The sequence below is a fragment of the Girardinichthys multiradiatus genome, chromosome 8, assembly GCF_021462225.1.
Source record: "Girardinichthys multiradiatus isolate DD_20200921_A chromosome 8, DD_fGirMul_XY1, whole genome shotgun sequence".
Classification (NCBI taxonomy): Eukaryota; Metazoa; Chordata; class Actinopteri; order Cyprinodontiformes; family Goodeidae; genus Girardinichthys; species Girardinichthys multiradiatus.
The window spans coordinates 9,537,543-9,602,373 of NC_061801.1; the positions used below are offsets into that span (position 1 = coordinate 9,537,543).

The 64,831-nt window shown below is 39.0% G+C and overlaps 5 protein-coding genes across 11 annotated transcripts; 2 read left to right on the top strand and 3 right to left on the bottom strand.

The window, feature by feature from the left end:
• Positions 1 to 1,305: 1,305 nt before the first annotated feature.
• mat2al (methionine adenosyltransferase II, alpha-like) lies at positions 1,306 to 9,083 on the bottom strand. Its single transcript, XM_047372977.1, has 9 exons — positions 8,693 to 9,083; positions 6,828 to 6,905; positions 6,218 to 6,340; positions 5,999 to 6,111; positions 3,337 to 3,480; positions 3,029 to 3,247; positions 2,763 to 2,945; positions 2,519 to 2,652; positions 1,306 to 2,430 (listed from the first exon to the last, which is right to left on the bottom strand). The coding sequence occupies exons 1-9, from the start codon at positions 8,766 to 8,768 to the stop codon at positions 2,328 to 2,330; spliced, it is 1,173 nt and encodes a 390-aa protein (XP_047228933.1). The 5' UTR covers positions 8,769 to 9,083; the 3' UTR covers positions 1,306 to 2,327.
• A 4,467-nt stretch (positions 9,084 to 13,550) lies between these two features.
• Positions 13,551 to 20,075, top strand: si:ch73-234b20.5 (uncharacterized protein LOC449923 homolog). Its single transcript, XM_047372757.1, is given in 3 exon segments — positions 13,551 to 13,694; positions 14,489 to 14,659; positions 19,545 to 20,075. Coding segments are annotated over 3 exon segments (438 nt in total). The 5' UTR covers positions 13,551 to 13,565; the 3' UTR covers positions 19,683 to 20,075.
• On the bottom strand, positions 19,939 to 27,669 carry LOC124872581 (heterogeneous nuclear ribonucleoprotein D0-like). Of its 5 annotated transcripts, XR_007039325.1 has the most exons (9): positions 27,184 to 27,669; positions 26,288 to 26,456; positions 25,062 to 25,223; positions 24,833 to 24,964; positions 23,382 to 23,481; positions 21,837 to 21,992; positions 21,655 to 21,748; positions 21,209 to 21,310; positions 19,939 to 20,396 (listed from the first exon to the last, which is right to left on the bottom strand). XR_007039325.1 is itself a non-coding variant. In XM_047372754.1 (8 exons), exons 1-7 carry the CDS (start codon positions 27,348 to 27,350, stop codon positions 21,681 to 21,683), a joined length of 954 nt encoding a protein of 317 aa, XP_047228710.1. In that variant the 5' UTR covers positions 27,351 to 27,669; the 3' UTR covers positions 19,939 to 20,396; positions 21,655 to 21,680. The 5 variants fall into 5 exon arrangements, 3 of the variants coding, with proteins under 3 accessions (XP_047228710.1, XP_047228711.1, XP_047228709.1); XR_007039324.1 differs by having other exon boundaries at positions 21,209 to 21,748; XM_047372754.1 differs by lacking the exon at positions 21,209 to 21,310.
• A 12,641-nt stretch (positions 27,670 to 40,310) lies between these two features.
• Positions 40,311 to 45,725, top strand: enoph1 (enolase-phosphatase 1). Its single transcript, XM_047371684.1, has 6 exons — positions 40,311 to 40,770; positions 41,221 to 41,322; positions 41,615 to 41,817; positions 42,127 to 42,259; positions 42,377 to 42,500; positions 43,899 to 45,725. The coding sequence occupies exons 1-6, from the start codon at positions 40,687 to 40,689 to the stop codon at positions 44,036 to 44,038; spliced, it is 786 nt and encodes a 261-aa protein (XP_047227640.1). The 5' UTR covers positions 40,311 to 40,686; the 3' UTR covers positions 44,039 to 45,725.
• A 2,926-nt stretch (positions 45,726 to 48,651) lies between these two features.
• tmem150c (transmembrane protein 150C) lies at positions 48,652 to 59,246 on the bottom strand. Of its 3 annotated transcripts, none has more exons than XM_047373612.1 (8): positions 59,136 to 59,246; positions 55,225 to 55,308; positions 54,083 to 54,136; positions 53,967 to 54,002; positions 53,820 to 53,887; positions 53,167 to 53,294; positions 52,911 to 53,094; positions 48,652 to 51,794 (listed from the first exon to the last, which is right to left on the bottom strand). In XM_047373612.1, the coding sequence occupies exons 1-8, from the start codon at positions 59,180 to 59,182 to the stop codon at positions 51,553 to 51,555; spliced, it is 843 nt and encodes a 280-aa protein (XP_047229568.1). In that variant the 5' UTR covers positions 59,183 to 59,246; the 3' UTR covers positions 48,652 to 51,552. The 3 variants fall into 3 exon arrangements, with proteins under 3 accessions (XP_047229568.1, XP_047229570.1, XP_047229567.1); XM_047373614.1 differs by having other exon boundaries at positions 59,186 to 59,238; XM_047373611.1 differs by lacking the exon at positions 59,136 to 59,246 and having other exon boundaries at positions 53,167 to 54,002; positions 55,225 to 55,282.
• Between the last annotated feature and the right edge of the window lie 5,585 nt (positions 59,247 to 64,831).

The window sequence follows — 64,831 nt, forward strand, 5'->3', positions numbered from 1 at the left end:
CATCAAGAAGGTTTGCTGTGTCTGTCAGCGTAGTGTCCAGAGCACTACGCTGACAGCTCTGGCCGTAGCAGTTCCTGAAAGAATCAGCTGAATGATATTAAGATGATGATTCTGATTTGATGTGTTGTGCAGTTCTAGCTTACACATTCTAGCACTGCACTCAACATGATGTCACATTACAAGTCACATTCACAAACACAGTTTCTTGGACACAGCTGATCTAACTGTTCAGTTAGTGTGCATCAGTTTTTTAAACATCGGAAGTGATGACTAACTGCTGATTAAAAAAAAGCTGCAATCACATTTGTGATGCAGCGGCACCATCTACAGGTGGAGGATCTGCAGAGTTCCCCTGTGTGTAATTTACTCAGTAAAACAGCTGTTCTATGAAGGTCTCAGAGGTTTGTTAGAGAACATCAGTGAACAAACAGCATCATAAAGACCAATGAACAGACCAGAAAGGTCAGGGAGGATGTTGTGGAGATGTTTAAAGTAAAATGAGGTTACAAGAGAATATATCTTAAGCTCACAGAGCACGTTTCAATCAATTTCCCAAAGATGGAAAAGGTATTGCACAACTGCAAACTTGCAGAGACATTAAACTGACAGACTGGGTAAGGACAGCATTAATCAGAGAAGCAGCAAGAAGGCCAACTGTAACTGTGTTTCCACAAACTATTTAGGGGACACAGCAAATATCTCAAACAAGGTGCTTTGGTCATAAAAGACCAAAATGGAACTTTTTGATCTACATCCAAAATCCGTATGGGGGAAAACTAACACTGCACATTACCTTAAACACACCATTCTTATGGTGAAACATGGTGGTCGCAGCATCATGCTGTGGGGATGCTTTTGTTCAGCAGGGACAGGGAAGCTGGTCAGAGTTAATGGAAAGATGGATGGAGTTAAATACAGGGCAACCCCAGAAGGAAGCTGTTAGATGCTGAAAAGACCTTAGACTGGGGCAGAGGTTCACCTTCCAATGTGACAACAACTCTAAAAATACAGCCAGAGCTGCAAAAATCAAATCACATTCATGTGTTTAAATTGCTTAGTCAGGATCCACGCCAAAATCCAACTGAGAATTGATAAGAGGGCTTGGAAATTAATGTTCACAGATGCAATCCATTCAATCTGAGTAATGAAAAATGGACCAAAATTGAGATAAACAGGTCACCCAAGTCTTTCTATTAGAATATTGGATTGCCCTACACGTTGAACTGTATGCAGAAACCCAGATGATGTCAGCATTTAGTTTAGTTATGTATTAAAAGAAGAGAAAAGTGGTAAATAGCTACAAAATCCTTTAAGAGTTTCTTTCTTTTAATGAGTTTAAGAAGATTACAGTTAGAAATCTCTTTACAAACATTTCTACTCAAAATGACCAAGTTTCCCTCTGGCTATGCAAGTAGAACAAAAGGTTATTTCAAACAAATATTAACGTTCATTAAAAGATACACAACTGCACATCATACACTGATGAGAAAATTATACTGAGGACTTACAGCCATGGAAAAATTAGGACATCGCATTAAATATTCAGTTCTTTATTAAGAAATGTTCACATATTGGTATCAAATCTATTTTTTTTATTCCTGGAACAGAAAGTGGTTTCATTGCATCTAAACAACAAAAATAGTCATTAAACAGAAGACATCATCAAAACCCGATTTTTAACTGAGGAAAAAGTTATGACACCCTACAACCTAATAGAGACTCTTAACTCTTCTCACCTTCAGTGAGAAGCTTCTTGTAGCTATAGTCTCTGATGAGCACCTTCTGATGTAGAGTTTATGGATTCCATCAGGCCAGGCTGGCCAGGTCCCATTGCAATGCAGAAAGCCCCAACTATAATTCATAATACAATCCACCCCATACTTCACAGTATTGATTAGGTTCTTTACCCGGAATACTGCATTTAGTTTATGCAAAACATGTCTTCTGCTCTGGGCCCTGAGGTCTAAACAGGGCAAACCTCCTTCAAAATGCTGAATAATATTACAATCATTTGCACCTGATATCCCATGTGTATAATTTTCACCATTTTAAGGGGCGTCCACATTTATTTTTAAAAGGTCAGTTTTTATTGTTCATTTATATTACCTACAATTTTCAGTACTGTGAAAATGATATTAAAAATCCATGTGTCCAAATATGTTAAATAACATATAGACTTTCATACGGTGTCCTGACTTTTTCTTGACTGTATATTAAACGTTTAATACAGATCTTAATTTATGATTTTATTTATGAACAAAAAAAATTAATCAACACTAAAAGTCTTTTGTTAATGATCTGGACATATCTTTTTCATAACTATTGAATTAAAACACAAGTTTCTTTGGTTGTTCCCATGGAAACTCTTTTCTTCCAAAGTGACCGTAGCAGGCAGTGGCCTGGTAAATCGGCCGCTTCAGTCCCAGCTCTCTGGAAAGACAGGGCACAGTCTCACCCTCACAGTTTTTATTTCAAGGATCAAACGTGTCGGGGGAGGGGGAGAAACGGTTTCACATACCTCACAATCACTCCAGGCCGGAGGTCGAAATTCTTCTGCACTATCTGCAGCAGCTCGTCCTCGTCCCTGTTCGATGTGCCATAGTGAAACACGGTGATGGAGAGCGGCTGGCTCACACCGATGGCATACGAGATCTGAGAGGAGTACAAAACATCATTGCTTTGGCATGCTTTCCATCCAACAGTGTTTACAGTTACACAAGACAATAAAGAATGAGGGTGAACATTTAAGTCTTCAATTTCACCTGGACGAGGGCCCTCTTGCACAGTCCTGCTTTGACCAGAGACTTGGCGACCCATCGTGCCGCATACGCACCCGAGCGGTCCACTTTGGAGTAGTCCTTTCCAGAGAAAGCTCCACCTCCATGCCCACCCCACCCTCCGTAGGTGTCTACGATGATTTTACGTCCTGTGAGTCCTGCGTCACCCTGTAGATATAGAAAAAGTAAAACTCAGCACATAGCATTCAAAAGAAAGATTGTTCCCCTTCAGTAGTTAAGTTATCACTGACCTGTGGGCCTCCCATAAGAAATTTGCCACTCGGCAGTAGATGGCAGATAGTTTTATCGTCCAGATACTTAGCAGGAATCACAACTTTCACCACCTTCTCCATCAGACTGTGCCTGATCTCCTGCAGGGAGATGTCAGGGCTGTGCTGTACTGAGATGACCACAGTGTGGACACGAAGCGGCTCCAGAGCTCCCTCACTGTCCCGATACGCCACCGTAACCTGGACAACAGAGACAACAGGGCCAATAAAAACCAAAACAGAACAAAGATACATAAAGCTTAAGGATGGGCTTGTTTTAAAGGTTTCACCTGTGACTTTGAATCTGGTAGTATCCAAGGACACTCTCCGTTAAGTGAAAGCTCCCTCATCCTGTAATTGAGTTTGTGAGCCAGTAGGAGGGTTAGAGGCATGCACTCCTCAGTCTCATCAGTAGCATATCCAAACATCAAGCCCTGCAGAGACAAACAGCTGCCTCTAAGATCATGTGATTAAAGGTGTACAGTGCCTTGTAACAGCATTCATATTCAATGAAGTGTATCATACTTTGTTACATTACAGCCACAAACTACAATGAGTATTAACGGGATTTTATGTGACAGATCAACATATTGTAGCCAATAACTGAAGAAAAAGGACAATGCTAAAAAGTTTTTAAAAGCACCCTTCGCTGCAGTTACAGCTGCAATTCTTTTGGCTTATGTCTCACTTGAGTTTAGGCCTGGACTTTCACTGGGCCATTTTAACAGATGGATATACTTCTATTTAAACCTTTCATTGTAGTTCTGGCTGTATGTTTACGATCATTGTCCTGCTGGAAGGTTAACCTCTGCCCGAGTCTCAACTCTTTTACAGCCTCTGGCAGGTTTTCTTCCAGGATTGCTTTGTTCTTTAGCTCCATCCATCTTACATCTAACTCTGATAGGGTACTATGTCTCTGCTGATGCCGCCACTGCAATCTTTCACTGTGGGGATGCTCTGTTCAGGGGGATGTGCATGTTTTGCATGCAAGCAAATAAGTTACACTTTGGTCTCATATGACCAGAGTACCTTCTTCCATGTGTTTGCCGGGTTCCCTGCAAGGCTTCAGCCAAACTGCCCTTCATATAGGTTTCTTTACTGGTTTTCTTCTTGCCACTCTTCCATAAAAGTCAGATTTTGTGAAGTTCGTTAATAATAGTCAATAGATTTTCACAGCTCCTCCGAGGTTACCATGGGCCTCTTGGCTTCTTCTCTGATTGGTGCTCTCGTTGCTCTGCCTCTTAGTTGAGGTAGACGGCCATGTCTTGGTAGATTAGCAGTGGTCAAATACTCTTTTCATTTTCAGGTGACGAATTGAGCAGGGCTCTCTCAGAGCTTGGGACAACTTTCTCCCTGACCTGTCTGCTATGTTCCTTGGTCTCCTTGATGCGGTTTGTTCTCTAATGTTCTCAAAGAAACCTCTGAAGCCTTCACAGAACAGCTGGATTTATACAGAGATTAAGTCACACGCAGGTTGAATCTGTTTGACAAGTAAGTGACTTCTGAAGGACATTTATATTTAAGGTTGTCAGAGAAGGTCAGAGGGCTGAATACAAATGCCCACCGTACTTGTGAAATTTTTATTTGTAAAACATTTGAAGACCATTTCCCATGGAATCCCCCAAAAATACATTAAACGTTGTGGCTGTAATGGGAAAAAAATCTAAAACGTTTAGATGTTTAGCAAGGCCCTGTATTCCATTAGAAGGTGATTACTTTTGGCCAGGGAGAAGCATAGAGTAGCAGTTCAGGTTTCTTGTGCCATGAGAAATGAGGGTACAGAAGCACTGGTTCAGAGGTACTTTCTACGGCAGCAGTAGCTCTTAAGACAGAAACACAGCTGAATAGATCTGGGGGCAGTATTACAATTTATGGGATGAAAGAATAGATTATATACAGTATGTGGCAGCAATAGCACTTTCAGTGGCTTTGTATAGTAGAGTGACACAGTTAAACAAAGAAAACAGTGTAAATGTAAGCATTAAGATTATCTTATACATTTTTCTCTTAAATATTTGTGGGAATAATGTAAAACTGTGTTATTTGTACTGAAGGTCATACCTTTAAACCAGCTCAGACCAGCCTATGCCTGATTGCATCTACAATCATGCATTTACATCAGGGGTGTCCGAAGTTGTGGTCCTTAGAATGATTTTCTGTGGCTATCGGCAGCAGTTCAAGACTGGTGCGAATTTGAGCCCATTAGCAAATACAGCTGAAAATTCTTTTTCAGTTTCTTTGGATCAACGTCGTCCTATCTGGAACGGTAGCTCTGGGCTGCACAAAAACAAGTCTGCCTTTTCGGCCCTAAGAGCTGCAAAACTAGAATTGCAAACTGCTAAAAACCTGTTCTTCGGCCAGGTTAATTAATGTGGGATCTTGCACAGACAGCTAGATCTTAAAGATCTTCTTTAACCTTCTTCTTTGAAGGTTTGAGGGACAAAGTTCATTTGCCAGCAATGTAATAAATCCACTCAGGGTGAGACGCGCCGATGTTCCTGGCACGGCAACAAGTCAAGTCGGTACGTTCGTGACCTCCTTATATAACCTCAATCTGTGACATAATGCAATGAATGCTAGGAGGTGTAGGTAAAAATAAAATCATTCACAATAAAATTATTTTGCCATTTTTAATTAGAAAAAAAGAAATATTGACCCAGATGACTTTCTGCTCAGCAACGTTTGTTCACATGGCCTACTGATCTACATCATTTCTATTCCTTCACCTAATTTTTTCTAAAGGCTACGCCATAATAGCAACAATTGAAATTTGGCAGAAACCTCATGTGTGTTTCTGTAAATCTGGTGACAGAATCATAAGTCAAGTAATTAAATCCTCTGGCCATGCTGCAGCCAGTTCACACAATTAAAGCCAGACATAAGAATTAATACTGTATCAGGTGCTTTCATCTTGGATTTATTACAATGGCTACTTAAGGTCAAATACCGAACCTGGTCGCCTGCACCGATATCCTCCTGATCCCTTCCTTCAAACACACAGTCTGATATCTCCCCGGCCTGCGGCTCCAGTGCCACCAATATGTTGCAGGTCTTGTAGTCGAAACCTGAGGACAAAACAAGCAATGGGTTTTGATCTATACCCAAAATTTTCCGGGGAGATTCTACAAACCCGCATGAATAAATCAAACTCTGCATCCCTCCATGTGATACCTTTCGACGAGTCATCATAGCCAATCTTCTTAATGGTATTTCGAACCACAGACTGGAGATCCACAATGGCTTTAGATGTCACTTCTCCAACCAGTAAAATCATGCCAGTCTTTGCCACACACTCTGGAAAAGGAGTCCAACATATAATCAGGAACAAGGTGGTGCTTCACAAATCCAGGGTTAGGCTAATGCTCTCAAATCTTTTATTTGACAGATTTTCCAAGGTTAGCTTTTTTTTTTATCAAACAGGTTTAATACTGCTCCCAATAACAGTATCACATTTCACAGCCAGCCTTTGTGCAGACATACAGTTTTAAAGAGGAAGATGAAATGTTTTGATGCCAGTGAGATAATGTTGCACTAAGATTTGATCTAAAGGCCAAACCCAGGTTATTCATTGATCAATTGTCAGACTTAGTACAATTATCAATTATCTTTTATTGTTTGTTACCATAATAAATATAGTCTGTGGTCCAAACTCCGACTGTTTTTGTAGATGTTCATAAGAATTGTAGATTTAAAAGTAATTGGCTGTTTTATATGATGTCAAAACAAACAGGAGCACCGATTATGAAACAGCATTTATAAGATCAGTGATGTTCACACTCACCACAGGCCACTTTAGAGTCCGGGTCCTGACTTAGGTATGCATCAAGCACAGCATCGCTGATCTGATCACACATTTTATCTGCAAAAATAAAGACATTACGTTTAAATAGAGGACATGAACAGGGGCATCTGTTGCTTTTTGGATCCCTCTGCAGAACAGAACGTGACAAGATGGATCCCACAGAGGGTGGAGGGGTGGACAGTAATGGCTAAAACATGGCAGCCTCATCCTGTAGAGATTTCTTTTTTTCTTTATCAAGAACAGGGAGGTTGGCCAGAGTTGATGGAAATATGAATGAAGCTAAATAGAGGGCAATCATGGGAGAACCTGTTAGAAGCTCCACAACATTTGCGACTGAGGTGGAGGCTCTCGTGCTAGGAAGAATTGGCCCAAACTCAGTGTCCAGATGTGAAAGGCTGATAAAGACAAACCCAAAAGACTTGCAACTGTAACTGCAGCAAATTGTAGTTCCACTTTTTGATTCAGGGGGACTGAATACAAATACACACAACACTTTACAGATATTTGTAAAACTTTTTTAAACCATGAACAATGCAACTTCCACTCAGAATTATACACTAGTTTGTATTAGTATATCACAAAACGCCTAATGAAATACTTTATAGTGACACAATGTGAAAAAGTTGAACGTGAATGGATAGTTTTGCAAGTCACTGAAGGAGACATACAGGTAATTGTAAGATGAGTACACAGTCTTGTGTTTGATTTGAAAAATAAAATCAAACAGATAACTAAAATCTAAAACAGCTAATAAAAATAACTTAATTTAAAAACAATTTCCATGCTTTTCTTCCTGGTATGTTCTTAAAACACAATTTTGGGGTTAGGCATAGGCGGGTTTCCAGGATCATGCCATGTTGTAGTTTTAAAACATCACAGTTTCACACCCCAAACCTTCTGTCAAATCGTTCCAAGAGAAAGACCAAAGTTTTCTCTGGCTATCTGTTGTGTAGAACAGCCCTTCCCCTTCCTCAGCTGCTGCAGCACACTGTCAGTCAGCTGGTTCATAAAAAGGCATTTTTGTAAACTTTACACTTGAAAACACACCTACTTGGAAATAGGTCTGGTTGCAAAGCCACTGATAGATCAGTGCTTCTTTGTTCTTTTTGTGTCTCTGCTCTGTTCTCTCTAACCCCCAGTCGGTCGTGGTAGATGGCCGCTCACACTGAGCCTGGTTCTGCTGGAGGTTTCTTCTTGTTAAAAGGGAGTTTTTCCTCTCCACTGTCGCTACATACATGCTCAGTATGAGGGATTGCTGCAAAGTCAACGCCAGTGACTGTCCACTGTCTCTACATGCTCATCCAGGAGGAGGGAATGCTGCAAGTCACTGACTGGATGCAATCTGCTGGGTTTCCTTAGACAGAAAAACTTTTTATCCAATTTGAATAAATAAGTGAATCTGTCTGCACTCTTCAATGGTTAGGACTAATTGGAATGTATGTACCTGACTGTTGTGAAGAGCCTTGAGACGACATGTGTTGTGAATTGGCGCTATATAAATAAAACTGAATTGAATTTTATTGAATTGTGGCACTTTTGGACATCCATAAAAATTTTCTGAGTCATTTCCATTCAATTTCCTTTCAAATGAACATTTAGTTCATTTAGTAGAAAACTAAAATGTTTATTGTGTTTGGTCTTAACCCCTTTGGAACTATTTTAACTTTCTAACTACTATGTAACTAATTACTAACTAACTATATAACTAATTGCATGCTGTACATATGGTCTATAGTTTTCAGAAAGATTCCAGCATTCATCCACCGAGCCTGCACATGTGCAGAGATTGCTGCAGCCTTCTTTGGGCTTTGTGTAGTTCGGTGAAACATGAGTGGGTACCGTACCGGAGTGTCCTTCCCCTACAGATTCGGATGTGAACAGAAATGTCTTCCCGCTGCGTCTTCCGCTGCTGGGGTTCATCTTCAGCTCGTCGGTTTCCGCAGGAACAAAAAGCAGCTTTAATGGAGTCCAAACGGGGCGATGCAGAGCGGCGCAGAACAAGAACCCAGAACTTGATTATGAGCGCAGTGGCCGTGGAAAGCAATGATTAACTCAGTTGAGATTGAAGCTCAGAAAGGGGCGGGCGGCTGGTTTTGATAGAAGCCGGACAGATGAGAACTTTTCTTCAGGACTCCAACGGAACTAGATTCCCATAAATCAACCCTGTGAAAGTTTTCAGGGCCTTTCCGGACTCTGCAAGCACATCTGATGGCTGAATACTTGGAATGTCTACCAGTCAAAGTTAATGGAGCAGCCACTAGATGCCGCTCTGTTGTGAAACGTTTTTAACTAACTGGCAATACATTGTGGAATCAATGCATTGTTATTATATAATAAAATCCATTTACTTTCTATGGTATAGACACACTCAATATTAAGACAGACTCCTGAAGGATACTTTAACTTGACCGACAAACTGAGATGAACACCATGTAAATGCAGCTTAAAATCTAACAGACTACCCAGTTCTACCTAAAGGCTCCGAATAGTAAAACTACCTCCTACAACAGTTTTAGAGCCCCCTATGTGGCTAGAACAGGCTGTCTTTCAACAATAGATTTCTTCCTACCACTCCATGAATTTTGTTTACTACAAAATTCACGTTACTGGAGGCTTCTTCGGCAGCTTCTGCATTGAATGCTCTTCCACCCTGTCAGTTTAGGTGGACGGCCATGTCTTGGTAGGTTTGCAGCTGTGCAAAGGTGAGCTAAACACTTCAATGTCTGGGATAACTTCAGGTCTTCATGATGGTATTTCTACAAAACCTCACAGGCAGTCTTTGATTTCCAGAGTCAATGAAAAGACATGATTTAGCTGTCACTGCTGTGAAGAAAAACTCATAAAATACAAGAAGGGATGTGTTTACAACAGGACACAGTGTTTAAAACTGAACGGCTGTGTTGCTGAGAGAATGGTCAACTGCAAAGGAGCAACAGTGGGAATGTACTTTGACCGTTCGTCACTTCAGGGGTAGAGGAATTTAGAGATCTGTCATTTAGCAACATTATATGACACAACAGCTCTGAACCGTCTGTTAGGCTGAATACCGACAATGAGCTGGAGGGGTGGGAACTAAAGATTGGATAGGAAGTGCTCGACTGAGGACATTTACAGGAAGAGACAAGTAGGCTATACTTTTTGAGGAAGCGTGGGTTTATCAACAAAATGTCTTACAGTGAAGGAAGTTTTCATTTATTTGCCAAATTTGTACGTTTACACCGATAAAAACAAATGAATAGTCTCCAATAGTTTTGGTGTGTTCATTTTAAAGGTAAGACAGAGAATGTAGACCAAAACAAATTCTAAAGAAATCCACTAGATAAAACATAAAAACAAACTTTCTGGCAAATGCCAAGCGTCCTGCACGGTGTTGGGCTGTGAGCACAACCCCCATTTGTGGACGTCGAGCCCTGATACCATCCTCATGGAGTCGGTTTCTAACCGTTTGTGCAGACACATGCACATTTGTGGCCTGCTGGAGGTCATTTTGCAGGGCTCTGGCAGTGCTCCTCCTGTTCCTCCTTGCACAAAGGCGGAGGTAGCGGTCCTGCTGCTGGGTTGTTGCCCTCCTACGGCCTCCTCCACATCTCCTGGTGTACTGGCCTGTCTCCTGGTAGCGCCTCCAGGCTCTGGACACTACGCTGACAGACACAGCAAACCTTCTTGCCACAGCTCGCATTGATGTGACATCCTGGATGAGCTGCACTACCTGAGCCACTTGTGTGGGTTGTAGAGTCCGTCTCATGCTACCACGAGTGTGAAAGCACCACCAACATTCAAAAGTGACCAAAACATCAGCCAGAACAAGTCTGTAATATATTTTGGTGCTAAGCCATTCAGTGATTTATAGACTAACAGAAGTATTTAAAACTCTATTCTCTGAGCTACAGGGAGCCATTGTAGGGACTTTAGAACCGGGGTGATGTGCTCCACTTTCTTAGTTCTAGTGAGGACGCGGGCAGCAGCATTCTGGATCAACTGCAGCTTTCTGATCGACTTTTTAGGCAGCCCCTTGAAGACACCGTTGCAGTAATCAATTCTACTAAAGATGAATGCACGAATTAGATTTTCAAGGTCCTGCTGAGACATTAGTCCTTTAATCCTGGAGATGCTTTTTAGGTGATAGAAGGCCGACCTAGTTACTACCTTTATGTGCCTCTGAAGGTTCAGGTCTGAGTCCATCACTACACCCAGGTTTCCAGCCTGACTGGTGGTTTCTAGCTGTATTAACTGAACCTGTGTGCTAACTTTTAAACGCTCTTCCTTTGGTCTAAAGATTATTACTTCAGTTTTGTTTTGATTCAGCTGAAGAAAATGTAGGCCCATCCATGCATTGATTTCTTCTAAGCATTTACCCAGCGCTTGAATGGGTTCATAGTCACCTGGTGACATCGTAACATATAGCTGTGTGTCGTCTGCATAGTTATGATAACTTACGTTGTTTATTAAAATCTGAGTTAGGGGGATGTATGTAGATATTGAATAGGAGGGGCCCTAAGATGGACCCTTGGGGAACGTCACATGTGATTTTTGTGCTCTCTGATGTAAAGTTACCTACTGACACAAAAAAGTCCCTGTCCTTCAAGTAGGATTTAAACCAGTTGAGTGCTGTACCAGAAAGGCCGTCCCAGTTTTCCAGGCGCTCTAATAAAATGGAGTGATCAACAGTGTCGAATGTTGCACTAAGGTCCAATAATACCAGAACTGTGGTTCTTCCACAGTCTGCATTTATATGGATGTCATTGAACACCTTGACAAGAGCAGTCTCTGTACTGTGGTGAGCAGGAAGCCTGACTGGAAGACATCGAAGCGGTTGGTCGTTGTTAGGAAGTTGTTTAACTGCTGAAACACAGCTTTTTCAATAATCTTACTGATGAAGGGGAGGTTTGATATAGGCCTGTAGTTCTGTAGTAGCAGCTTGTCCAAGTTGCTCTTTTTCAATAGATTAAGTGTCTTTTTGAATAGAAAAAAGAAATGTAAAGTATATAGTCAGTCAGTGATTTTCTATACCGCTTCTTCCATAGTGGGTCGTGGGGAAGCTGGTGCCTATCTCCAACAGTCTATGGGCGGGAGGTGAAGTACACCCTGGACAGGTCACCAGTCCATCGCAGGGCAACTCAGACACACACAGGACAAACAACCACGCACACACTCATTTACACCTTTCGGGCTGCACAATCGTGCAGCCCGAAAGGTTGCAGGAAAGGTTGCTAACAGTTTTTAGTCCTTTGGCTGACGATACCCTGCAGAGTCATTTCATTATTTTTGCAGACATGCAGCATCCTAAAGACCATTAGTGTGACTCCTGTCCAGATAGTCCTTATCTGAGGAACAGTTAAACTTGCAGAAGGTGTCTCTGGTTTTATAGCAGCTGAGTAGCATTATTAGATATATTTAAAATGTATGTGTGATTAATCACATTATTCCACTTCCTTTGTTACTGTTTTCTTTGCTTCCCGGTTCACCTCTGATGATTTAATACACAAAGTTCCCATGTTGTTGTGTTGTAAATACCTGTGAGGAACAAATTGTAAAAGAGAGGAACAAAAACTGCATTTAATTAAAGATTTTATTCACATTACATGCTGTTAATAAGGTGGGATATAACAGAAAAGGTTAATGACTGAAAATGGTTATTATGTTACTGTTACTAGTATTGTTTTAGATGTTTTGCTCCATTCGCCAACCAGAAAAATGTTTTCAAAGCAGGGCAACAAGTACAAAGAGACAAACATGGTTACAAACATGATCAACAACTACTCAAATGCGACTTTTTTGCCTGCATGTAACACATTGCCTATCTTATTTTTTAATGACAGCCTGAACAGCACAAATTGGGCTTTTTCAAATTGCTTTCCAAGCGACCTCAGTCTGAGCATTCGTGTCACATTTCACGCATCACAATTTTGTGCTGGCAAAAGCAGACTGCATAATAACTTCTGTACTGATACACACATGATGGCAAATTGGCATCCATATTTACTTCCATAAACAGTTTGCTACATGTGTCTTTTGCACACGCGGGTCACTTCAGGACCATAGACTGTTCAGACTAAAGGCTAATGATGGTCAAATTTAAATTATAATGTGAACAACCACACAAAAAACATCAGATCTAAAAAAAAAAAAAATTAGAATGGGTTTCATAAGGTAAACAAATGGAAATATTGTTTAATGTGTGAAGTAATACAGAATTTAAACAAATAATACTTCATATTAGTACATTTAGAACTATTTGAATGCAGAAAATCATGAGAATACATGGCTAAAAACAGAACTAAACCAGAATACAAGGGTTTAAATACGCGGGTACAAAATGGAGGACATGAATTTGCAGATTGGGTAAAATGACCTACGAAATATCTAAAAGAAGAAGAACAACCAAAAAAAGACAAATAAACAAATTAAACTACCCTAAAAAAAAGTCATGGCAAGCAAAGAAAAAGTAAAAAATCAAAAACAATTCATACATCCTAAAAATATGAACCTGTTTTACCTTCGTAAAAGAGGGAAAAACTACAGAGGCACAACATATAATATAACTTCACATTACGTTCAACTGGGTCACATTGAATCTGCAATACATAAGCTGGTATATAATCTTGTAAAACGTTAAAAAGGCATCACTGATAAAAATACTGTCACAATAGAGTGAAACTCTGTGGTGTTACTCTGGTCGCCATACTGTCAAAATAACAAACTGCACAGGATGAGGAAATGAAGTGGAGCAAGAGCGTGACTTCACCCCTTTATTGCCTTGCAAATCTCTCTGTGTCAAAAACACACAGCCCTTTGCCCGGACATATCAGTAGAGAGCTGGCCTGGATCCTCTTCTGACAGCTGATGGTATGTAAAACACATAGAAATGCAACTAACAGATGTGTTTTCATTAGCTGAACAAAAACATCTCTTGTGCTTTTTTAGATATAGCTACTTGTCCACAGGTGTTTGTATGTATGGTCGCTTTTTTGTGATGAATATGCAGCAGCCCTGCTTCTGAAAAGCAGGAAATGAAAGTACAGACTGAACATGACCGGGGTTGCTTCACTTTGTGGTGATGGTAAACAGCTCCAGTAAAACCAATGAGACTTTGATTGAGGCAACTGGTTGTTAATGAGTAACTGAGTTGAGGTGCAACCTTTAGCAAGCATTTGTTCAGCTCAAGCTGTGAGTCACAGGAATAAGAAGAAGCACCCTGAAGATCCCTGGCTTTGTTTATCATACAGGCTGGACTGCAGTTCAACTTTTTTTGCTTGATTGAATTTGTATGAAGCTGAGTTTGGTCAGTTTGGATTAAAAGACAGAGGTACTATGGTATGTATTGACCTTATTTTACACAAATGTTTAGCTGAGGTTTTATTTCAATTAATATTCTTAAAATTTAAATCGATCTTGTTTTTCATCCTGGCGTAATTGAACATTTTTATGATCTAGAACGACTTCATGTGCAAAATTGTCTCAGATCCTGTTAAAATAAGATAGACATCAAAGTCTTTCCTGTAAAACATAATAGCCGGAAGAGAAACTAGGTCAATAGAAGTGACGAGTGAAGCTTCTCTATATTTGGCTGAGACTTTCAGTTTCCATTAAATGTTTAACCCAACCAAAACTGAAAACATTTCCACCGCTATGTCCCATAGGCTGAAACGAACCCTCAGCCGCCCGCCACGGGCTCCTCTGGTACATTTGACCAGGTCCAGAGCCAGGTCAATGAAGTTAAAGTTATACTGAAAGACAACATCAACAAAGTGCTGGAGAGGGGCGACAGATTAGACGATCTCATCGGCAAGACAGACGACCTCCAAGCATCTGTGAGTATTGGATAAAAATGATGAAGTGGATACTTGACCTTTTTATCACAATTGACAGATTTGAGTGTTTTAAGGGACAGAACAACTTATTGTATGATCCACGTGCCTTTTATTCTAATTGTATTCCAACATTGCGCTTTAGTTTAATTTTAGTACAAAATAGTTTAAGTCAGCCAAGAGTGTATACAAAACGAGACAAAACTTTTAAAGAGAGATTAGAATGCAAAAGCTTTAGAGTGAGTAGCTTACTGGTCATCATGAAAGGTTCTTAAAGAAGAAACCACTGGTGTTTTCATGTGCTTCTCAATTGCTTCATTAAATGTACATTTTAAACTTTAGATCTGGAGGAAACCCCCATAGTACTCACATCATCTGGCTATTTTGCTCTTTTAATAAGAAAAACATTCTTAATAAACTAAGTGCAAATGCTTCCTTGTATTAACCTAAAAATGCTTACCCTGGAAATCCTTTACATAAGCCATACAGAGCACAATTTCTTAAAAACTATTCACACTCCTTGAATATTTTCACATTTTGTATCATTAATACCACAAAATTCTATGTATTTCATTAGTATTTTATGCGATAGACCAACACAAAGAAGCACATAAGTGTAAAGTTGTGGAAAAAAGGATACATGGCTTTTACAAATAAACACCTGAAAAAAGTGGGTGCACATTTGTAATTAGCCCCCTTTTACTCTCATACCCTTAACTAAAATCCAGATTAACCAATAACCTTTATGTAATCTAGTTTCACGGTATAAAACAAAATTCTAGGCCTTGAACATCTTGGATTCATCATCTTATTAAAATGCAAAACAGTGTTTGAGCAAAATCTAACACTGGATAGCACCCTGAATGCGTCATGCCCGCTGTGAAACATGGTGAAGGCAGTGTCATGCTGTGGGCATGCTTTTCATTAACAGAAGCTGGTCGAAGTTTTTGGGTTGATGGATGTAGCTAAATGCAGGGCAATCCTGGAAGAATAGAGGTTACAATGACTCTAGACAAGTCAAGACCTAAATTGAAATTTAAAAAATCAGTAGCAAAACTTAAAAAAATTATGTTTACAGATGCTCTTCATTCAAGTGCTTCAGCTTCAGTACTTTGAAGTTTGTAATTATAAAGTGACAAAATGTGGAATAACTTCAAGAGATATGAATACTTTTGCAAGGCACTGCATCTAAAACTGTCATCTAAATGTGTCATAGGAAAGAATATATAGAATATCGCTAAAAAAGCAAACATGATCATATGACTGGCAGAGAGGACAAATGATGCAATAGAAAATAATTAGGGTATAAAAAGATGGAAGTCTTTAGAGAGAAATGGGTGTCAGAGAGTCACAAACATGTACAATCATACACAAATTGTGCTTTACCTTGGATAATGACAGGTAAATGTCATTCATGCATTCTTTTTCCAAAGTGAAATAATTAATGTATACAACAAAGGTTACAATGATTGTTTTTACTTACTAGCAGAAACAGAGGCTTTCATGCAGAACAAAGAGAAAAAAGAAAGAAAATATACAAGCATGGTGATGGCAGCATAATGGTGGAGGGTGGTTTCCCTGCCAGTGGTTCTGGCCTCAAATCCAAAACTAGATTGTTGAAGCTTGGACGCAGTTGGGTGTTTAAATAGGACAATCTGGTTTTAGAACGGATAAAGCAGGCTAACATTGAGTTTTTGAGATAGTTTTCCCAAAGGGGTTTGAAGTTTAACAGACCTTCATCAGTTTTACAGAGAGGAGTTATCGAATATCCAACCAGAATTACAACACATTCTTGTTGATGGCTACAAAAGGCGCAACTCTGTAAGAAAAACTTCAAATGAAGAATTAGCAATGGTGTGTGCACATTTCTGAGCCTATATGGGTTAGAAACAATCATCAACATGTTCTCCAAATTCTAGTTTTTAAAGATTACACCAGCTGTATGTTGTATAATCACTTCAACCTAATAAATGATCAGTTCAAATAAATCATTCAAAATCCAAAGTTAATGTGACATTGATGCTTATTACGAGTATGTAAACTTCTGAGCAAAACTGTATATCTGAAAATGTATTTTACAACTAATTGACACATAATACATTGTTACATTGCTGTAAAACTATCCACCTTATTCCTGGCGGTGTTGTCGTAGGATAGATTGTGGGTGCAACGTCTGGCCAGACAGCAGGGTTTGCTTTGATGGCTCGTCAAATGCAGTGAGCTGTATTATTTAGGCCACTTGTTTCGCAGTTCTGCTAAAATGTTTCTTTCTTCTGTCTGTTTTGATTATCACATGGTTACAAACATGTCCGTTGTTGCACTGTTCATGGCCTCACCTGCACCTTATCTTATGGCTGCAATAGTGTGTTGAACATGCACCTAGTGTGACCAGACATCAAAGAACCGAATACGGGACAACAAGGATGCTCATGAGGGACATTGTGGGACATATTACCAACATTATGATGATGTAATACATTTTAATCTAACAAAGATCTCACATTAAATTCATCAATTTCTGCTTTGTCTGTTAGTGCACAACAATGAAGTTTGAAAAAAACTTGACAAGCGTTGAACACGGGTAATCTGGGCTGCTGTCACCTTGTCTGTCTGACAGTCATCCCTGGGTTTGAATAAATAGGAGTCAATAGATCAGCAGACGGCTTTTTCAGCTGTGCATTTCTTGTGCAGCTTATCTTTTCCACTATATTCTGTATGGTCTACTGATGTAAGCTATACCAGACAATTCTTTTCTTGTTCTGTTTCATTTTACTAGCATGACAGGTTGGTTATGATGTGGGACACTACTGCGTATTTTGATTGACAGCTGATGCGGATCTGTGATGATGACTGCAGCTCTGCTTTCTTTACATTTCAGGATAGCTCCAGTCAAATAGTTTTTTGACTTATCACAATTTGACCCAGTCAAATGCGGGACATTGTTTCTGTTTGAGGGACACCGGGACAGGAGTGAAAAATGCAGCACAGTCCCGCACAAATCAGAATATCAGGTCACCCTACACGCGCCCAAAGTGAAATGAGATTCTTTCTGTGGTTGGCTGGCTCAGGTTCAAACAGTTACTAAGGACAAAGAATCAAATTGAAAGGCTCAACTGAAAAAACCCTGTATGTTAATTCATTCACTTTGTTAGCACAAAGCCCATTGAAGGAAAACACCCCAACTATGACTGATTAGCAGAGAAGAAATGTCTGCCTCTGAACATGATTATCATGATTTACGGCTGAATGCAGATCAGGTATGATTTTAGGTTTCAGAAATAACAAGTAACAAAGGTACTTCTGTTTCTAATACGCAACTCATCGATGCATGCAGAAAATAGTCAGAAACACAGTTCACTACTCCCAGCAGATTTAACAGCGTGGGAAATTATACTTCTCAACAAAGTTGAAGAAGCAGATAAATGTGCTATCTATGTAATCAGAGGCCATATATTTAGCTCAGCCTCTAAATCTTTAAGAGTGAAGGTACTGCTTTGAAGATGCCATCAGATTTAAGGTTAAAAGTTTTTAGTTTTGCAAAAATATGTTTTAATCTGTATTTGTTCTGCAAAAGACTGTTTACATGTTAGAATGCTGGTCCGGAAGTAACTCACATAATATTTTTTCATTGTAACCACTGTTTTACATGTTTATTAGAGGTGAATGTTGTAACGCAATGCATTAATCTTCAATAACTGAAATATTACATTTTAGTCGCAAAAATATACACTGCCAGGGTCTGGGCACAAAATCTCACCCACATATTGAGTTTAGACTTTAATTGTAAAATAAAACTAAAGTCATTAACCAAAAGAAAATAGATTCCAAAACCAATATGATAAATCGCCTTGGTAATCATCTCTGCTCAGTTACTATTTACCTCAGCACATAGGAAGGTTTTCTTGGGTTAATCCATTTGAAATAACTTCTATAGACAAAGAAATTTATCAGACTTTAAACAGTAGGATTTTCATTTAGTTTGAGTTCCAAATTAAACATTCGGACTTCCTCCAACGCACCAGTAATCATGGTGTCTTCATGTGAATCACAACTGAAAATCACGCCACCCAGTGGAAGCCTATCTTAACAGTGAATTTACATTTATATGTTGTGAAAATGCATTTTTCTCCAAATGATCATCTTTAGAATGTAAAAAAATAAAAAAAAACATGTATTTCTACAGTTCTCTAAACAACAGCCAGTAAGCTCCTCTGGAAAGTCATGAACCACCTCAAATGAACCATAGAGAAGAAACACCACATTTATCTGACAACCCAAATGAACCAGCTGTCCAATAGGACATAAAACACTGAAACATTTGTGGATGTTTTAAGGAGCTAATAGAGTGAAAACCTCTTAAAACTATACATGCACAAACTAATATCTACTGGAGTATAAACTCATTGGTGCGCTTCATGCCTGTACACATACAGTCTTGCAGTTATTCAGAAATAGAAATATGAATATCAGTATTTTAATGGTATTTCACCTGCACTGACTTAGCTTAAATTTATTGGTGTTTGGGTCGCTTCATGCTTATTTCATAATAAGAAGACTCTAATTTAGGTGGACCATAATTAGCTCTAAAGCCATCTTTTAATTTTACTAACATGTTTCTTTTAAGGTGATTAGGGTGATTGCAAGGAGGCCTTCCAACCTCAAGAAGGTGGAGCTCTTCACCAAATCATTAAAATACCAGTGGAATCATGCAGACTTTGAGTTGGTCTATCACATAAAATTCAAGACATCTTGAAGTTTGTTATACCAGTACAAAACGTGGAAAAGAAAGAGGTTTATATGTGTTTGCAAGGCTATTCAGGTTTCTTTTTTTGTAAAGATCAAAGTACTTCATCACAGCGGTTTCATAATTTGCTATTTTGCTTTTTAGGCCGACTCCTTCCAAAGAACGTCCACACGGGTCGCCCGGAAATACTGGTGGAAGAACATTAAAATGATGATCATAATTGGAGTAATTGGGCTGATTATTCTGATACTCATAATCCTCGCTTCCACTAAGGTCATTTAATTGACCACCACCCGTATCGGCTTCAGATTCAAACCTCTGAAGCTGAGGTGATCACCACCAGACAATCATTTGCACACATGAATGTGTTGTATATTTCAAAATGTTTATGTAAATTTAAACAGTATGTGATTTTTTCACTGAGGTCTCTGTGATGACGGCTGATGATATGAAGTCAACAATCAGAGATGCTGAGATTAAACCATTACACTCCACATGCAAAAATCACTTAATCCATGTTCAACAAACACAGACGAGGGCTAGTTTGTCGTTTTTATTTTGATCGCTTTAATGTCCAATACATCACGTGTATATAATGTATGTTTAGGGATGTCAAACTCTGTAAGAATATCTGTATCATTTGACTGATGAACACCATAAAGTAGGTAAACTGTGGTCTCGTCTCTTTGCTGCTGTATACATGTGTGATCCTCTCCAACCAAAACTACCATTTCAGTTAGGAATACATGAAGCCATTCACAAGCAGCCGCCGAGAACTTCAAACACAAACCAAGAAAGAATGAGGATGTGAAAAAAAAAACTCTGAAGCAATCTGAACGAATGCAAAAACACTGAAATACTTCGGTAAATATAGGAGAAATGTATTGTAGGTCAAAGCAGTCTTCATTAACTTTCAAAAACTAGCCATGTCTTTGCTGGATCATCTCTGTGGCCAACGCTTCACCAGCGCACTGCAGCCTTTTACCACTCTGAAGCCTGCGGGGAACAAACAGAAACAAGTCAGCTATAGATGAACGACCATCTGCACAATTACTAAAAGAAAGATAGGAATCCCCTGTTTTTAATGTCCTATATGATAAAAACAGTAAGATAACAAGCTGAGGACAATTATTTTAACAGTTTACATCTTTAAAAAATGTTTAAATTAAACTAGGGATCCTGAAGAAGAAGTCATAACCAAATTACTAAATGGAAAAAACTTTCAGATTGGTCAAAAATACACGTTATGAAGAGCATTACATGCAAATTTCTGGAATTGTAGTGACATTTTTACTTGAGTGTGTGTGTGTGTGTTGTTTTTTTGTTTTTTTTTTTAATCAATGGATATAAGAAGAAAATATGTTACAGGGAAATTAACAAAAGAGGAGTCTTTTCCATCGCTGTCAGTAAAACAAAACAAGAGCAATACATTTACACAAATTAAAGCACTTTATCCCCCAACACAGTAGAGTCCAAAAACGAACCAGGTTTAAGCTCATGGACTACTAGCTAAATAAAGAAACAAGCATTTTAAATACATATATTAACATTAGGAACTGGAAAATCCAGAGAATGCTGTATGTATCCTTTGGAAAGCAAATCGTTATTTATTCATATGTATAATCATTACTTGTGGGGGAGTAAGGGCCTGTAAAAAAACCACAATTACATGTGTAGATTTTAACTTTTTCCATTACATAACAGTTGCAGAGAAATTAAAAAGGAAATGGAAAGAAAGATGACAAAGCTGGACGTGTCCCTTATTGTTTAGATTAGAAATGCGGATACAGGATGTTGTAAGACCATACCAAATGGCAGCATTCGAGAGCGTATGCTTCTCATACCCGGTCCGCATTGAGCGGGCCCTGAGAGTATCTGGGAGTCAGCTCATGGCCTGCAAGGAAGCTCCGCTGGCAGGTACAAACAAGGTATGTCAGAGTTAGGACACAACACACTTCCTTTTCTGTTACCTTTGCACATCCTTAACTTTGGCATCCATTTACTGTAGTAGCAGTAGTTTACCTGTTAACTTTACGGTTTAAAAAAAAAACACAAGAGAAGGTGCAAAAAGAGGCAGCAGAAGACCGGCTGCTTTAAATAATCGCCACAAGAGCGAAGCCTCTATGTTACCACTACTGTAAAGCACTTGAGAAAAAGAAATTTACGGGTAAAAACTTACACAAATATTACAAAAACAAAGTTAAAAATCTAAATAAAGTATTAAAGTAAGAAGTATATTGTTAGTACTACATACCTGCTTGGAGGTGAGGGTTTTCCTCTTTAATACGGTTTGTAACTGTTGGTGTGACCAACACGTCGTGGTGACTTGCCATATCCACCAGACTGATCTGTAACAGCCACAGTTTATCCTCAAACCATGTCACCTTTAGCATAATAAAAAATAAATAAATATCTGACTGGCCCAGTGATACTCACTGTTGTAGTCAGTGTATCCATAATAATTGTTGTAACCAGAGTAATCATAGCCTCCATATCCACCATATCCTTGATTACCATAACCATAGTTTCCATAATTCCCATATCCCTGATTCCAGTAGTTACCATAACCCTGGTTCCAGTTTTGGTTGGGACCTGCAGATAAATAACACACACTATAGTATATCAGTATATGACAAAATGTATGCTTTTATGCCTGCCAGACTTTAAATATGAACTTTATTTTAAGCAGAAACATTAATGATCATTTGTTGTTGTTCTCTACTTATAATCTGTTGGATGGAAGAGGAAAAAAAAATTAGTGGGACAAAATATGGCTAGGTTTAAAAAAAATAACAGGGTATGAGATACCAAAACAAATACTCTATCTGGGGAATCTCGGACAATGCATACTGAGAGAGGATGAGTATCTCATAAAAGTGCTATCAGCAAGTAAAAAAACAATTACGAGATTATGGTACAGTGGAACCACTGACCTTGCAGCGGTGTGTGCACAGTGGAAGAACTATTTATTACGGAGAAAATGACACAAAAAAAAACGATAGAAGAGACAATTTGAGGAAAAAGCGAAAGATTATAGATCACAAGAAGAGGACACCACCATCAATACTGGACAATAAGGACATTGATGTAAGAATGTATAACTATGTATGTATGATGTGCCCCTAGAGTGTAACTGTTCAAAGAAAACTCAATAAAAAATAAGTTATAAAAAAAAGAAATAAATGATGGATCTTTGTGGGTTTAGGTTGAAGTGTTTGTTAGAAGATTTGCTGAAACCCTGGTTACCAGCAGAGAAGGCTGTTCTGCTGATATCAGTCACTGTCATAAAAAACTGTCTAAATGTCACCTGAATATCAGCGGTGATTAAACGGAGGCCACAAGCACGTAGGTGGACGTGTGCAAAACTCATTTTATGTCTTAATAAATGTTACTTTACTAAAATAGGGTCTGTTTTTAATTTCATGTGAAACATGAGCTAACCTTTTTTTACAAAACACTTTTAAAAAGACTGACAGGTATCATTTTAAGTACATAATTTTACAAAAATGTTTATGTTGTATTTACTTTCTTGCATTTTTGATTCCATTAACAATGACAATCATTTTTTTTTTTTTTTGCTGAATTGTTGTGATATCTGTCAACCACATCATTAGACAATTAAAGTGGAGAAAACGGACCACAGTATGTTATAAAACATGACATTCAGAAATACACTGTTCTTTAAGTGCAGAAAATTCCAGCAGCCCTAACTGATCATTCAAAAATGAATGATCAAAATTTATTTAGAGATATATCTGACCATTAGGAGACAACAGGATGAAGATTAAGAGGAAGAGGTTAAGGACCAATGAGCTTTTTTTTATCATCATTGGTGGAAGAAGTGTTAATATTTTAACTATTACAGTAAAGAACCCAGTAAAAACCCGCACCATTCCCTGAACTGACCACCAGATAGAGCCAGATGTAGCTCTATCTCACCTTCTCTCTGTTTTTATGAAATGATGGCTGTGAGGAACTCACCACCGCCTCTCCCTCGAGACCTGGAAGAGTATCCTCCACTGCCTCCCCAGTATTGCTGCTGCTGGTACTGCTCCTTGGACACGGCCACCTTTACTTCACACTGAAGGAGCCAATCAGACTGATTTATTATATATTTTAATGTCACTATTAAATATACAGGGGTTGGACAATGAAACTGAAGCACCTGATTTTAGACCACAATAATTTATTAGTATGGCTTTTGCGGCCAATACAGCATCAATTCATCTTGTGAATGACATAAACAAGTCCTGCACAGTGGTCAGAGGGATTTTAAGCCATTCTTCTTGCAGGATAGTGACCAGGTCACTATGTGATACTGGTGGAGGAAAACGTTTCCTGACTCGCTCCTCCAAAACACCCCAAAGTGGCTCAATAATATTTAGATCTGGTGACTGTGCAGGCCATGGGAGATGTTCAACTTCACTTTCATGTTCATCAAACCAATCTTTCACCAGTCTTGCTGTGTGTATTGGTGCATTGTCATCCTGATACACGGCACCGCCTTCAGGATACAATGTTTGAACCATTGGATGCACATGGTCCTCAAGAATGGTTCGGTAGTCCTTGGCAGTGACGTGCCCATCTAGCACAAGTATTGGACCAAGGGAATGCCATGATATGGCAGCCCAAACCATCACTGATCCACCCCCATGCTTCACTCTGGGCATGCAACAGTCTGGGTGGTACGGTTCTTTGGGGCTTCTCCACACCGTAACTCTCCCGGATGTAGGGAAAACAGTAAAGGTGGACTCATCAGAGAACAATACATGTTTCACATTGTCCACAGCCCAAGATTTGCACTCCTTGCACCATTGAAACTGACGTTTGGCATTGGCATGAGTGACCAAAGGTTTGGCTATAGCAGCCCGGCCGTGTATATTGACCCTGTGGAGCTCCTGACGGACAGTTCTGGTGGAAACAGGAGAGTTGAGGTGCACATTTAATTCTGCTGTGATTTGGGCAGCCGTGGTTTTATGTTTTTTGGATACAATCCGGGTTAGCACCCGAACATCCCTTTCAGACAGCTACCTCTTGCGTCCACAGTTAATCCTGTTGGATGTGGTTCGTCCTTCTTGGTGGTATGCTGACATTACCCTGGATACCGTGGCTCTTGATACATCACAAAGACTTGCTGTCTTGGTCACAGATGCACCAGCAAGACGTGCACCAACAATTTGTCCTCTTTTGAACTCTGGTACGTCACCCATAATGTTGTGTGCATTTCAATATTTTGAGCAAAACTGTGCTCTTACCCTGCTAATTGAACCTTCACACTCTGCTCTTACTGGTGCAATGTGCAATCAATGAAGACTGGCTACCAGGCTGGTTCAATTTAGCCATGAAACCTCCCACACTAAAATGACAGGTGTTTCAGTTTCATTGTCTAACCCCTGTATATATCTTGTTAAAAGGAAAAAGACAGATGGAACCTTGCTGAGCCCGATATTGTGGTACTTTTTCTCCATGATCATCTTCACTGGTTCATCCTCTTTGAAAGTAATGAAGCAGAAGCCCCTTCTTTTGTTTGTTTTGGTCTCCATGGGAAGTTCAATAGACTCCACCTGGTTATTTTACACAACGAATAGAACATTCAGTGGGTTTAAGAAAAATAAAAGTGTGACAATAATCCAGGACTACATTTGTAATGTAAACACATACCTCTCCAAAAGCCCCGAAATACTCTCTGACTTTGTCTTCAGGAGTGTCTGGGGACAGCCCACCTACAAAGATCTTCTTTACAGGCTCTTTGCTCTTCATGGCCTTTGCTTTTTTGGGATCAATCACTTTCCCATTGAGTTTATGCTCCTTCTGTGAGGTAACCTTCATAGAAAGGAAGCAATTAGAAACAAAGAAAGGAAAAGAAAAGAAAATATGTCCAAAAACAGCAAATATATTAGAATATTACTATGACAGAGCTATGGATGTGATATTGCCAAAAATAAATACAAAAGGTCACTGAACAACTCTGCAACTCTAAAGCAATACAAAAATGTTATAAACACGTTTCCATTAGGGCTGCAGCAAACACTTATTTTAGTAATCGAGTATTCTGACAATTAATCGAGTAATTGAAATAAAACATTGGCACACTACAAATTTTTCACTTAAACTTATTTTTTGAGTAAGAGAACTACATACAAGAGAGAATGCAAGTAAACAAATCATTTGATTCCTATCTTAAAGACAAAAATCAACATTATATTATGTAAATGCAATAACAAATAATATGTAATAACAAATAGTTCATAAAGTGTTTCTTGCATTTGCATTCTGGATTTTTTTAAGAGATTCCTTTTAAAAAGCATGATGTCACCCAGATAAAATAGGACCCCTGTATTGTACTTCCTGTATTTTTACTGTAAATAAAGCGGAGGAATCTAAAAAGAGGTGCTTAATAGGACATTTTTTTTTTACAGAACTTGAGCCGGGTGAAGCTAAAGCTATGCCACTAAAGGAGTTCTAGATAGAGCATATTTACAAAAAAAAGAGGTTTTTCATCTTAAATGCAAAATTTTTAAATTCTTTGTACAATTTTGGCTTAATTACTGCCCTACGTGGGCTGTTCTTTCAGCAAATGGCATGTTTTAGAGTTTGTGTACTCCAGTTAATGATTATTCGATTACCAAATTAGTTGACAATCACGATTAACCTGATTGTTTCAGCCCTACTTTCCAACGTGTAATATTTCCAATAATTCAATATTCTTGGCTTTTCTGATTATTCATTTGTTGAGCCAAAAATGAATACTAAAAGTCATGGCTGGATATGATGCACTAAACCTAGAATACTCCACGCAGTATGCATTACAAAGGTATAAGATGTGACACTCAGCGTACAGCATGCAGATTATTTGAAAAGTGGAACCTCCGCCAGCAGAGGAATACCTTCTCGACACTTTCTGGATCTTTGAAGAGCACAAAGCCGAAGCCCCGTGAACGGCCGGTCATTGGGTCCAGTTTTAACGTGCAGTCTACAACCTCCCCGAACTTTGAGAAGTAATCCTTCAGGTCCTTCTTGGTAGTGTCCCAGCTGAGGCCTCCAACAAACATCTTCCTGTTAACAAAACAATGTGTTGCTTTTAGTGCTGCACAATAAATTCATCGCAATATTAATAATAATTGCAATGCAATTGCAATAGACTGCTTGATTGCAATATTAAGTAGGAACATGTTTGTTAATGCAATAATTATAGTTGTCACAATGCTCAGCATCGGTATTGAATACATGTGATCCTGATATCACACAGCTCCCATTTCTATGCCTTATGGACTACTTTATGTTACCCTATAACAATGCCAATAAAATAAACTTTGTGGTTGTAATGGAACAAAATGTGAAAATGTTCAAGGTATATAAATACTTTAGCAAAGTACTGTATATAACTGCATATGTAATCAGCATACATTAGTCTTCAGTGTTGTTTTGATGATGGTTGTTGTGAATGGGGGTTAGGCAAATAAAAATGAACTGAAGAGACGAGTTTTACAGCAATAACTTTTGATCACATTGATAAATGTGATCACACATATCACTCAGTAGCAAAGCAAGTCCAACCACCAACCATAAAGCCAATCTATCGTCTGCGAAGCTGCATAAAAAACTCTCGGTTTAGGATTTCATTTAAAACGCAAAAATAACGCATTTTTGCTCCCGACACGTTTAGGTGCCAGCTAAAAAAGTTGGTCATTGGGATTCCAAGAAGGTGCCAAACTATGACATACAGCTTTATATTCTCATATATTATAAACATTAAATAAGAGTCCAGCCACCGTAAACATACCCTTCATCCTCCTCATTTTTACTGGCATCGATCTTCGATCCGTCGGCCTCTCCTCCCATCAGGCCACAGTCCCCAGAGCCAGACATGGGATCGTCACAGTTGGCATCCCCATCCTCCTCCATTCTCATCATGCTCGGGTCTTCACTGAATTCATAATCTTCCGACATGTCTCGCCTTTATACGTACCTGGTTCTAACTAAACTGCGCCAGAAACGGACCCGAAACAATCAAATTCGACCAGAAGCTAAGCTAACAGTGAAGCCGACAGCTAGAGGCTAGATAGGCAATTTATTTTTAAATGTGCTTAAAGAAAAAAGCTGACCCCTATCAGGCTGTCAGGCTTGGCTTGTAAACATTTAATCCGAACTAGAATAAAATAAGCGGAAACGTTTGAAAAGGATAAATAGAATCGTGATTAATTTAAAGCTTAATTTTGGAGTGTCGTTTTGTTTTCATCGCAGTTCCTCCTTCTTCTGCGTTTTCGAAACACATCAATAAACAAACTGAAATGGTGAGCGGCGCCATCTATCTTAGCGGAGTATTCAACTAAAACGTGTAATTATTCTTCAATTTACAAAATAAAAACTATAATATCAGGAACAAATAAGCAGTTAATATATAAGAGATACAGGGAATAATGTGAGGATGATAAAATAGGAGAAATACCAACTCTGAGTGATGAGTCTTCAGTTAGCACTCAGTGTTAGTTAGCATACCCTGTAGTTATTTTAAAGGATTTACTGGGAATCAAACAAATGCCTTTGAATGCTTTTTCATCTCAAAATGGCTTATGAAAGCATAAACCTATGGAACATAAACCTGAAAATATACAAAAATCACCTAAATATATTAAGATTTATTTACAGCTAACAAACTGTTCTTTAGTTTAGCCATTTTGCTGTGCTGAAATATTATTTAAATGGTGGAGGTCATGTTATTATTATTATTTTACAAAAAAACAACAACAACAACATAAAAAACAGTATAGTTCTAAGGAGTCCTTGGGAACAGTTCTACAATGCTAAAAGTCTCATCATGTTGTACAAATGTACCTGTACAATTACAGCATGTGCAAATACATCAACCAACAACATGCACTTCAGTAAAACAAAAGAGATACAGCAGGTACATATGCTTCGATGTATAAATGGGGGTAATTCCATCATGTTCTGTTGGATTTAAAACTACTACCTACACTCATATGGAATAAATTAGAATATGCATTTTGATGAACCTCATTTGTCAGATTAAAAGTAACTTTTTAAAATAACAACCTTTAAGCAGGCATTAACATACTCTTTATTAAGCCTACATTTATGTTTTAAAAATGCTTTTTTATTGGTCTAAGGTAATATCATAATCTTAAATGTCGTCATTTTATTTGCTGTGAGCGGAAATCATAATCATAATTAATAGAAATAGCATGAGACTAATTATTCTACATGTTTTACTTTGTGAATTGTGAATCTATCTATCTATCTATCTATCTATCTATCTATCTATCTATCTATCTATCTATCTATCTATCTATCTATCTTATAGGAACCATTTGTGGTTTTTGTTTTTTGGTGCTTGGTCATAGTTTATGTTTGTCTTATTTAGTTTTGATAATTCTGTTTGGTTTGGTGGCAGTGTTTGGGTTAAATGTGAATTGACATTCTGACCTATAATTTACTGTACCACTGGTGGCGGTGTGGGGGAAATCTATATAGGTGTCAGGGTTAGAGGGCATCAGGTGTTGGGGTGTGTGGAGCTCATACGGTTTTTTACCGCTCTCTGTTGCATATTTAACAAGGTTTTATTTTAACATTACTATTGATGTGAAGTTTGTCAAAATTGGTTTATTTATTCTTCAAATTAATTTTATTTAAACAAGTAATTTTTTTTCCTGACTTTCATTGCTACATAAGTTTTTTCATGTTACTCTTGTCAGTTGGTGGTTACCATAGCAACCAGTAACACTCAGCTCTTCCCCTTTTTCTGTTGCCGTCTGTTACTATGGGGCAGTAGCTGCTGGAGCTGCTAACCACCAACTTGTTTATTTGTCTCTTGTTAGAATAAATACAGAGGACCAGAATGTGTCTGTCGTGAAGTCAACCTGCTGGATCAGAACGAACAAGATGCTGCCATAAACCGCCACTCTGGATTTTGGATTTCATTCAATACTCAGCTTGTATTTAATAAATGGGAGCTTTCCCAAACTTAATAAATTGGACGCGCAACGGGAAAACTAGGAACAAGTCGGAAAAACCGTCAATTTCTGAGAAAATAGTGATTTTAATTTTTATTGCAAAAAATGTGCAGTTCTTTAAATGACAGTTTCGGAGGTTTTAAAATGGTAAATTTTATGTTTAAACTAGGCTTGTTTTCAGCCTAAAACTCAGCCAATAACAAAGAGACATGAAATATTTGAATTGTCTTTTGTGTGCTTTTATTACCAGCTTTGATACCAACAGACCTGGTGTGGTCCTAGCTAGGACTCACAGCGATGTAGAGCCTGTTAGCTTTCAGCTGCTGTGTGACCCGGAAGTTCTACCCCCTGTCGTCTGTGTTCCTGCCTTGCCTGCACCTGGCCTGGCCACGGACAGGCAGACGTATCTTTACTCAAAGATCAGGCCTTTCTGTTCCGATGAAGCGGAGGACATTACGTGCCCAGCACCACAAAGCACAACACAGAAGAGGATGATGGTGTGACACTGTGACAATGGCGTTTTGGCAATTTGTAATTATGTATAGAATTGTAAATAAAAATCACATTTGTGACATGATCAAAGTCAAGTTATTGCCCATTTCTCTTCTTGGGTCCATTAAAGTCAAGAGGTTTGCAGACATAAAATTTGATGGGTACAGATTAAATAGCTGCAGCACCAGCCTCTTCTAGATTAACACGTATTCAAAAGGTGTAAACTATTAGCACATAGCTCTATTCATACCTGCACACATAAAATGAAGACAGATAAACAATATTTCTGCATGCTACAATAATCTTTGGACATTTCATATTACATATTAAGAACACATCCATATTACCCTGATATTTTGGTAATTGATGTGAGATAGGATTTCAAACTGCCTGAGGCAGAACATTTTTTAAACTGGAACTTTAAGTGAGACTTATCTAAAAACAAGAGGAAATGAAACCCATCACCAGGATGCAGACATTAGGTTGCAGTCGAGATGCAATTTTCAGACATAAATAATATAAATAATACATTGTAATGCAGTGCTGTAAATTATCTTTACCTAGAAAAATACTGCTTTGAGTTTAGTGACAGAAGTCTGTTGCAGTCAGTTGGGGGAGGTGGCTTATTCAAAGTTATTCAAATTAGCAGCTTTTGTCACCGCCCTTCTTTCAGGGAGAGAAAACATTGAATCTTTCAAGGCTGATTTCTCAGAAAAGTAGTCTGGCGAGTGCAGACATTCAGATGGTCATATCTTCTTCAATTGTTTTTCGATTTCCACAAGTTTGACATCATAGGCAAGCTTAGACTCCACTCTTTCAGGATCTATAAATAACACAAAACGACCCCAGGTAGACTTGTTCCTGTTTTTGCCACGGCCAGTCACTTAGGGACATTACCTTATGAGCGCGTCAGGACCTGAATTCCCCGCACCCAGAAGCGACAAAAAAAATGGATGGATTTTGATAGTCGCTATACAAAGTAAAAAAAAAAAAAAAAAACGACCATTCGGATTAAAGGATATGCCACTTTATGAAGAGGACAACTCACCTGGAAAGGTTTGGCGCACGCCCACCTGCCTAGCTCATATGCATGACAAAACAAAGGATCTCTATTCACTCAACCACCCATCCCTGTCACCTCAAGTAAGATCGATGAAATAATAAGATATGAGGCACAATTACTATTCAAAACGTGTCTGGTGAGTACATTCATCCTTATTGAATACAAACATGACGCGTTGGACTGGCTTTATGATGCGTTACGGTGTTCGGCCTACGGCTAATGATTATGTAGTGGCTTTCAATCAGTCATATCTCAAAGTTTGAACATTCAACAGCTACCCACGTAAATGCGTTTGTGCCTCGTGGTATTTTTGGAATATTTGGCTGCGCGTAAAGACCGATAAAGCACAACACAGCCTGTTGTTTTTGTTGATTCACTGTCGGAAATGAGTGATATGAATGTTGAAATTGAGCCTACGGGCACGCAAAGTGAAAAAAGACAAAGACAACTTTCACTAAAGGGAGCTGCTCTTGCTTTTGAAAAGACACAGAAGGAAAGAAATGAAGTGTAAGTAAATTAAAGTCGAACATAATAGGGCTTTGGTCGTCAAATACAAATGTTTCTGAAGAATGCATGCAAAAGGTTCAACACACTGTGTGAAATTGCGTCCTCTCTTCACAATTCTTTGTTAAATGATTTTAAGTTGCCTGAAGATGAGCAGCAAAGGCAACATTACCTGGTTTCAAGAGAAAGGAACGGCAAATAATGAGTTTGTGAATAAAGTGCATATTTGGCTGAAAGAAAATGAAGTGGATGATGATGCCTGTGAAAATGTGCGTAATGAAGTTGCTGCTGATAACGTTCAAGCAGGGAAACACGATGATGAGGGTGATGAAGGTGTAAATCCTGAGGATAGTGTCTCAAATATTTCAAGTGTGCGTTTTAAACGCGGTAAAGCTCCCCAGCATATCCTCCGCTCGTAAACAAGCCCTGGCTGATCAAGCAGCTTTACTGGCGAAAGCTTTAAAAAGAAAACATGAATTGGAGGAACTGGAGTAGAGACATAGATTGGAAGCTGATAAAATACGACAACAAAAGTAACAGGTGGAAACAAAAGCGCAAATAGCTGCTGCTGCAACACGCCTTTCTGTGTTGGAAGGCAGTAGCGTTGGAGGAAAATCCAAATTAACGTCCAATGTGATGAACTCTTACAGCAGCAAAGCACTTAAGGAGCAAAAGTGCACTGAATTTAACCCACAAGCAAAAGAATTCGTGCCTAATGTCATTAAATATGACGATATGCCGAGCTTAACAGCGCCCTCAACATCTGCGCCAGATGTGAGACCTAAGGTTTTCAGCGATGTAAAATCACATGTACAGGATGAAGTGCAATACCGAAAACAGCCACGGGATGTCACTGTTCGGTCATGTTCAAAGTTGGATGGACTACCTTCTGTAAATGTTAACTTAAAGCCAAATACTGTTCCTATTCAGTCCACAGCTTTACAATCACAAGTAAAGCACAATGTACAAAAACAACAATTTAACAGTTCATCAGTTCCAGCTGATAATGTCATTTTATCTATTATGCAAAAACAGAATGAAATTACATCAATGCTTGTTCAGAAACAGTTAGCTACTCTTCCTAAGCATGAGATCCCAGTTTTTGATGGCAATCCATTGCAGTGTATGTCTTTCTTAAAAGCTTTTGAACATTGTGTGGAAGAAAAGACTAACAATTATCAGGATTGTTTATACTTTTTAGAGCAATACACCAGAGGGAAACCAAAAAAGCTTGTTAGGAGCTGCATGCATATGGCACCACAGCAGGGCTACCAGAGAGCAAAGCAACTTATAATGGAGCATTTTGGAAATGAACATCATATTGCTCCTGCATATATGGACAAAGTGTTTCCCCGGCCAGTAATAAAATCTGAAGATGTCGAAGCTTTGCAGGAATTTGCTTTGTTTTTGCGTGGATGCTGTATTGCAATGTCAGAAATCCAGCATATAGAGGAGTTGAATATTCCATCTTGTATGAGGGAAGTCATCATGAAGTGGCCTTATAAGCTCCATGAAAGATGGAGATTAGCAGCTTGTGAGCCTCAAGAGCGGCGAGGTTTCAGAGCTACATTTACTGATATGGTTAACTTCCTTGAGCGACAAATAAAGGTTCTGTCCCATCAATTGTTTGGAGACATCTCTGACATCAAGCCAAGCTCTTTAATGAGAAGAATACTTAAGAATAGAACACTTTCATTAGCCACTTTCATTACCAGCATGCTCATGGACCAGCTGAACCTACAAGGCACAAAGATTTATATTCTCCTGCGCACCATGGGTCAGGAGAAGCTGGTGCCAAGTTACTGTGTAAATGGACTGGAGATTTCTGAGCTGGGAGAAAACAATTTCATGGAGCTCCCAGAGGTTTACACGCAAGAAACCATTCCAGTTTCAAAGACCAAGATTCCACGTCAGCGAGATATTGAGAATTTGGAATATCTCAAAGCTATCAAGATCCCAGAATTAGATACTGATGTTGGTTCTTTTGATTGGGATGAATGCACCAAAACTCATGGAGCCATGGGAGATCATTAACAGCAAAAGTGATGGACCGTATGCTGTGAGGACCCTGTTAGGATGGGTCATAAACACGCCTTTAAGAAGTGGAAAGGGTGATCAGAGAAGCTGTCCAACTGTTTATATTAATCGAATCTCCATCATTAAACTAGAGGAGCTGTAGATGTCTCAATATAAGATGTAGTTCAATGAGAAGGCACTGGAAGAGGAGTACGAAATGTCAATTGAGGGCAAGAGGTTAATGGAAATAATGGAGCAATCAACTTGTATGAAAAATGGACATTATTGCTTGAACATGCCTTTTAATAAGGATGACATAATCATTCCCAATAACCGGTGTATTGTGGAGCAATGCATTCAAAGCCTCAAAAGAAAATTTGAGAAGAATAAGGCCTATAAGGAGGAATACACAGCATTTGTTACTGACTTTATTGACAAAGGCTATGCTGAAGTTGTTCCTCACGACCAATTGGTACCCAAGGATGGAGGTGTGTGTGGTACCTGCCCCATCATGGATCCTAACACCCGAGGAAGAGGACCTTGCGAGTGGTGTTTGATTGTGGGGCGAGCTATAAGGGCACCTCATTAAATAACCAGCTGCTGCAGGGGCCGGATTTAACCAATTCCCTTTTTGGTGTACTGACCCGATTCAGAAAGGAGAAAATTGCGCTGATGACAGACATCAAGGCTATGTTTCATCAGGTGAAGGTGTGGGAGAAACATTTGGAATTTCTCTGCTTCTTGGGGTGGCTGTCAGGAAACACCTCAGTCAGCCTAACTGAATATAGGATGACAGTCCACATCTTTGGTGATGTCTCATCACCAAGCTGTGCCAATTATGCTCTAAGAAAGACAGCAGCAAATCATACACACAGTTATAACAAGCAGGTGATTGACGCCATTTACAACGACTTTTATGTGGACGACTGCCTGATGTCTGTGGCCACAGAGCAGGAGGCAGTGCAGTTGGTGGCACACCTCATCAATCTGTGTTCAAAGGGATGATTTCAGTTGTTGAAATGGACAAGTAACAGCCGAGCAGTGTTGTTATCCATTCCTAAGGAAAAGCGCTCTAAACCAACGAAAGAGCTTCACCTAGAACAAGACAGTCTGCATGTGGAAAAAGCTTTGGGCCTCAGCTGGAGTGCAGAAAATGATACGTTCACCTTTGAGCTTGCAGTGGAAGGAAAACCTCACACCAGGCGTGGCGTTCTCTCAATGGTCAGTTCTATCTATGACCCACTGGAATTCCCGGAACCATACACTCTGCTAGCTGAGCTACTGCTGCAAGAAATGTGTAGACAAAATCTGTCCTGGGATGACCCCAGTCTATGTCACAATGTCACAAATTTGGTCTGCATGGCATCAGGATTTGGAAAAAATAGTAGAGTTTAAAGTGAAGCGGTGCATGTGGCCCAGCGGTTTTAAAGGACATCTACAGGCCCGGTTGCATCATTTTGCAGATGCCAGTGACCATGGATATGGTATGGTACAGTGTCTTACCTAAGGCTGCACGATGAAAGAGGAAACATGCACCTGGCATTCATGCTTGGAAAGGCTAGAGTGGCTCCATTAAAGCAGATGACAATTCCTCGTTTTGAACACACTGCTGCTGTTCTGGCTGTCAAGGTAGATAGGATGTTGCAGAAGGAGCTCTTTTTTTCAGCTGAATAGCTCATGCTTTTGGACAGACAGTCAGACAGTGCTGAGATGCATAAATAATAACACCAAACGATTTCACACCTTTGTTGCAAATAGAGTGGCTGCAATAAGAGAGTCTACAGATGTATTTCAGTGGAGGTACATCAACTCCAAGTCCAATCCAGCAGATGAAGCCTCTAGAGGTCTGACTGCAGAAAACTTCATGGCCTGTCAGAGGTGGATAAATGGCCCTGACTTTCTTAGAAGGCCAGAACAGGAGTGGTCAAAGCCTTTTGAATCTCAGCCTCTTTGTTCTGAGGACCCAGAGGTGAAGAGGGATGTCCTGGTAAATGCCACTGACACACAGCCAAAGGATTCCACCACCAGGCTCGTGCATTATTTTCAAGCTGGGCCAAACTTAAAACTTCTGTTGCTTGGTTGCTCAAGTTGAAGGACAATCTGCTGAGCTTAGGAAGACGAAAGAGTTGATGGCTGTTCTTCCCTCTACTGACTCTTCTAGAGCTTTGGAGTGGATTGAAGAGGAGATGAGAAAGAATAGAGCTGCGGTTTGCAAACTAACTCTTTCAGTAAAGGACATCTCCAGAGCAGAGACTGCCATCATCTGATACAGCCAACATGCAAGCTTTAGAGAAGAAATTAGAGATCTGCAGAGTGGAGCATTTGTTGTAAAGAAAACGAGTAATATCTACAGGCTTGATCCAGTATTACAGCAAGGTTTACTGAGAGTGGGTGGTAGGCTAAGTCATTCGGCCCTCAGGAATCTCAGGAACAGAAACATCCTGTTATCCTCTCTAAAGGCTAGCATGTATCCAAATTATACTGCAAGATTTACATCAGCAGCTGGGACATGCAGGAAGAAATCACATGCTTTCAGCCCACAGAGAAAGATACTGGATTACCAGTGCCAACTCAGTCTGCAGAAAAATATTATCAGAATGTATTGTGTGCAGACGCTACAGAGGACAACCAGCAGAGCAGAAAATGGCAGATAATGCCATCAGACGTCTTGTGTGCCGAAGAGGACCAGTACGTCAAATAAGATCTGACAATGGCACAAATTTTGTTGGTGCAGAGCGTGAACTGAGAGAGGCTTTGGCAGCATATAGATCATGCAAAAGTCCGCCAAACTCTACTGGCAAAGGAGATTGACTGGATTTTTAACACACCTGCCGCATCTCATCATGGAGGATTGTGGGAACGGCTCATCAGAATGGTTAGAAAGGTGTTATTTTCTGTCTTTCACAAACAGACCTTGGCTGATGAAAGTCTTCAGACGATTCTTTGTGAAGTAGAAGCCATCCTCAATGATTGTCCCATTACAAAGGTTTCAGATGATGCAAATGACTTGGAGGCTCTAACTCCAAATCACATTTTGCTGCTCAAAGGAAGACCTACTCTTGCTCCTGGTACCTTTCAAGAAAGTGATGTTTACCTCAGAAGACGTTGGAGGCAGATGCAGTACCTCTCAGACCTGTTCTGGAAAAGATGGACAAAGGAATATGTACCTTTGTTGCAGGAGAGGCAGACATGGACATCGTGGTTGTCGTGGATCACACCGCTCCTCATGGCTCCTGAATTCTGGGAAGAATTACAAATACAGGTCCTTCTCAAAATATTAGCATATTGTGATAAAGTTAATTATTTTCCATAATGTCATGATGAAAATTTAACTTTCATATATTTTAGATTCGTTGCACACTAACTGAAATATTTCAGGTCTTTTATTGTCTTAATACAGATGATTGTGGCATACAGCTCATGAAAACCCAAAATTCCTATCTCACAAAATTAGCATATTTCATCCGACCAATAAAAGAAAAGTGTTTTTAATACAAAAAACGTCAACCTTCAAATAATCATGTACAGTTATGCACTCAATACTTGGTCGGGAATCCTTTTGCAGAAATGACTGCTTCAATGCGGCGTGGCATGGAGGCAATCAGCCTGTGGCACTGCTGAGGTCTTATGGAGGCCCAGGATGCTTCGATAGCGGCCTTTAGCTCATCCAGAGTGTTGGGTCTTGAGTCTCTCAACGTTCTCTTCACAATATCCCACAGATTCTCTATGGGGTTCAGGTCAGGAGAGTTGGCAGGCCAATTGAGCACAGTAATACCATGGTCAGTAAACCATTTACCAGTGGTTTTGGCACTGTGAGCAGGTGCCAGGTCGTGCTGAAAAATGAAATCTTCATCTCCATAAAGCTTTTCAGCAGATGGAAGCATGAAGTGCTCCAAAATCTCCTGATAGCTAGCTGCATTGACCCTGCCCTTGATAAAACACAGTGGACCAACACCAGCAGCTGACACGGCACCCCAGACCATCACTGACTGTGGGTACTTGACACTGGACTTCTGGCATTTTGGCATTTCCTTCTCCCCAGTCTTCCTCCAGACTCTGGCACCTTGATGTCCGGATGACATGCAGAATTTGCTTTCATCCGAAAAAAGTACTTTGGACCACTGAGCAACAGTCCAGTGCTGCTTCTCTGTAGCCCAGGTCAGGCGCTTCTGCCGCTGTTTCTGGTTCAAAAGTAGCTTGACCTGGGGAATGCGGCACCTGTAGCCCATTTCCTGCACACGCCTGTGCACGGTGGCTCTGGATGTTTCTACTCCAGACTCAGTCCACTGCTTCCGCAGGTCCCCCAAGGTCTGGAATCGGCCCTTCTCCACAATCTTCCTCAGGGTCCGGTCACCTCTTCTCGTTGTGCAGCGTTTTCTGCCACACTTTTTCCTTCCCACAGACTTCCCACTGAGGTGCCTTGATACAGCACTCTGGGAACAGCCTATTCGTTCAGAAATGTCTTTCTGTGTCTTACCCTCTTGCTTGAGGGTGTCAATAGTGGCCTTCTGGACAGCAGTCAGGTCGGCAGTCTTACCCATGATTGGAGTTTTGAGTGATGAACCAGGCTGGGAGTTTTAAAGGCCTCAGGAATCTTTTGCAGGTGTTTAGAGTTAACTCGTTGATTCAGATGATTAGGTTCATAGCTCGTTTAGAGACCCTTTTAATGATATGCTAATTTTGTGAGATAGGAATTTTGGGTTTTCATGAGCTGTATGCCAAAATCTGTATTAAGACAATAAAAGACCTGAAATATTTCAGTTAGTGTGCAATGAATCTAAAATATATGAATGTTAAATTTTCATCATTACATTATGGAAAATAATGAACTTTATCACAATATGCTAATATTTTGAGAAGGACCTGTACATATCCAAATAAAAATGGACTGGCGCATGCCGTACAGATGAGGACGAAGACGGGCCAGTTAGAAAGGCCCATATCCAAAATCTTCCTCCTTCAAGTAGCCCTTTGAAGCAGGAGAAGAAAAGGGAAGATCTTTGTGACTATACACGTTTGTAGCTCATTTTTGGTGTTTGTTGAATTGTGCTGTTTACACAATTGGGGCCGGTGTATAGGAGCCATTTGTAGTTTTTTTTTTTTTTTTGGTGCTTGGTCATAGTTTAGGTTTGTCTTATTTAGTTTTGATAATTCTGTTTGGTTTGGTGGCAGTGTTTGGGTTAAATGTGAATTGACATTCTGACCTATAATTTACTGTACCACTGGTGGCGGTGTGGGGGAAATCTATATAGGTGTCAGGGTTAGAGGGCATCAGGTGTTGGGGTGTGTGGAGCTCATACGGTTTTTTACCGCTCTCTGTTGCATACTGATTTGGCTTCCATCATGTCCACCTATTGACCATAATTGCCATCTTTTTGCGTGCTACCATAAACCGCCACTCTGGATTTTGGATTTCATTCAATACTCAGCTTGTATTTCTCTCTCTCTCTCAGTCTCTCTCTCTCTCTTTTTCTCTCTCTCTCTCTTTCTCTCTCTCTCTAAAACAGACGTAAACGTTGCCGCTGTTACGTCGATTCGCGTTTCCCCATCAGATACGGTTTCCCCAGCGTCTCCTTGCCGCTCACGCGGCAAAAAAGGCGCGTGCTTGTTGCAGGCTCGGAACCGTCGCGCTGTGCTCGCGCCACAGGGGAACTACGGTAACCCTGAAAGCTCAAATGCCGTGTTTCGGAGAAGTCGATCTACATTTGTTGCTAGTGTGTTATTAGATAAACTAATATATCATCATTTGATAGATAGATAGATAGATAGATAGATAGATAGATAGATAGATAGATAGATAGATAGATAGATAGATAGATAGATAGATAGATAGATAGATAGATAGATAGATAGATAGATAGATAGGTAGATAGATAGATAGATAGATAGATAGATAGATAGATAGATAGATAGATAGATAGATAGATAGATAGATAGATAGATAGATAGGTAGATAGATAGATAGATAGATAGATAGATAGATAGATAGATAGATAGATAGATAGATAGATAGATAGATAGATAGATAGATAGATAGATAGATAGATAGATAGATAGGTAGATAGATAGATAGATAGATAGATGTAAATATAACGACACATATTCATATACACACACACAGACGTATATATATATATATATATATATATATATATAGATATATATATATAGAGAGAGAGAGAGAGACTACAAATATCTATACTGTTGTGATCCTATATGGTCCTATAAATGTACTATAAACCCCGTCAGATTCCCCATGCATAAAACAGGGGAAACGCTATCTGATGGCCCTCTAATCTCCATCAGATACCGTAACGCATCCTGATGGACATCCACACCCTGTCACCCTGTCAGATACCGTCCCCCCTGTAATAAACAGGGGGAACGGTATCTGATGGAGTTTATAGTACATTTATAGGACCATATAGGATCACAACAGTATAGATATCTGTAGTCTCTCTCTCTCTCTCTCTCTATATATATATATATATATATATATATATATATATATATATATATACGTCTGTGTGTGTGTACATGAATATGTGTCGTTATATTTACATCTATCTATCTATCTATCTATCTATCTATCTATCTATCTATCTATCTATCTATCTATCTATCTATCTATCTATCTATCTATCTATCTATCTATCTATCTATCTATCTATCTATCTATCTATCTATCTATCTATCTATCTATCTATCAAATGATGATATATTAGTTTATCTAATAACACACTAGCAACAAATGTAGATCGACTTCTCCGAAACACGGCATTTGAGCTTTCAGGGTTAACGTAGTTCCCCTGTGGCGCGAGCACAGCGCGACGGTTCCGAGCCTGCAACAAGCACGCGCCTTTTTTGCCGCGTGAGCGGCAAGGAGACGCTGGGGAAACCGTATCTGATGGGGAAACGCGAATCGACGTAACAGCGGCAACGTTTACGTCTACGGTTGTGTTACAATATAGACAATACCGCCACCTGCAGGAGTGGAGGCTAAAGTCATAGGACGGAACATGTGTGCTGATCACAGCTTTGTGCGGTAGCTACTGCGGGGTAATGGCATGGTTAATCAGTTAGAAGCAAACTATCAGCCGTGTTTTCTTGCGAAACTCTTCCGTGTTCTACCTGTCCGGCCTGGAGAGCGGGGCGCTGCCAGGCTTTAAGAGAGCGCTGCTGCTAGCCAAGCTAACGTCAGCTAACCACTGCCAGCGGTAGACGCTCGGGACAAAAAATGGCCACTGTTTCTATTCCTGCCTGCACCACTGCACTTTTACTGGACATCGAGGGAACCACCACGCCAATCACGTTTGTTAAGGCGAGTTCTGTTTGTTTAAATCGATCTTCAGAGAGGGTCGCGTTGTTGTGGTAACAGCTTCCTGGTACCGTGTAGCTTATAGAAAATTTGTTTTACGGTGAAGAAGGCTAACAACTGTCTTCATAAGCCGTGTTTAGCTTCCCTGTTTTTATTGTTAGGTTTATAAATCAGACACATCCTATATGTTGCCTCCACGTACTATGAGAACTGTCGTAAATACGCGCTTTACTCTCGTGGGTATAGGTCGACGTCATAAACCAAGCAAGCCCCTTTTAGAGATTGGGTTTCTTTTGCTTTATTTTACCCATGCACCGCTGTTGCCATGGGAATTGCCACTTGTCTTTGTGTTTTCCCCAGAAGCACCACGATCCAAGATCCATTATAGGTCTAAATCTTCCTAACAGACATGCAAACAATAAACTTTCTGTATTATGCGATTTGTTTTTTCAGGACATACTGTTTCCTTATATCGTAGAGCATCTTGAGGATTATCTGTCCACGCACTGGGAGGAAGACGAATGCAAACAAGATGTTCACCTGCTCAAAAAGCAGGTAGGTGGGCGATGCATTAAATTCATGTTTTTACATTGAAAGTGAGGATGTCATTTTTTTATTTTGTCTGAGATCTGAAAAAAATCATTTTCTGTGACTGAAGAGAGAAGGGTGTGCTGACGGTTATTCTGTACATGTTTTTCTGTGGTTACATTTAATAAGCGCTCTAACAAAACACCTTAGATGTGTAGAAAGAAAAGCATCCCCACAGCATTATGCTGCCACTAGCGTTTCTCTGCAGCAAATATGCTGTCTTCCTTCCTCTGTCTAAAAAGCCCGGCTGTCCTTGCAGATCGAAGAGGACATGAGGCAGAACCGGGCGTGTCCTGTCCACGCCGTGGATCAAACGGTTCACACGGATGAGGAGAAGGCCATCAGAGAGGTGGTGGAGAGCGTGATGTGGCAGATGGCGGCGGACAGGAAGTCCACAGCGCTCAAACAGCTCCAGGGTCACATGTGGAGGGCAGCTTATACTTCTGGGAGAATCAAAGGCGAGTAAGTACGCTGATGTGTTTGCTCACTTACCGTTTCTTTTAGTTCTGCAGCTGTGGTCCTGCTTGCATCATAATGGAGCCAGGTTTGCTGCCTGTTTACAGAATAAAAGTGGGAGCTTCCAGCTTTCTAATGCATTTATTGTATTTGTCCTGCTGATCACTGGTTAGAGTTGATCTTCACTAAACAGAATTAGGCGTCACTGAGTCCAACTGAAGACTTAATGACAAATCCAAGTCCATTACTAAGTGTTTGTAAGGTTTGTTTAAAAATGACTACGTGTCTTGACGATATTGATCCATTTGCAAACAGGATTTACCCTGATGTGGTTCCGTCCATCAAAACATGGCGAGAACATGGCCTGAAAGTTTACATTTACTCCTCTGGAAGCGTGGAGGCTCAGAAACTCCTGTTCGGATACTCAGTGGAAGGAGACGTTCTAGATGTAAGTGACTCCCTCAATGCACTGACTTTCATTTTTGCTTCCACGATGTTGGGATATTCTGTCTGTTGACGGTTCATATTTTGTGTGGCATTTGGTGTTTTGGTTTTCTGATTTCAGCTTTTTGATGGTCACTTTGACACCACAATAGGAGCTAAAGTAGACAGTAAAAGCTATGAGAGGATCGCAGAGAGGATCGGCTGTCAGCCTGAAGAAATCACCTTCCTAACTGACGTAAGCAGAGGTAAGCTGCGGTACATCTCACAGCTACTACATAAAGTGCCAGTTACATTTGTTTCCTGTTTATTTTAACTAGACACGTCAGGCTAAAAAAATCTACTGACTTAATAAACCTGTCTGATCAGCATGAGTGTTGTATTTATTGAACTCATTAAATTGTGCCACATAATACATTTTTTCCTCATTAAATGTTAATTTTCTATCAAAGTAATTATGTAAAATCTCCTGCTGAAAAACAGTTTTTACAGTGCATTAAAAAAAAAACGTTTCCATTTTTGTCACAAAACCACAAACTTCAGTGGATTTTACTTGACAGAAACAGAAAGTAGTGCTTAATTATGAAGTAAAAGGAAATAATGAGTGGATGAGAAGATGGATGGAGCTAAATACACTTGAGACTGGGGTGGAGGTTTACCTTGTAGGACAACAATACTAAACATACAGCCAGAGCTACAATGGAATGGCTTCGATCAAAGCATGTTCATCGATTAGAATGGTCTAGTCAAAGTCCCGACCTAAGCGTGACTGAGAATCTGTGGCAAGACGTTAAAACTGCTGTTCACTGATGCTGTCCACCCAATCTGACCGAGCTTGAGCCGATTTGCAAAGAAAAAAAAAGGCAAAAGGTTCAGTGTCTAGATGAGCAAAGCAGGCAGAGACGTACCCCCAAACACTTGCAGCTGTAACTGCAGTAAAAAGTGGTTCTATAAAAAGACTCCTGAACTTCTCTGATTTTTATTTGTAAAGAAAGGGGAAGAACAAATATTTTTTTCCACTTTAGAATGCGAGAATGTGTATCACCTAACATACAAAGAATGCTGTGTATGTCACAGCTCCTCCTCGCTGAGCATCCAGCGTGGAGATTCCTACTTCCTGTACTAGGACCGGTATCTGTAAAACAGGAGTGTGTTGCCAACCATTGCAAACGCACTGGACAGGCCTTGCAGGTCTGCAGTGCAGAGGTGGAGCAGAAACTCTAGAAGAGGTTAAATAGCTTCAGGTGTTTTTAAAGCTGTCGCTCTGATAGATTTAGGAATCATTACAGAGCTGTTTCCATCTAGCCTGCTGGTTTTACAAGTCCACTTTGAAAAGTCTGACATCTGTAGAAAAACCTACCATAAACCTATAGTTATCTGTAGTATTTGTACCTTAAAATAGGCTGAAAAGGGACAGGGAACTGTAGAACTTTAAGCCTGGGAAGGAGTTCATTTAGATGTGAATGTTAGTCTGGATTTTTTTCTACTCCAACTAACTCTCCTGGGTTCTGTCCTTTCCAAACAATCCAAATCTGTGGGAAGAAATCATTAGATACATTCATCCTTCTTCAGGCAAATGCAGTTCACGTTGCAGTAAAGGTTCTGTTAAATTCAGATCTGTAGTCAACTGTGGTTTGTCGTTGCAGAGGCCAAAGCAGCAGAAGAGGCCGGGCTGAATGTCCTGGTGGTGGTCCGACCTGGAAACATGGAGCTGACAGACGAGGAGAGCGCTCACTATAACCTCATTACCTCCTTTAGTCAACTTCAGCTGATGGGGCGAGCTTAACCCAGATCCACCTTTTCCTCCTCTTTGCATCCCCAATGTTTTGTTTAACTACTCTGGTGTTCTTGTTTTTGACTGCTGGGAGTAACTGGGACTCTTTTTGCTCACCATGTGGCTAATTACAGAGCCTTGAACAAGTATTCACACTCCTTAAATGTTTCCACAGTTTATTGTTCACAACCACAAACTTCAGTGTATGGGTTTTTTTTTTTGTGATGGACCAACAAAAAGTAGTGCATAATCATGAAGTGGGAAGAAAATGGGTTGCAAAGTTTTCATTTTCTAATAGAGCCAACGTTTGGAGTATGTTTCTATTCGTATGTTGTTTCTTTACAAAATATCTTAGGCTCAGTCGGATTGGATGGTGAGTGCCTTTGAACATATTGCTGCCGCCACCATGTTTGATTGTGAGGATGGCGTTTGCTGTGTACCCAACATGGCTTGAAGCAAAGATTCTTAGTCGAATTTAAGCCTTTACTTTAACTGGACTGTTCTGACATGTGAAAATGCCTTTAGGGTCCTGCTGGAAGGTCAATCTCCTCCTGTCTTTTCCAGGCTCCGACAGGTTGTCTTCCAGGATTGTCCTTTTTTAGCTTTATCCATCTTTACAACAAGAATTCCCACAGCGTGATACCACCACCACTATGCTTCACGGTGAGATGATGTGTTCAGAGTAATGTGCAGAGTTAGTTTTCCTTCTCACACTTCTTTAGAAGAAGTTTAACAGTTTGTTAAACCTCTCTACAACCTTCTCCCTGACCTGTCTGCTGTGTTCCTTGGTCTACATGATGGTGTTCATTCACTGATGTTTTCTAACAAACCTCCGAGGCAACAAACAAAGGAGCTGGATTTATATTGAGATTAAATGACACACTGGCTCATTAGGTGACTTCTGAAGGTATCTTGTTGCCCTAGATTTTATTTAGGGGTATCAGAGTAAAGTTGCTGAATGCAAATTCATGCCACAGTTTTCGGATTTTTATTGACTAAAACTGTTTGAAAACCATGCATCATTTTCTTTCCACTTTATTATAATGCACTCCTTTCTGTTGGTCTATCCCATAAAATCCCAATAAAATACCTAAAAGTTTGGGACTAATGAAATAAAATGTGCAGAAGTTGAAGGGGTGTGAATACTTTTGCTTGGTGCTGTATATCCAAACCTTTTAATAGTCAATTCCTTCTTTATTTGTACAGTCTTGTAATACCTAAAGTGGAAGATCACTGTCATGACAGCCTGAAAGGGACTGGGAACCTGTTGATAGGTGCTGTATAATCTTAAAATATGCCTGTAGAAAGCTGCACATGAACTGTGAGGGTACTGTTAATGTTTTAACTGTTAGATGAACTGTGTCTGCCACTTTCCAGCTGTTTGTATAAGAGTGTAATGTAAATGTTCCCATCTGCCTGTATAATGATCAGACATGCTTCAGTTAAACGTCGTGATCCTGTTTTAGAAAGTAGAAGCACTTTGCAGTAGTGCTGACGGAAAGCTCTCACTTCTACAGTTTGAAAGTCCTAACTCATCCCCTCGCAGGTGGAAGGTGTCTGTTTAAAATGTGCCATCTGTGTTATCTGTGATGTAGACGATGGAAGGACGAAAACAATCCTAAGCGATGTCAGACTGACGGTCAAATGTGTAAACTAGGGTTGGTTTTAATCCAGAAATAAATACCTTCTCCCACAAACATAACTGTCTCTTAGTTTGAATGATCAACTGGGGTTTACATTGAATCCAGCTCTTTATGAAATATTTTAACAGTACGCGGTGGAGCAGTTTGTAGCACCGTTGCCTTGCAGCAAGAAGGTTCTGAGTTTGAATCCCGGCCTGGGGTCTTTCTGCATGGAGTTTGCATGTTCTCCAGTGCATGCGTGGCTTCCTCGCACAGTCCAAAGACATGACTGTTAGGTTTAATAATCACGCTAAATTACCCTTAGAAGGGTGGTTGTGTGTCTCTTTGTTGCCTTGTCATGAACTGGTGACCTTTCCAGGGTTAACCCCGCCTCTCGTCTAATGACCACTGGAGATAGGCACCAGGGTGTGGACGATAGATGGATGGATGAACACAAAAGGTCAGCTTGCTCAAACAAAATCGCTCCTCTTTTCAAGCCAAACGTGCTACGTTTTATTCTTTAAATTCAAAATAAATCTGCTTTCTGATCATGCATATTAGATGTTTTTTTTGCAAATTAGAGGACTGACGCATATTTATAAGGTAAGATAAATTTTATTTGCAAATTTAAATGAATAAAATGATAAAAACAATTTAGGTTTCTAATTCTGCTGACCTTAAAGGGATGGCTTAAGGTTATTTTTGTGAGATTCCAGTATGTTATGACCAAGAAATATCTTACCTTTTATTGGTAGAAAACTCAGTGTCTTCGCTTTAAAGCAAAATGAGTTTTTAGCTAACATCTAATCAGCATTATTATTATGAATTGTGACCTACCATAATCATCTATGTACAGCCATGGGGTGAAAGTACACTCTTTCAAATCTAGGATTTAGTGTGATCAGGACTTATTAAAATTAGTGTTTCTAAACCAGGTTTAAACGAAACCACAAATGAACAAAAACACAACTGATTCAATTCTATCATTATTTAATGAACATTGAACCAGAGTCTACACTTTTTAAAGGCTGTAGTTATCCCTGTTGCTTAAGCACACATTTTCTTTTCACTCAACTTTCTGTTAATATGCTTAAATACAGTATTATGAACAGCCAGCTTCTTTGGCAATGACGTTTTGTGTTTTACCCTCGATGTGAAGAGTGTCAGTTACTGTCTGCTGTCGAGTCAGGAGCGTGTAGGACATAACACATTTCTGTATTTAAAATACATTTTCATTGATATTATGTATTATTTAAAATTTGTAAGAAACAGAATTTTAGCTATTCGAAGATGCAAGCCAGAATTATCTAAATGAACACCTGAAATATATCAATGTGAGTAATGAATCTGAGTTTCACTTATCTGCTAAAATATATAAAACTTTAATATTTTAATTTAGTGAGATGCACCTGTACATATACAGTGTATAAGAGAACAAGAACAAAACTTACCAAATACAACATCCTACACCATACTAGAAAAAGTTTTATGGGGCTTGCTGCTTGGTAGCGTCTCTGGGACCAGAGCCAAAGGTTCTGGGTCTGTGTTAGGCTGAGTTTGCATCAGGTTTGAAGGTAAGACCTGGAAGAGCTTAAAAAAACTGTTTGCATGTGTCTCTGTGTCAGTTCCATGAAAATGACCCAAGAGGTATTAATGTGTCATGATGCCTTTTCATGAAAGTCCTTCTGTCTGCTATACTATCTTGTGTGGGTCAAAGGTCATCTGTAGATGAATGTATGTGTCTGTGTTAATCCGCTCAGCTGTTTGTTAATACAAGACAGATATCAACGCAAAGTCACCATCCATCTGTGTTCCCGACTATTTCTGTTCATCTGGGGAAGTCTGAACAGACGCCTTGTTTTGCCTGGCAAAATAAATCTCATTAATTTGTTTTCCTAAGGGTAAGAACTAAGCTAAAATCATATTACATTGTTAGTAAGCTTATGTAATGTAATAATAAGTATGACAAATTGAGGTTTTCATTCTGAAAATATTGAAAAACTTTATTTTGAAAGAATAACTTATGCCCACTTCCACAACTGGCTGAGTTACCCTATTCTTTAAAAAAAAAAAAATTCAAGTATTGGGGTTTTTATTTTGTACAGTATGTTTAGGTCTTATTTTGAAAGTCCAGCATAGTTGTATCAACATTGGTTTAGGCCCTTTAGTCACATGGAACCCTCTACCTATGTTAAAATCACTGTGAACTCTTATTTTGAAAGTCTAGCTTGGTTGTCTTTTAAGGATTGGAACAGATTAATGTGAAACCTGCTTGTTATGCTAAAATCAGAGTGTATTCCATTATCAGTCTCAAGTTTAAATAGTAACATTGGTTAAAATTAGGCTTTTATTTAGAAAATTTCAATAAGCTATATTTTAAAAGGTCAACATAGTGTCATTTCCGATTTTGGTTGAGTTCCAGCAGCAATGCAAAGCCCAAAGCTGCAATAATTTGCTGTGTGAAAATGAAAGCTTTTATTTTGTAGACTATGTTTAAGGTCTTATTTTGAGCTATGAGCCCCACTGTCCCAGCTCAAAATGCCCCCCCCGCCCCATCGAAACACAACACACAACACACAACACACACACACACGGGGAGAAGAGAAGAAGACTCTGGCTCCCCGCAGTTCTTAGAGGGAGGAGAAGCTATTTTTAACTGACTATTCAGGCTTTATCACTCAGGCAGTAGTTTGTTGTTGTATCATGAGCTGGTTGCTAAAGACTGCCACGTAAACACACAACCAAAAAGTATGAGAATAAGGAGTTGGCTTTTAATTATTTGGGCTGAAAACTAAAAATAGCGGGCAATAAGCTGTGAATTTTGAAATAAAACATTAGCTACCTGACAGATTATAGCTCTGGATGATATTTGTACTGACCAATCAAAGCGGTCCTTGTCCCGTGGAAACGTCTGATTCGTAAAAAAAAAACCAAAACACGACCCTGACTCAAAACAAGAAATCCCCATGATTCAGCCTGCAGAGGCTCTCAGAAAACAGGTAATTCATTTTTAAAATATTGTTTTTATTATTATTATTCATCATGTTTTTTTAGTTCAAAGATGCCTCGTAAAAAAGAAAGAAGTTTATTTGTTTAGCACAATTCAGCAACAAGATGGAAAAAGTACATTGTTGTAATGGTAAAGAAAAATAAAGAAAAGTTGGACTACAGACTAAAATGAATGATGTTTCAGTTAATAGTTGCAAGAGAACAATCAAAAACAACTCTAAATATGTTTTACCTTGATTTCAAATACCTCAGGGTTTTTGATAGCTTTTGCAGTTTTCTGGAAATTTGATCCAGATTAGTGGAGCATAAGAACTGAATGCTGCTTCTCTATGTTTGGTTCTGGTAGCGGAGACGCAGAGTAGACTGGAACCTGAGGACCGGATTGGTCTGGAAGGTTGATACGACAACAGATCTTTAATGTATATCAGTGCTAAGCCATTCAGTGATTTATAAACTAACAGAAGTATTTTCAAGTCTATTCTCCAGATCCAGGGAGCCAGTTTAAGGAAGGAAATGCTTAAAGCAGCCAGTGGATTGATTACCAACTAGGTTTGAAAGAGTACAAGAACAGAAATACTATGTTTTTATAGTCAACATAAAGCTGTTTGGTAATAAGCTTATGGTGAACATGAAGCAACCAGTTCGAGAGTTATTAATGATGTTAAGATGTACTGTAGTTAAATGCACACTAATTGATAGCTAATTTCCTGCCTGAGACAACGAGGACAAAGAGGCAATGGACTGAAAGGAAAAAAGGAGGGAAAGAAGTAAATGTAAATAAGTAATTACAGAGGATTAACCTAACGTTTGGTGGTCAGTTATCAACTCATTTTCATTTGATTGTCTGCAGTTTGATGCTACTGTGCTGTTCTGATGGACTATCTTCACCTCCACTGTAAGCACAGAACATCCAGGCTGCTTTACTTATTATTAGGGTCTTTGTTACAGTACATTGAAAGCTTGTATTGTGCCCCTCTGTTTATATTTTCAGTGCAATTGTGTAAAAACCAAACACGTTTGGTGGTCTAGCTCTCTAATTTACATGACTTTGCTCACATGCTGGTTTGAATATCTGAATACCTCCTTTTAATGAAAGGAGTCCTGCTGAGTGAAATTCTGATCACAATAAAATGTTGGTACCACTTTACAATAAGGCTCCCCTCATAGATCGCTAATAAATAGTTTACAGATATGTCATTAATTCATCTGTAAACATATTACAAATCATTAATAAATATTTATAATGCAGTGATTAAGTAGAATATATTATGCTAGAAAATATGTTTACAAATTGTGTTTATAAGGTGATAACTTAGTCTCAAATGTTTAAAATAGGAACTTTACATTAAATATACAGGTGAACAGATTTGACTCACTATTTGGCAAGAAACCGGTCAGTTTTGTCTCTTTGTCCCCCACTAATTAATGCATAATAAACACTTATTAATGATTGGTAAAGTGTTTACAGATGAATTAATAACATATCTGTGAACTATTTATTAGTGATCTATAAGGGGAGCCTTAGCGTAAAGTGGTACCGATATATTTAATACACATATGCATGGTGTTGTATTCTATATTACAGTTCCCTCTAGATTTGATTCAACTGCATATCTCAATGTTTACTATACTGTAGTACATCATAGCACATTGAACTGTAAACATTGGGTGAGATTCTTGCCAACATTTCACCCTGGAATATAGATTTAGTCTGAGCAAATCAAATTCGGTTTCTGACGGCACAGGCTTCTGCCCATACAGAAGGACAACATATTCAAAGGATTCAGTCCAGAACCTCATCACTGGGTTCTAGTCCTCCTGGTGTCATTCTAGAGATCCACCACTCCCTCAGGGTGTGCACTCAGGCCAGGAAACATTTTAATCTCCGCAGTTTATCATAGTTTAATGTGATCTTGTTATTTATCCTGACCTTTGATCTTAGGTAGTATTTTACAGGTTGGCATACATACATATAACCCACAAAGAATACTTTCCCCATAACTTTGAGGGTTGCAGCTCAGAAATCCATGCAAAGCCTGTGGTACTGCCCTTTGGATGTATTTTGGCCAGTTTATTATTGCCACATTATTGAGATGAAAGTCTGTTGCACTGCCCAATCATATTCAGTGGCTTCAGACATCAAGTCCCATCTCAAATCCACTGTTCTGTTCAAAAACAGAGTGATAAATCTCATAAAATCTGTTATATCTTTGACACAGTGATGCATCTGATGCACTGATTTAATCTGTTTCGTATAAACCTGTTCGTCTACCTTCCATCAGTGCAGGGTCATGGTGACACATCCAGCTTGGCAGTAATTTGCACCACCTGAAAAAAATCTCCTGTCTTTCTTAGATGTGGATGTGAAACTGTATCAAGTAGCATGATACACTATATTACAAAATTATTTGTCTAATTTAATATGTACATGAACCTTGATAACATCCTATTCTTAATCTATGAGGTCCAACTTGTTGATGGACCCATTGCTGCCAGCAATAGCACCTTTAACTACTCTGTAAACATCTTCCTCGAGGTTTAGGAGTGTGTTCATAGTTTAGATGAGAAAACCAGAATTGCAGCCTCTGCACTCATTCATCTCAAAGGTGTTCAAGAAGGTTGAGGTCAGGACTCTGTGCAGGCCAGTCAAGTTTCTCCACACCAAACTTTATACACCTGCAGCCATGGAAGTGACTGCAACACCAGAGTTTATCGATTGGGTGGTGTGACCCAATACTTGTGTGTATGTTTCAATAAGATAATTTTTTTTAAAGTACTGATGCTTAAAAACTATGTAAACATTGAAACAAAACATAATGTTGCTTTCCCCCGGTATAACTGGCTGAAGCAAGACACATTTACTTCCTTGAATAATGGAATAAATGCCCTGATGAATCATGAAGTTCTGTGTAAGTCTGAACTCAAGGTGTTCAAATACAAGACCGTGTGGGACTCCTGTAGCTCTTGGCGTTGGCCAGAAGCTTCTGGCCAACTCTGATGCTCCACAGCGTCTCGGCACACCACATCGAAGCGGCAGTGGCGAAACTCGATGGCAAAAGTGCCCATGAAGATGAGGAAGAACATGACCAGGGCCCACTGGCACCGAACACTGTGCATGTGAGGGATCACAACCAGGGCTGTATCAGGAGGGTTAAGGATGAAAAAGGCAGGAAGGCATTTAAAAAATGGCAATAACCAAACAATAATTCTGCTCACAAAAAATAACAGCCATCCAAAAAGCAACAAAAAAAAAAGAATCGGAGAAGATTTTCTGCAATTAAACAACAGATTAATTCATGTTTTAATTAGCTAACTGGTAAAATTTTGTCACAAGGGGATGAAGCAAACATGGAAGGTGCTCTGCTCCGATGAGAGCTATATTGGACCATATGGAATGCTTCCAAAATGCTATGTGTGAAGGAAAACTAAAACTGAACCCTAAACACACCGTCTCCACAGTGAACCACAATGGTGGCAGAATCATGCTGTGGGGATGCTATTCTTCAGCAGGGACGGGGAAGCTGGTCAGAGGCGGAGGGAAGATGGACAGAGCAAAAATGTAGGACAATCCTGGAGGAAACCCTGTTAAAGGCTGCAGAAGAGCTGAGACTGGGAGCACAGGTTTACCTACCAGCAGGACATCAACCCTAAAGAGCATGTCCGTGTGTTAGAATGGTCCAGTCAAAGTTCAGACCTACATGCAACTGAGAATCTGAGGCAAACTGATTTTAACAGACATTCTTCACCTAATCTGAATGAGCTTCAGCTATGCTGTAAAGAGGAATGAGGACATCAGCAATAAATATATCATTTAATGTTTATGTATTTGTGTCTGTTGAATGTATGGACCCCAGGTAGTCGCTGCAGGGAACTGCAGTTAATGGGGATCCAGATATAAAGAAACAAGGCACAGCTGGCTGAGACATTGCCAAAAAGACTTGCACCAAAAACTGGTTCTACAGAGTTTCATCTCAGGAGGGTGGAGTACAAATGTACACCACCATTTTTGGTTTTTCATTTCAAAAGGTTTTAAAAATCCTGCATAACTTTTTCTTGTGCTTCACAATTATAAGCTACTTTGTGTTGGGTCTTACATAAAATTCAGATATAACACACTAACGTTTGTGGTTGGAATGTGACGTGAAAAAGTTAAAGGCACGAGGTATGCATGCTTTTGCAAGGCTCTGTATGTAAAGAGTTTCAACAGTCCTATCTGTATTATCTGTAACTAGCTGCTCTGTGTAAAAGGATACCCTGCTTTAGTATAATGCAGAGAGTGATGGCTGCAGACAGCAGAAAACGGCTGATAGCAACAGCCCTCCCTTCGTTCTTCAGGTTGACTCTCAGCGTGATGTAAGACTGCATCCAGCAGTACAAGGTACCCAGTCCAAACGTCATTAACGTGCCCACGTCGTGAATCAGCCCCAACTCAAATAGCTACAAAAAACAGAAGTCAGTGAGTATGCCGCGGTCTGGATTTGGACTTCTCACTCATTGATCAGTGGTTACCTGGAAATTTCCCACAATTGTCATTCCAAAACAGGCAATTGAGAAAGACGCCACACTAACAATGTTCAGCCAGGGTTTGTCTAGTCTGTTCTTCAGCTGAATGTATCGGAGGATGCCCATGACAAACCCTGAAAAACAGAAGAGTGCCAGTAAAACCAGGAAGGCCACACCAGTCGGTGATTTAAGCATGATTTGAAAATTCATCTGAAGTAGAGTATGTTCTATAATCACATTGTGATATTCAGTAAAACACCATCTGGCTGTCTGCTGTCTACACTTATTAGAAGACCTCTTTGTCACTTTGGCTAAATAACAGAAAAAACCTCTAGCATAGCTGTGTCCAAATCTTTTGCCATTTGTGATCTTTCCAGATAATTCCACCTGAGCTGATAAATTCTGCAGCTCCCCCAGAGTTACTACAGGACTCTTGGCTACCATTTGGTCTCCAACAAAGTTCAGATTTAAGAAAAATTTAAAAAACACAATTTTCCTTGTACTTCAGTATTATGCACTACTTGTGTGGGCCTACCACATAAAACCCACCAAAAACAGTATTGTGAAAAAGTTAAAGATTACTTTTGTCAGGCACTCACTCTATCTATTCTTACATCAGTCTGGACTTTGTATAAAAAGTACATCATCGCTTCCTTTACCTGCAAACGCTGCCAGGTTCATGACCTGACTGAAGATGCAGCTGGCTGGTGGAAAATTGCCTGTGATGCTAGCAAAGCCAATAAATAACATGAAACAGCTCTGGTTTTACAGGTAAAAGGATGATGTAGGATGAGTGCAGCGTGTACCTTATGTACGGAGAATATGCGGATCCATTTCTGTGCCTAGAACAAACAAAAATAGATCTAATTCTAGGGGTGCGCTGAATAAATATTGGCTGAACATGTTGCAGCGTAACTCGTACCTGTACGTGTCGCTCAGAGGTAACACTTTCTTATTGTAGAGCGCTACAAAGTACCTGTATGAGTGCACAAGAGCACGGGATGGGAACAAAGACAGCTACATGTTAGGAACACAGATGGGTGCAATGTTAGGTATTATTAAGTCAACTCAGAGGCAAGAACGATACAGAGTCAGTTTTACTTGCAAGGGTAGCTCACTTTGCAGTGCAGACTACAAAGTTTTTGACACCCTATCTCTTTATTTATATGCACAGTTCAACAGACAGTTCAGACAGTGTGTGTGTGTGTGTGTGTGGAGGGGGTGCAACATCACTTGGCCCAGAGGAGAGGAGAAATGCATGCATGTACATATGAATCCCAAGTCAGAGGGTGTTTTAAAGGGAAATTTATATTGAAAATTATTTGTACCTTTCTCAATAATCACTCGAAAAATCTCTTTGCATCACATAAATGAACCCCTTCTTCTAATTGCTGGGAAGCTTTTTCGCTTACTTCCTCTGGTATGTTGATGATTTATCTTTGGTGATAAACTCCAGGTGTTTGGGATTGGATGCCCTACCTGCCATAACCCTAATCTTAAACTCCCTCCACAGATTCTCTATCAGAATAAAGTTGGGACTCTGACTGGGTCTCTTGGAAACGTTGCTTTTACTTCTGGTCAGAAGAAAGATGTTGGTAAAATTAAAAGATCTGCCAGGGAAATGAATAATGTTGGGCTTAATTACATACGTTTCAACTATTTTGAATAAAAACCTTTTTTTTCTTGATCAGTAGTCTGACAAATGAGTTTTATCTCAGCTAACAAAATACAACTTTTTATGTTTAATATTTTTCACAGTAATAAGAAATGTCTATTTTGTTATTAAATGTCAAATTGGCATTGAGGAAATGATCAGTCCCTTATTTCTATGGCAGTTTACCTCAAACTGAGAGACATGTCCTTCCCTGCCTGTCTGACATCTTGCATCTCTTGTTTCCGTTTCTTTGGCTGCATCGTTTGTAGTTTTATTGTGCATATTTGTGTTTTTTAGAGCATGTAAAAGGAACAGCAGTTTTACATGACCTGCTTAGTCATGTTGTACACTTAGGTTTTTTTCTTCTCTGTTAGCTTTTGGAATAAAGGTTAAAAGGTGGTTGAACTTACACTATCCACAGCCCAGCAGCAGTGCATACAGAGAAGATGGGAGGCAAAAGGACCAATGGACGGCAGCTCGACATTTTGGTCCTTCTGACGTCACCAAAAAAAAACAGTATTACTTGACATGGAGACGCTGAGCTCTCAGCTACTTTTAAAGTTTAGAGAAATTGTTTAGCTCAATAATGGATCTGTTAGAATGGCTTGAGGCAGAGATATGGTGCAGATTAACCAGTTATTTAAGCACCAACATTTAACAGGTCACAATGATCTTAACAGGCAGTCTCTTATAACTGACTACACCCTCAAATGAACAGACCTCCCAGGAAACAAGGTAAACAAGAACAGATATGCACTAACAAACATCCACAACAAGATATCCAAATATTTTCCTTAACCAATATTATCTAACACTTAAAAATCTGAAAACACGTGTCAGGTTCTGGATTTTGATCTACAACATTAAACCCTAACGTGCACAGTTTACTTTCCCCCCTCACAAGCAATAAATGGACCCTTCCAGAACCTTTAAAGAGGTGCCCAGGGCACCGTAGAATCTATTAGCTAGACCAGATTCTAGACTAGGAAGTCTGAACTATTCACACTTTATTTTAACTAGATCAAACCTGCCCGATTCACACAGGAAGCCTAGGTGCCAGACAGGAGGCTTGCAAACACTCATGCTTGAATGTTACATTCATCTTGGGCTTTTAATCACGCATTGTTTATTCAGGGTACAATGATTATACGACGGGTCAAAATTAAATCTACGGCTTTAAATGTATACATACACCCAAACTAATAAATAAATAAATAATAGCAAGTTGTAGAGGCCCCAAGTGCTTTTGTACCCATCAAGATGTTTCTGTCTCTATTCAAGCTGGTTCTCTTTCAACATTGGCTTTGGTCTGGGGGCTCTCTCCACTTGTGATATGGCCTCATCCTGGGCGCTGTTCCAGGGTATACCTGTGGAGAGGCTGCCAGCTGGGCGACCCTTCACACCTTCACTAGGTTCTATAAACTAGATGTCACGGTGCCAACGCTGGCTCATATGGTTCTGGGTGTGGGTTCCACATTGACATGAATGCGGTATGCATCTGTTGGTCTTCGAGCTTATCTGGCAATACGGGAGCAGAAATGTCCCATAGTGAGATACCGAAAGGAATGTTGAAAGAGAACTTTAGAAGGACTGAAACATGAGTGAGGTATCTCATCAGATCCCACTTCTTGCCTGGAGCGAGGAAGAGGTGTGCTTACTAGACTAAAAATCACCTGCGTGATGTCGGGCTTTTATACTGGGAGAAAGTCCCTCCCATGGGACTGGACGTCACTTCAGTCTGCCAGTCAAGACTGGCGTGATGTTATAGAGCTTCTGCGGGATAGGCGCTGGAGGCGTGTCCCATAGTGAGATACCTCAGTCACGTTTCAGAGAACCGGGGTTAAGTCCTTAACCTAAAGATATATTACCTCTCTTCTTATCAGAAATAGTAAAGCTCGTTTAAATTGCTTGATTTCCTGACACAGATGTGGCTTTCAATCAGTCGATACATTTTCAATTCAAATGAGGTCGGGGCCATTCCAGAACCATGGGCACCGTTCATACAGAAGGTAATCCAAAGGGCTTTACAGGACACTGAAGGAAAGGGAAAATAATAATATCCTACCATAACATTTGTAAACCAATTTTAATGTGTGTTTGGGATCATTGTCCTTTTGGAACACCCAACTGTGTCAAAGTTTTAACCATCTGACCCAAATTCTTATCTCTGCTGAAGGGAAAATCCTTCCCAAGGTTCAAGAACAACGCAGGAACAGTTTTACAGTAAGAAGAGGCAAAGGTTGGGCTGAAAGTATGCATACCGGATTTAAGGAGTGGTTCTCATACCTAAAGAGCACTTTGCCAACTGTCAAGCATGGTGGTGGTCGCTTCATGCTGGGTGACTATATAATGGTTAGAATCAGAATCAGCTATACTGACCAAGATTGTGTGCACAAACAAAGGAATTTAACCTTGGTTTCAATCACTCACAGCAAACAGACAATAAGTGTAAATATATATAAATTTAGAGGAAGTAAAAGGAACAGTATGTACATGTATGTGTAATATGCTTATAGCTGCCCTTTTCCTGACCCTAGACCTGTACAAGTCCTGGATGGAGGAAAGATCTGCCCCGATGATCTTCTCTGAAGACCAAACCACACAATGATGGATGTACAAAGAACAGACTGGAAAAACTCATGCCTTGTAGGAGAGTTACTGGTGCGTTGCACAAGTTGGATGGAATGATGAAGGGAGGAGGAATATGGTCACTGCTGGCTGTTCCAACAGGACAATGGTCCCAAATCTACACCAAAATCAGCAGCTTAACCCTGTTGGGAATTTAAGGACAATGCATAAGAGCCAAAACTATGCAAGCCAACCAGATGAAGTTGGTTTCCAATTAAGCTTCTGATAGGAAACGGCTAAAGTGCAATTCCACATATTTTTTCATTGCCTTGAGCATCTTTAATCTGCTATAGTTTAAAAAATACAATACTTACGACTCTTCAAAGCTGGATTAGATTGTTCTACACTAATAGCAGTATATTTCAAAACCAGTTTGTAATTTGTGAAAGTTTCATGAAGGGCTATTTCAGTGCTTTTTCTTTGCATCTTGAGCACATTAGAACTAGTCCAGCTCAAAAACTGCATTCCTTGAACTCGCTCGGTGTGTTCCACTGCCTCAGCCCTTTTAGTGTTTTTTTTTCCAAAGCATTTATTGATGCCGGAATTACATCACAAATGAAAAGTTTTAAAGCTTCTTCCAAATATCTAAATCATTATTTCTCAGCATTTTATGAAAAGTTATTCAAAAGATTTTATTTTACTTTCCACTGACATGTTTCATAATTTCAGACACCGTTTCTCCTCAACTACTCCTATATTGAGCTACCATCTGTCTGCTGACAGGACCCTATGACCTTCTAAAAACAGCCTTCTTTATTGTTTTAGGTTTTTTGTGGCACTAGTGGCCTTTGTTCATCAGTAGCTGAGCAGGAAGAAACTGTACCCAGGTCTACAGCCTCCTCATATGGTGCACCTGCTCTAACACTGAGCCACTCTGCACCCCTTTACTGAATATTTGTTATTACTTTACTCTGTATTATTGCCCCCGAATAATTCTCAGATTGGTTTTTTTTTTTTTTCTCATCAATTTAGTTAATTGAATAAGGTTTACAATTATACTTACAAACTATGCATTTTTGCATATTGACATTTTTGTAAATTCTGAAATCAAATAAAAGCTTTCACAAATCCCAAACTGGCTTTGCAATATCCTGCTATTAGTGTAGAACCATCTAGTCCATGTTTGAAGAGTCTAAGTATTGTCGTTCTTAAACTAGAGCAGATTAAAGATGTTTCAGTTCGTGAAAAATTAGGTGGAATCGGCCGAATCGGAAGCCAACTTCAGCTTCGACCAGGTTTGAGCGCTACTATGTATTACATATGTAATTATACTTTTAGCTCGATGATGGCTGAAAAATGAGTGATTTCTTGCAGCATAAATGATAGTTAACGTGATGTCTGCAGTGTGAGTTTTACTGTGATAGTGTCGCAAGAGTTAAAGCGCACACCAAGACTGATTAATCATTTCGACCCCAAAAAATTAAATAGCGAAGACGAAACGACGTCACCGCAACGTCGCGACATGACAGCAGCGTCCCTGTACCCAGACCCAGCGCGGATAAATTCAATTCAATTCAAAAATACTTTATGAATCCCAAAGGGACATTAAATGTTGTTATAGCTCATATTATGAAGGTTTCTTCAAAGAGCCGTTGTAGATGCTAATGGCTGTGGGCAGGAAGTAACAGAGCTACTCCAACCTGCTGCCACCTTGAGCGGCGCACTTCTAGAATAGCGGGTGTTTTATTTGTACCTCCGATCCAGTTCTGCTGAGTTTATAAGAAGTCGGTCCTCAAACATTACCTCCTGCTGTAATCCGGAACCTCAGGTGGTTCTTCTTCTTGTATTATTTTTGGCGGTTGGTAAATAACTTTATGGGTGCATTACCGCCACCGACTGGTATGGAGTGTGGTTCTTCATGGTTTTAAATCTTATTTACTATTACAACAATCCAATTCTATTTATTAATTTAGTTTTTTTGAAAAATCTAATTATAATTTGAATATGTTTGCTACCTAAACTTCTTTGCAAAGTATCTCTCAAAATAAAATTTTCTTTAATACCTACAAATTCTCTCCTTAAAATTGTTCTTTCTTGTTCATATTTCTGACACTTCAATATTACATGTTCTATTGTTTCCTCTTCTCCACAATGATCACATTTTCCTGTATTATGTTTCTTAAACAATGTAGAATTAAGTCCTTTATGTCCTAGTCTTAATCTTGTAATTAATCTTTCCTCTTTTCTTCTCCTTCTTCCTGTTCTTACTTCTCCTACTATCTTGTTGATTCTGTAAAACCATCTTCCTTTCTTTTCTTCATCCCACTTTTTTTGCCACTCTTTCCTGATTCTCTGTTTAATTATATTTCTCACCTCTGACCTACTAATATTTATTATAAAGCTAATGTTGTTTTGTGTTGCCTTCTTTGCTATCCTGTCCGCCTTCTCATTCCCTCCAACTCCTACATGTGCTGGTACCCATAAAAACACTAATATTAATCCCATTCTTTGTATTCTAAATAAAGTATGTTTTATTTCCAACAAAATGTCTGGTCTACCCTCTGAATGATTATGTTTTAAACTTAATAATGCTGAACTTGAGTCTGAACAAATGATTGTTTTTAATGGTTTTATATCCTCCACCCACTGCACTGCTAACAATATTGCTAATAATTCTCCTGAATATACTGATAATCCATCTGTAATTCTTTTTCCTACTTTTATTTTAAATTCTGGTATTACAAATGCTACTCCTACTTTTTCATTTGTTTTTGATGCGTCTGTGTAAATCTGGACATAATGATAGTAATTGTTTATATATTCCTGTATTATACTTGAATCTAATCTACATTTCTTATCCTTTTTCTTTTCCATCAATGCCATATCCACCACTGCTTCTGGTAACAGCCACGGTGGCACTACTGGCAAAGGCAACATTGAACTTATTTCTTTTTCATATATTTGAAATTCTTCTGCTATATTATTGATAATCCAACCAAAACTCTTAACTTGTTTTTTTTTCTTTTTCCCTGCATGGTTTTAAAATATCACGTGTGGGATGATCCGGATTATTGCTTTGTAAGTTTATCCAGTAATTTATTGCTAACTGTTTCCTTCTTAGATCTAATGGCATCTCTCCCATCTCTACCTGAAGTGCTGCTATTGGACTGGTTCTGATTGGTCCTGTACAAATTCTTAAAGCTTGATGTTGTATATTGTCTCATTTTATAAGATGAGTGTTTGCTGCTGATCCATAAATTATACTTCCATAATCAATATTTGATCTAATTAATCCTGTATAAATTCTTTTGAATGATGTTCGATCTGCTCCCCAATCAATACCAGCCATACATCTCATAATGTTTAATATTTTTTTGCATTTATCTATGATTTTTTCTATATGTACTTTCCATATAATGTTTTCATCAAACCATATACCTAAAAATTTTATATTTTTTACTTGTTCTAAAACTTGATTGTATAATTTTAGTTTTATATTTTCTATTTTCCTTTTCTGTGTAAACACCATTACTTTTGTTTTTTCCACTGAGAATTTAAATCCCCATTGTTTTGCCCATTGTTCTATTCTAATAATCTCATCCTGTATTTTCTTTTCAATAAGTTTGATATTACGACCCCTTTTCCATATAGTTCCATCATCTGCAAATAGTGAGCAACCGACTTCCTTACCAATATTTTTAAATACATCATTTATCATTATATCAATAACGGACTTATAATACTTCCTTGAGAAGTACCATTATCTATTATATATTTACCTGACAATTCTTGACCAATTCTTACTTGTATTGTTCTATTTGATAAAAAATCTTTAATCCAGTTAAACATTTTTCCATTAACACCCATTTTATTTAATTTAATTAATAATCCTTCAACCCACATCATGTCATAAGCTTTTTCTATGTTGAAAAATACAGCTACTACATTTTCTTTGTTTATTTGTGCTCTCCTAATTTCATATTCTAAACATAATGCAGAGTCATTTGTGCTTCTCCCTTTTCGAAACCCATTTTGATTTCTAGATATATACCCATTAATATTTAAATAATATGTTAATCTATTATTAATCATTTTTTCCATTATTTTACAAATATTTGATGTTAATGCGATCGGTCTATAATTTTCTGGTTTTGTGTTATCTTTTCCTGGTTTAGCTATTGGAATAATTATTGCTTCCTTCCAGCTCTGTGGCAGCTCTCCCTCCTCCCAGACTTTATTGTATAATTATAGTATTTTTTTCTTTTGCTTTGTCATTGAGATGTTCTATCGTTGTAGAGTAAAATTGATCTTTTCCAGGTGATGTATTTTTTGTTTTCCTGGTAACAAAGTTAAATTCTCCTTTTGTAAATGGTTCATTTATTAATTTATTCGTATCTACGATTTTTCGCATTAAATCTTTACATTTCATCTGTGTGATTTCCCTACCTTTCTTTCCTTCTTCACTAATATTATTTGAACTATGAATTTTACTAAATGTTTTAGCTAATATTTCTGCTTTTTCTTTATCTTCCGTTATAGTTGTATTATCTATTTTTAATATAGGATATCCATATTCTTTTCTAATACCCTTCATTCTTTTAATCGTTTTCCAAATTTGATCAATTTTTGTTTCTCTCCCTACGGTATTACAAAAGTTTCTCCAATATTCTCTTTTTGCATGTTTAATGATCTTTCTTACCTTTGCCTGCTTTCTTTTATACTCAATTAGATTCTGATAAATTGGGTTACTTTTTAACATTTTAAATGCTTTATTTCTTAATTTTATTACTTCAATACAATCTTTTGTCCACCATGGCACAATTTTTTTATCGTTCTTTCTTCCTCCTTTTTTTATTGATTCTTCTGCAGCCTGTAAGATTTGTTTTACAGATATTTATATTTAAACTATTTATATCAATTGACTCATCTATTTCTTCCAATTTCTTTTGGCTTAAATATTTAAATTTTTCCCAATCAGCCTTATTAAAGTTCCATCTTTTATATAATCCTGTATTCCTGTTATTTATTAATATTCCTGTTATGATTTTAATGGGGTAATGATCACTGCCTACTGTTGTATCTTTGTCAATGTCCCACTCAGTTATTGGCTAAACAATTTGATACTATTGTTAAATCAATCACAGACTCTGTACCTGTTTTTACATTAATTCTTGTTCCTCTTCCATCATTTATACATACTAAATTTTTTATTTCCATTATTTCTTCAATAACTTGTCCATTGTTATCATTACATTTTCCCCATAATGTGTTGTTAGCATTAAAATCTCCACACCAGACTACTTTTCCTTCTAAATACCCCATTAATTCATCCATCAACTCAAATGATAATATTTTACATGGATTATAAAAATTTATCTTACATTTTTCTTTTTTTATCATAAATTTCAACTATGTATTCTAAATTTTTACCTTTTCCTAATATCTGATATTGTATTCCTTCTTTTATAAATATTCCACATCCTCCTCCACTTCCTTCTATTCTATCATTTCTGATACTATTATACCCTTTAACCACAAAATCTAGGTTTGGCTTTAACCATGTCTCCTGTATACATATAATTTCTGGTTTTACATCAGTTCCATCTATATACCATTTAAATTCCTGTCCATTAGCTATTAAGCTTCTTTGATTCCACTGTAATATTATCATATATTTCTATCAGCTGGGGTTCCTCCTTGCCTTCCATCTGTTTCCAGCTTTTTATTAATGTTTTCCCAAGATCCTTCTTTAAACCCTAAGAACTTTTCTGCTCCTCTGACTATTATTTTAATCTTTTCTGTTTTGTGTTTAGCCTGTTCAGTGCAGTTAATGACATAAGCTATGAATAATATCAGTTTTTCCACAGACATTGTAACATTTTCCTCTGATTCTACATTCCTTTGTTGATAATCTGGAATCCTAATTTGACTTTCATCCCTTGATCTTTCATTCTGGACATTTTTGACTGCTTCAGCATAGTTTATGTTTTTAGTCATCTCAATTTGTTGAATTTCTTTTGCTTTCTTCCTTACCTCACATCCCCCGAATGTGACTATGTTGCCCTCCACAATTGCAACATTTTTCCTGCACTTCTTTCCCACAATCTTCAATTCTGTGATCTTCTCCACACTTTGGACATCTTTGTTTTCCTTTGCAGACAGCTGCTATATGACCATATCTCTGACATTTAAAACATCTTAGTGGTGGAGGAATGAAAGGCCTCACAGGAAAACTCAAATATCCTATTTTGACATTTTGTGGCAACACCTTTTCTTCAAAGTCTATTAAAATTGATAGGCTTCCTACTCTTTCTCCATTTACATTTTTTGTCAGTCTTTAGAGATTTTTTATCTTTGCACCAACAATGCTTTTTTTAACTTGTCTATATCTTCCTCCAGAGGAATGCCATAAATTACCCCCCGAATGATTTTATTTTCTCCTATAATCCTCCTCTCTGTCACCGTTTTCTTGCAAATGTTTTCAATTTGTAAAGCCTTTCTTCTTTGTTCTTCGGTTTTACACAACACCAGTATATTTCCATCTCTCAATACCTTCACCATTTCGTACTCGTACGAATCCGGGACCGGGTCGCAGGGGCAGCAGACTCAACAGAGACGCCCAGACATCCCTCTCTCCAGACACCTCCTCCAGTTCCTCCAGGGGGAGCCCAAGGCGTTCCCAGGCCAGCCGAGAGACATACTGGTCCTTCTCAAAATATTAGCATATTGTGATAAAGTTCATTATTTTCCATAATGTCATGATGAAAATTTAACATTCATATATTTTAGATTCATTGCACACTAACTGAAATATTTCAGGTCTTTTATTGTCTTAATACGGATTATTTTGGCATACAGCTCATGAAAACCCAAAATTCCTATCTCACAAAATTAGCATATCATTAAAAGGGTCTCTAAACGAGCTATGAACCTAATCATCTGAATCAACGAGTTAACTCTAAACACCTGCAAAAGATTCCTGAGGCCTTTAAAACTCCCAGCCTGGTTCATCACTCAAAACCCCAATCATGGGTAAGACTGCCGACCTGACTGCTGTCCAGAAGGCCACTATAGACACCCTCAAGCAAGAGGGTAAGACACAGAAAGAAATTACTGAACGAATAGGCTGTTCCCAGAGTGCTGTATCAAGGCACCTCAGTGGGAAGTCTGTGGGAAGGAAAAAGTGTGGCAGAAAACGCTGCACAACGAGAAGAGGTGACCGGACCCTGAGGAAGATTGTGGAGAAGGGCCGATTCCAGACCTTGGGGGACCTGCGGAAGCAGTGGACTGAGTCTGGAGTAGAAACATCCAGAGCCACCGTCCACAGGCGTGTGCAGGAAATGGGCTACAGGTGCCGCATTCCCCAGACCTGGGCTACAGAGAGGCAGCACTGGACTGTTGCTCAGTGGTCCAAAGTACTTTTTTCGGATGAAAGCAAATTTTGCATGT

Coding starts and splice junctions, on each gene's coding strand:
- enoph1 (XM_047371684.1), top strand. CDS start 40,687: ATGGCCACTGTTTCTATTCCTGCCTGCACCACTGCACTTTTACTGGAC. Junction 41,323..41,614: donor TTCACCTGCTCAAAAAGCAG/GTAGGTGGGCGA, acceptor CTGTCCTTGCAG/ATCGAAGAGGACATGAGGCA. Junction 41,818..42,126: donor TCTGGGAGAATCAAAGGCGA/GTAAGTACGCTG, acceptor ATTTGCAAACAG/GATTTACCCTGATGTGGTTC.
- LOC124872581 (XM_047372754.1), bottom strand. CDS start 27,350: ATGTCGGAAGATTATGAATTCAGTGAAGACCCGAGCATGATGAGAATG. Junction 25,224..26,287: donor ATCCAGAAAGTGTCGAGAAG/GTATTCCTCTGC, acceptor CTTTCTATGAAG/GTTACCTCACAGAAGGAGCA. Junction 24,965..25,061: donor ATTTCGGGGCTTTTGGAGAG/GTATGTGTTTAC, acceptor TAAAATAACCAG/GTGGAGTCTATTGAACTTCC.
- tmem150c (XM_047373611.1), bottom strand. CDS start 53,604: ATGGTAGCCAAGAGTCCTGTAGTAACTCTGGGGGAGCTGCAGAATTTA. Junction 53,095..53,166: donor CAATTGTGGGAAATTTCCAG/GTAACCACTGAT, acceptor TGTTTTTTGTAG/CTATTTGAGTTGGGGCTGAT. Junction 51,795..52,910: donor CTGCATTATACTAAAGCAGG/GTATCCTTTTAC, acceptor CTCCTGATACAG/CCCTGGTTGTGATCCCTCAC.
- mat2al (XM_047372977.1), bottom strand. CDS start 8,768: ATGAACCCCAGCAGCGGAAGACGCAGCGGGAAGACATTTCTGTTCACA. Junction 6,906..8,692: donor TGTAGGGGAAGGACACTCCG/GTACGGTACCCA, acceptor TTATTTTTGCAG/ATAAAATGTGTGATCAGATC. Junction 2,431..2,518: donor CGGCCTGGAGTGATTGTGAG/GTATGTGAAACC, acceptor CTGTCTTTCCAG/AGAGCTGGGACTGAAGCGGC.